Consider the following 61,480-nt stretch of genomic DNA (forward strand, 5'->3'; position numbering starts at 1 on the left):
ACATTACGTAATACGTTACCGCTCATAAGGACATATATATAAGGAATTATTGGTGTACCAGGATGTGGTTGATTTTCTTTCAATAACTTGCTAGAGAAGAGTATAATATTACAATTAATAATGTGCAACAATAATTCATAGTTACAACACATCTTGCATCAATATTAACTATGTAGAGCAGCTGACCTTTTGGTCCAATGACATGAGAGTGATGATTAAGATTTGAATCATATTAGGTTCGAAATATGATTCAATGAGGTTTTTTTGTAGTGATGAGTTTTCTCTTTGATGATGCTCGTAGGTGAGTTAGGTCTTGAGCGTCTAAATCAGTTTGGATGGCTGAAACAGGAACTTGAAGCCGACAAACACTTACTAACAAGAACTAATTAAAGAAGTCCCTGATATTGTGGTACGCTAAAAGTTTACAGAATAATAGATGTCGAGTTTGATTATTGTTAGAATACCGAATTTTTTCCCTACAAAAACATTGGGACCCGAAAAAAGTAAATAAAGAAAAGTAGTGGGACGAACATAAATGGTCAATATAGTTGCAATAATGCCCCATTTCAATAACTTGAAAGCCACCTCTAATTAACTCTCTTGTCAGGCCCATTTGTTTAGTCCAACTTTCTTCATATATTGCAATAGAGGTGTACAAAACCGGTTTTAAACCCAAATCAAACCGGTTTATAAACCGAACCAGTTTGGTCAACGGCTGGTCAAAACCGGTTTGAATCACACCGGTTCGGTTTATAGAAGCAAGATAGGCCGGCTTGGTCACGTCGGTTCGGTTCGGTTTATAAACCGGTTTTAATCTGTTTTAAACCAGTTTTCCTTAAACTGGTTCAGTTTTAAAACCGGTTTGGTATATCTAAAGGGGAACGGGTCATGAAACTGGCGGTTTGGGTTGGTTTGGGTGAAACCGGTTTTTTTTGTACACCTGTATGTTGCATACATACTAGTTTAGCCATGTACGTTTTGTTTATGTAAAACTAAGATTAAATGGGTCGGATGTATATCGTTGGTGATTTTAGTGTTATCGTGATTATATTTGTATAATGGCATTTACTTAAAATAAAGGGAACTGAAAATAATTATCGATACGAGTTAAGAGATGTGGAGTACACTTTCGTTTATGATTATTCTTACTACAAGCACAAAAAAAGGCAAGGTGAAGAAACACTAAGTGACCCGGCACAGATTATAGATAATCTGGGGGTTAAGTAATGTTTCCCACGGATGAGGTCTAGCTGAGAAGGCTGTTCTTCAGGAGACCTGCAAAACAAACACCGTAAGCTCGTCACTGAGAGGGGGGGTTCCTCCTTGTGACCACCCTCCGGCGTGAGAATCAGACTAGGTTGCTCTGAATATAAGTGTATATTAAGAGATTGCTAGATAACTGGATAGCAGATGATCTTACCATTCCAAGATGTTGGAGTATTTATAGCCGAAGGTAGGTTTCCAAGCAGGTACAGCCGGCTGAATAGTATTCCTGTTCTACCAACAGTGGACTATGCACAGGCCATACTGGTTGGTGGGTAGGTTACGGCCAACAGTGACAAAGTCGGCTGCACTATTCCACCAACTGTAGATTATGCACGTCCCACCTACTGTGGATTGTACGCAGGCCATGCTGGTTGGTGAAAAGGTTACGGCCAATAGTAACACTATTCCACCAACTGTAGGCTGCGCATGTCCCACAGTAAGGGTTGGTGAGTAGGCAGCGGCTAATAGTGACAAACAGTACTAGAGGGTGCTCCTCCTCGCACTGTTGTCGGTGAGCTGTCACCCTGTGATTGGCTCATGGGTTGTTCTGGTCAGATCGTCTGTCCTATCCATACCTTGGTAGGTATAGTACAAAAGATCTTTCAGAATCATACAGACTGGCTCATTTAGGCGGGATTGTTCCCGCCTTGCTCATTCCTTCATGTGACTACTGAAGTATCTATTGTCTTGTGCGTGTAGCCCTGCTGTCTGCGGGTAGCCTTCCCTGATGGCTTGTATCCGCAACTGCGGGAACAGGCGGGGTACTTCACCATTGGGAGGCTTTCCCTGCGTGTACAGCTTGCGTACTGCGCGTAAGGTTCTATGAGCATGGTGGGTCCTGCGGGAGCAGATGGTCTTTGCGCAGACGTCCCTGTTCAAGGTGAGTCTTGCGGGACCAACTGGGCTCTGCTGGGACCTACCTCTTCACAAGGCCCCTTTAATTAGCAAGGTTCCAAGTAGGGTCGGTAAAAAAAAACTCAAACCGGCATGATTGCCCAAAATATCCAGCCAGGATAGGTATTTGGGTACAAGACTGGGTATATATAATTAGATTGAAAATAAATAAATAGATATATATTATGCAGGCATGGGATGTGTATAGTAGACAGTAAAAACATTGCGATACATGTTTGTCATAATAGATTATGTATATCCGTTTTCAAGCTTCACACAAAACATCATGAATTTACAAGTGGCCGAAATGTTGCGTACGCACAATCTATTAAGTATATTTTTCTAATGTCAGGGTCACGTTTATGTATGTCAACGGCATTGCTTTGCCAATGTGGGTCTATATATATCGATTATTATTTACAAAAAAAAAAGGAAGTGAAAGCCAAACCCTGTCATAGGTAAAACCTTGATAAATGTGCATTACATAATCAGCTGCATTTTTAACTCAATATATATATAGATATTTGCTAGTTCAGTCTTATCACGATAGCACATGTAGCATGTGCATTCATAGATATATGCATACACATTGATATATACGTCTCAATTCTCAAAGGACAACATTTTTTTTTTCGAACGTATTACACTTTATGTGCTGTCAAACAGGCATGATACATGGTCTTTTTATTATGGTAAACATGATTTGTTTGTCCATGTATCTTGTGAATCTCAACTTTATTCTTCACCTCACAAAATCAACTTACATATCGTGTCAACCTTAACTAAAATCATAAAATTAAGGTACCAAAACGACAAACATAAGCTTATGTTTCTCCTTATACATGCATGTTGTATATATACACCTTATATGTATATGCATATGAATGATTGTTATATGATAAAAATAATCCTACTATACTATTAAAACAAATTAGTTTGCCTCCACATGCCCCTTTTCTATTAGATGATTTCATTTCTTTTCAAATATATATTGTACTTCTCTATTTTTCTTACCAATTAAATAAATCAAAAATAAAATCAATCTATACCACATAAATGCCTCATTAATGTCACCTTAATGCCATGTCATCAATTCCTTTCATACTAATGTCAACTCATCCTCTAACCTATATTTAAACAATAACATTTATTAATTTTTTACCCTAATCATGTTTTTCTTTCTTTTTCTAATAGCCGGATATTCTTTCATCCTCTCCCATATTCCGGCCAATCCAAATCTATATCTTTATTAATTATTTTCCGGTAAGTTTCTATTATATATTAAATTTCGATTGTTGATATATGTATTTCCGGCAATATTATATTTCTTCCGGTTATTGTTTCCTCTAATCTTTTTATGTTTCTTTTAATTGTTAACTAATTTTATTAAAATCAGTTTAGGTTTTTAATAAAGAAAGGCGATGTCTACAATTTTTGGACGTGTTTACGTTTTTCCGGTAAGTATTAACGGTAATTTTTTCCGGTTATGTGTTATACTTATAACAATGATGATTGTTTTATATTTATTAGTATTTTTATTTAATTTTTCGTGTTCTTTTGTTTGACATGCTGTTAATCTATGTTCTAGATCAAAATTATATTCATCCATCGACGGTATCAAAATCGGAGATTCCATGGTTAAAAACCATATTTCTTATTTTCCGGTAAGACATTCAATTTTTCCGGTTACAAATTAAAAATCAAATATTCCATAATATCAACATTAATATTCTACTTTCTAATTTCAGGTCAATGCCAAGACTAATAGATGTTCATTTCTCTGGAAATTCTACAAACAAATCCGACATACCATGGTCATTGTCACAATATCGTTTTTCCGGTTACATATTTTAAATATTCAGGTTATTAACTATAATTCAAAAAACCATAATATCAATATTAATTTTCGATTTTATTATTTCAGTTTATTTTCCGACTCATATAATATGATTTCACGATTAATCAAGACTTTATAAGATGTATTTTTATTATATTATCATGTATAGATTTTCTTTTTTGAATATTCATGTATTTCAATATTTCAATTCCATAAATTTTAGTTAAAGCTAAATATTAATATATACCTTGATGTATATTTTGCTTTGCGACGCCTTAATAAATGACACAATTAACTAATCCATTAATTTGAATTATTTAGTTTGACTTTCCTAATTTATGGTCATAACAGGATTCCCATTTTATATGCATTGACTTTCTCAATTAACTATTTCCTAATTTTGTTGTTTAATACAATTTATTTCATTCACATTTTATACACAATTTCTTTCCTTAATTTTTAAAGAAAACCGATTTTACAAATTAACTTCATTTTTTTTTTCTCATTTACTATTTGGCCATATCAATGATAACTATAAAATAACATTTACACATACATAGAACTTTGTTACTATCTTTTATAATATAATTATTGTATTCCCTTTTATATAAAAATTTAAATCTTAACGAAATACAAATTAATTTGCAATCATTTCACACAACTCAAAGTTAATATGAGTTTACCGTAATTGTATATAGTTTTGGTGTATCATAAAAATGTAATTTTAAATTAATTATCCATAATTTACATAATAATAATTTATCTAACATTGAATGTTCATAATATATAAATAATAATACATAATAACATGTTTATTAATTTACATAAATAAGTAAATCAAGATATCGAATTTATTTATGCTATCTCTCTACATTTTTGGCATATTATTTAAATTTGAATTTGAATTTCTAATTAATTTCCATACTAATTATTTGACTAACATTTACACGAAATATTAACATGTTTCCTATTTAACAGGTTTCCTTTAATTGTTTGACTAACATTTGAATTTCTAATTAATGTTTATTCGTTCCTTCGTTTTGTATATATAACCGAATTAACATCAATATTGTAATTTATATACTTTAATACTTTAATTATCCCATAATTTATATACTTTAATTATACATAATTTACATAATAATAAGTTCCCATAAATTTGAATTTCTAATTAATGTTCATAATAATGGTTTGACCAACATTTACATGGAATATATACAAACATTCAGATTATGTTTAAGGTAACGTATTAAAATTCTTTACAAGTATGTATTATTTTTATTTTTGTTAAAAGATTACAAGTTACCATTCATACCATTACAAATTTAAAATTCGTTCTAAATGTTAAAACAACTCATTACTTCATTTCTTTATTTTTGTTTACCGTAATTGTTTATAATTTTGGTATATCATAAAAAATTAATTTGAAACTAATTATCCATAATTTACATAATAATAAGTTCTCTAAAATTAATGGTCCATAATCGGTAGATAATAATAAGTTTACTATTTTACATAAATAATTAAATGAAGGTCTCGATTTTCTTTGTAGTATTTCTCTACATTTTTTGTATATGATTTAAATTTGAATTCCTATTTAATGTCCATAATAATTGTTTGTCAAACATAATTGTTTCTATATATGTTTTCCATTATTATATTGATTATAACCGTATCTTAATAATTATCAAAAATTATAATTCAGATTATGTTAAATTTTTAAAATTATACTTTACAAGTATGTTATTACTTTTACTATTTTTTGTTCTAGATATTTCAAAAAGTACTACCTTAGAAAGTTACCATTCAGACTATTATTTTTATTTTTGTTATAAAATTACAAGTTACCGTTCATCCAATTACAAATTCAAATTTGTAATCAATGTTAAAACAACTCAGAACTTCAATTCTTTATTTTTGTTTACCCTAATTGTATATAGTTTTTAATTTTGTTCCATTTTTATAAACTCATCCCTTAATATGGTTTGACCAAAATAATACCATAATTATCTCATTATTACAATTTATATGGTTTGACTTTCTTTATTTGTTAAAAACCCAAATGAAGAAGTTATAAACTAAATAAATTTCCGACCGATTTAAGTATTTGACCATTCACATTAAATCATTTTTGACCATTCATATTAAATCGTTTTAAATTTAAATAGCATTTACATAGTAAATATAACTTTCTTGAAATATATCAAACATGATTTAAGTACTTTTAAATTTAAGATTTGCACTCACAAATTATGTCAATATAAAAATTAACATACATTTATTTTGACTATTGTAACATTTTTAATTAAATATTCTCTTAAAATCCATTATTATGTTATTAAGAGTTACTATTAATTGTATTAAGTTTGCTTCAAGCAAAAGAAAAAACAGTGGACACATTTGGATTTTAAAAAATGTATATATATTATGTTGACATTTTGAAGTCAAAATATGACATTTTAAAATTAAAAGTTAGACCTTTAATTCAAACATGGAGTGTTAATTTTTTTTCAAGATAGTACTTACTAACTATAATTTTTTCAAGATGGTAATATTTAATTCAAACATGGTTTACAATAAATGTTTTAACTGATGTGCAAATATACACGGATACTATCTTAGAGTAATAAATATTACAGTTATTGATGTGTAATAAATATCCTATATAAAGTTCATCTTTTAAATCAACATTGAGATAAAAGTTTTGTTGAATAGACATTGTAGAATTGTTTTATTGATTTTGAGACTAATTTCATTTGTTTGCTTATTATTGTACTAATGATATAAGTTATAAAATATTTTAACTTTTCATTTATCTTTGTTAGTCTTTGTATATTTTTGTATTTGATTCAAATAAGTTATGATGTCTTATAATTCATGTAAAAGTATCATTTATTTATAAGTAAAACATTTGCATTTCATTAAATTTATATGATGTTACATCTATATCATGTTTTTAAATATGTTGACCGTGTGTAACACGAGTAGTATCCTAAATCAATATTGGAATCCAATGATTTGTCTCTTTTAAGAAATTGGGATCACTTAAAGCTTGCTAATGTTAAAAAGAAATGACACATTTGAATTTGGAAAATGAAGTTAGTGATAAATGTTTTTCAAGATGGTTATATTTAATTGAAACATGGTTTGTAATAAATGATTTAAATTGATGTGCAAATAAACAGGAGTGCCATCTTATAGTAATAAATATTACAATTATTAATGCGTAATAAATGTCTTAGATAAAGTTTATCTTTTGAATCAACATTGAGATAAAAGTTTTGTAGAATCGACATTGTAGAATTGTTTTATTATTTTGGAGACTAATTTCCTTTGTTTGCTTATTATTGTACTAATGATAAAAGTTATAAAATATTTTAACTTTTCGTTTATCTTTGTTAGTCTTTGTATGCTTTGTATTTGATTCAAATAAGTTATGATGTTTTATAATTAATGTAAAAGTATCATTTTTTTATAATTACAACATTTGCATTTCATTAAATTTATATGATGCTACATATATATCATGTTTTTAAATATGTTCCCCCGTGTGTAACACGAGTACTATTATAAATCAATATTATAAAAAATAAAGTTTTAACTTATCAATATTTAAACATTTTTTGCTTTACTAAAACTATTTTGATTGTAAAAATGTAACATTTAGATTTGTAAAACCAACAAAAACGCGCGTTTTTTCACCACTGACTTCCTGTTTTTGGAAACCTAACATTATCAAACTACAAATTTACAAACGAGTTATAAATTTGATATGTCTTTTTGAACCGTTTTTACTTTAAACGGTGAACAAGCATATAACAATACCGACAATTATAAATGTTTCATAAAAACAAACTACTTAATTTTAAAAACGTCATATCATAAAAAAAATACCTCATCGTATACGAAAATATACAATCTATATTTGTATTCATATTAAAGAATTTCTTACAAATTAAAGTCTAGAAAGTTAACATAATAATATTATAATATTACTATAATAAATTTATAACCGTACTATATAATATCAACTCCTCAATTTTCAAAAGCCCTTTCATCTTCTTCGACAGCCGGTGTTTACACATGGTCAGCTATATGTGGCTTTATCACGAGTGAAAAGTAGAGCCAGTGTTAAAATGCTTATATTAGATAAGGAGGGTAATGTTACAAATAAAACTACAAATGTGGTTTATAAGGAACTATTTAGTTATTTATGAAATTTTAATTTTCAAGTTTTTTTATCTATCAAATAATTGTAAAACGAAAGTTACTTTGTTATTTATGAAAAGTATTAGTATATAGTAATTGTAGAACCAATGTTATTGTGGTTGTACTTATGTTGAAGCAACTTTTTGTTTATAATACGTTATAATAACAACTATATATCATGTTATTGTCTCCTCGAATGTTGTTGTTAAACGTTTTATATATTTCCACCCGTATCGTACACGGGTCAATAACCTAGTATACTATATTATAATACATGCATGTTAAGAAAAATCAAAATGTAATTACATCATTTTAAGAGTTTAATCAATTATACAACTTTAAAGATATATTGTTGAATTTTTTAAACCATATTGTTGACTTCAAAACCAAGTTCTCCCACAATTGTTAAACGGACGTAACTTTTTAATACATAAATATTTTAAAAAACAATAAACTGTATAAAAACGACAATTTTTTCTCATTAATTTGAGTATAGTGTTATTATACATACTTTTTTCTTTAATTCAAAAAATATTAACATGTTACGTGATTAATAGTGGATTTATTTACCGCATCATCACGTGGACACCTATCTAGTATCTATATATATATTATATATATATATATATATATACTTTGGTCAGTGTCATTCATAATTACAGTTTAATTATAAAACCTAAAATGTGTTAATGGTGAAACCGTTAATTCCTCGGTAATGGTTAAATCGTAATCTTATACAAGACATGATCTTTTAAAAGATTATAATAAACATATGATATTGCATATAGCTAGTACTTGTGGTGTTTTTATGTTTGATGTTGTGGATCTAGCATTTTGTTTTTGCTTTCATTCTTGTCATAACCTTGCATAGATTTGAAGGAAGGGTGTGGATGGTGTAATTGGTTCAAAGGCTAGAGTCTAACCCTCACCTGGCTTGAACCAGCTGGGTCAGGTTGTAGCTGGTTTAATTGCCAACTTTTTATGTGTGTTTTTTTAGAGATTATCATCACAGAAAGCACTCACTTTTTCAGTGGCTTAAACAACATTAGCTGTCTCCTTTGCACACTACGCCTGATCTAGCATTTATTTGTATTATATTTCATTATAAAACATATTCGTGTTATACACACAAAATGTTAATAATATATAATATGTGTGTTATGATGTATGAATATTTATTTTGAAAAATTGATAGAGAGTAAACATTTTATATAAATTTATATTGTGTCTTTGAACAACAATACTTAGGTAATTTGAAATGTGATCATGATTGTAGTGTTTTTTATGACATTGAAAGTATTAATGTAGTTAAATGAGACTTTGAAGAAAAACTGAAATTTGGATGACCACCTCTTTCCTATTCCATCAACTGCATGAATCATACCTTGAATTTTCATTAAGCTTTGTTAAATGCGAGCGTCGAGTCTGGTCGGTCCACATAATATATATGTTAAAAGACTCGGGTTAAAATATACCATTTTAAAAGTACCTTTAAATTAGATTTTGACTAAAATAGGCTCGCGTAACTGCGTAAGATTGTATTGTAATATATATGTTTTCTTAGTCGCTAACAACGGTGCATGAGCTGGCAATGGTGGAGGAAACGATAATAATGATGGGAGGTATAATCTATGGTGACAGTTGTGACGCTGGTTGTGACAGACGTTAGACGATGGCATGGTGGTGACGACGACCTTGTGGTGATGGGCAGTAAGTGGCGGTGGTCTTATGATGGTGCTCACCTATATAAACCCATTCTAAGTTATCAAGTTTAATAAAATTGGTTATCTTGACTTATTATATAGTTTGAGACTTGTGTAGAACTAATACAACAGATTTAGTAAACAAATGCTACTCAAATCAACACATTTTCTGAAGACTTGTCTATATTTCAAAAAGTTGGTGTTTGTCATCATTGAAACAACATGTTTCTCGTATAAACTACCATTGGTGATTTAACATTTAAAATTTAATAAAATGTTGTTTATAATATATAATTTCTCGTGAAAACAAGTCTTGGGTCAAGTCAACCAAATTTCAAGTATATACACCAAAGAATATAAGAAATAGTATTCCTAGTTAATGAGATGCAAACAATTTTTAAAATAGTGTATTGAATCAAAATCAGTTGACTTTTATTATTTAACTCATTTAAGAACTAAAGAGTGATTTGACTAGATTTACAACTTAACTTTCCATAATTCAATTTACACTGTATGGCGCAATTAACCCCTCAATCTTTATTTCTGTAATCAATAATCACCAAACTTAGGTTTAGTTATCTTTAACACAACTATTATACTTTAATTGATTTTTTGGTAAATTAAGTTCATAAACTTTTGAGAATATGCACCATGAAGTTATTTAGATCATATTAATCAAAATAAAACTTTATATGATGAAAGTATAGCGAACAATTATTTTGCCGTTGGTCTAATTTTAGTTATATTATCTTTAAATCAAGAGCGTCTCAACTAGTTTGTAGGCTTATAACGAAGTAAAAATTTGGGGTTTTTTTTTCACGAAAGTGGTTGATATGATCTTACAATATGGATATTTGAACGTGTGATGTGTGTATTGAAAGTGATTGTACGATTTTCAATAATCATAAAAAATAAACTTTGATAAAATAGTTTTCAGAAAGTTATAGCAGTCGGATGCCGAAGTGTTTGATAGATCTAATTATTTAAGTACTTGAAAGATAAAATCACATAATAAAATGAAATTTTAGACCTGATCTGAGCACAAGCTCGACTAGGCTCGAGCTAGGTTTGGTCTCAACTTGTTACATATTTAATTAGAAAAAAAATTAACGAGCTTAAGTTCAGCTCGAGCTTGTGTAGTTATCCGCAACACCTTAAACAAGCCAAAGCTCGGTTTAAGCCGAGCTCCGCATTTTGAAATTAATCCACAAAAGTCCACAAGAGTCAAAACATAAAAACACACTAGACTTATTAAGTTTCGAAAAACATAAACGAGCTTCTCACACAAACCTCAGACTCCAGCTCAATAAGACTCGACCTGTGTCAAGTTCTTTATCTCCAATCTAAAGTAATTTACATGTAGTTCACTAAAAACCCGAAAACATTATTAACACCACGGGGTCCATAAATGTAGTTATTACTACACTTCATGGGTCAAATCCAACACATTTTATTATTATTAATATGTAAACAAACACTTGCTTCAGTTTGAAGACTCAAAGCTTTTACTGGTTTCTTTTTTGGTCTGAACAAATGGTGAATTCTGGTGAAAACAATGAACTTGCTTCCATGGATCTTCCTGCACCAGATGGCTGGAAGAAAACGGTTTTTCTTTCTCTCTATATACATTTCATCTTAAACTTAATAATAATAATATTAATAATATGGGTTATGTTAATTGTTAGCTTTTGTGCTTAAATTGATACGGGTTATGTTAATTATGTGAATTGATGTTTGATTTGTGGTTTAATTGGGTTGAATATTGGTTGGTTTTGTGGGTTTTGAAATTAGGGTTTTTTTTTTTTATGAATTTGGGGGTTTTTAAGTTAAGGGTTTTTAGGGGTTTGGTTTGTATGATTTAGTTGATTGTGGGAAATTGGAAAATATGGGTTGCTTAAGGTTTTTAAGTTTAGTTATGTGAGAACGGAATGCGTGTGACTGGCGTGAAACACGCGTAATGGAAGCTGGTTACTTGTGTGGAGCGCTGGGTTAATCGTGTTTCCTCAGCTCTGGTACGTGTAACAGACAACAGAATGCGTGTAACCAACGCGTAACCGGTGCTGAAAACCAGAAGTAAAGCTGAAACGGACAGTAATTTCGAAGAATTTTTTTTATTTTAAAATCAACCCTTTAGACCCGAACCTGCCCCGCTCCAAATAAAAATAACCCTTTTTTGAATCGACCCGTTCGGACCCGTCCTGACCCGAACCAAAATAACCCTTTTTTGAATTGACTCGACCTGGCCCTAACTCGTTCTGAACGTGCCCGAACCAACACATTTGCCAGTCCTAGTAGGTTGGGTACTTTCTTACACACTTTTGATTTGTTTCAGTATGAACTTTGGTTTGTTTGAGCATATTTTGGGTAAAAGATTGGTGAAGTTAAGATCTTGGTTTAATAAATTTATAGTTTTTAGACAAAATTACAAATTTTGTCCTTTAAAAGTTTTATTTGCGGGCGGTGTCCTTTATATGACCCAATATATTCGTTTTTTGTCCTTTACACTAACTGTCATCCAAAAAATCCGTTAAATCCAAACATGCCAAGACTTAACGAGGTTTTTGTTTAACATAATTTATTTAGTTTCTTTTCTAATAATATATTTAATTTGTTTTTTAATTATAACTACTTAAATAGTATGCATAAAAAGACTTAAATGCCCTCACATGCCAAGACTTAACGGGGTTTTTTGATGTTAGTTAGTCAAAGGGACGAAAATCAAACAAACATGCCATGTAAAGGACACCGCCTGCATATAAACTTTTTAAAGGACCTGATCCATAAATTGCATATGTTTAAAGGACAAAATTTATAATTCTGTCTAGTTTTTATTTCATTTTATTGTATGAATTGAATTCTAGGTTTAATAATGATTGACTTTATACATAATGTAAAGGTAGAGTCAAGTGTGTGACATTTTTTGTGAAGTAACTAAAATACTCTTATGGTGGATTTACATATAGTGCTTGCTAAAGAAAGGTGGGACGCCTAAGAAGAACGAGACCGTGTTCACTGCACCAACAGGGGAAGAGATTACGAACAAGAAGCAGTTAGAACAGTACCTGAAATCACACCCTGGTGGGCGCAAGATCTCAGAGTTTGACTGGGGAAGTGGCGAGACTCCAAGGAGGTCAACGAGGATCAGTGAGAAATCAAAGTCAACTCCACCGCCAGCTGAACCCGAGCCGGTCAAGAAGCGGTCAAGAAAGTCAACATCTGGAAAGAAAGACATGAAGGAGAAGGAAGATGTGGAAATGCTGGAGGCTGAGAAAGATGACAACACGGCGAAAGAAGATGTCGGTGAAATACCGGAAATACCGCTGGCGGAGGAAGGAGCTAAGCCTGAAAACGAGATTGAAGAAGCACCGGTCAATGAGGCCAAAGACGAGTCGAAAAAAGAGGTTGATGAAGAAACATGTGAAATACCGAAAATACCCTTGGAGGAAGCAGCTAAGTCCGTTACCGCGCCGACTGAAGAAACAAGTGAAATACCGAAAATACCCTCACCAACTGAAGAAGTCAGCAAAGAAGAGTCGAAAGGTGAGGAGGCTGCGAAAGGTGTTAACGAAGAGGCGCTTGAAAACCCAATAACGCCCCCACCAGAGGAAGTAATTACCAAGCCTGCCATTGAGGAAACTGTCCCAGTAACAAAAGCAGAAGCAGCAGGAGAGAGTGCAGCGGAGAACGGGTGTCCAGTGGCGGAAGTCAACGAGGTCAAACCTTCGTGGGAGGAGCTAAAGATAGAGTAAGTGGTTATGATGATGCTTTGTTGTGATGGAACATGTCTGTAATCTGTCATAGAATTAGGAATCTTGAAACCTTAACTTTAGGAACATTAAAAGGACACATTTGACATTTGCTGTTATAAATCCGACATGAAACCGGACCTCTTGATTGCCTTGTTGTGGTCTTTGTTGCATTTCTTGGATTAGTACATGGTAGACGTGCACAAATCGGGTATTTAAAAAACCCGGAACCGGGTAGGAACCGGTTCCGGGTATGGTCAACAAAAGTCAAACCAGGTTCGGGTAGGAACCGGTTCCGGGTATAGTCGGGTATTTGACCGGTTCCGGGTCGGGTTTTGACCGGTTCCTCCGGGTTTTTTTCGGGTTTTTGACCGGTCCCTCCGGGTTTTTTCCACCGGTTCCGGGTCGGTTCCGGTTCCGGAACCGGCTCCGAGGAGAAATCCTATACCCGGTCAGGAACCGGTTCCGGGTATGGGTAGGAACCGGTTCCGGGTCGGTTCCACCGGTTCGGTTCCGGAACCGGTTATTTTGTGCACGTCTAGTACATGGTACGAATCAGATGAACATCCGGATCTCAAATATTAGCTCCGGATCAAATCAAAACCAACTATACGCGTCAATCGGTATTTCACGCAGATGTTTTATGCTATCATATTATGTTTAGTTACTTTGTTATTTATGGGGAAATATATAATACAGTTGTAAACTTGTTGTCGGGTTTAATTGCAAGTGAAATGAAACCATAAGGAAGAAAATTGCAAATTTGAAGCTACTGGACTAAGACTGCAGATTTGGATAAACCAGAAGGACGAAAACCGCAGTTCACTGAAATAAGTATTAAAGTATTATATAAAGAGTGAAAAGATATATCTACCCCTGACTTAACGATTAAATTAAACGGGGTTAGTGATTTGGATATAATTGGCAAGAACTGGGAAACGTGGAGGGTTCATATGCAAAAAATAAATTTATTGGACTAAATTCGCATTATTTGCCAAACCACAGGGACGAAAATGACACTTTACTCGAATATTTATTTGAAACCTGTATTAAAATCAATCAAGTTCAAACAAGAAAATCAGTTAAGCAAGTGCAAAAATTATAAAAAGAGACTTCTCATTTCATTTCAAAGAATTGCATTATATATTCCATATCTACAAACCTTGTCTTTTCATTTGGTCTTTGAACTCGTCAAAATCGCTCTCTAAACACAAAAAACTATCCGACCCCTCTACTGTCTTCCGCTTTCTAACATCCGTCATCAAACTCTCACTCTCTTCACCCTCTGAATTCAAAGGAAAAAACGAAAACTCCTTGCTTCGTTGACCCGAGTCAACGCCATCCAAAATAGTCAACCCTTTATCATTACTTGAACAAGACCCAACCTTAGAGACAAATCACACTCCACCAATTCGGGTCTCGATTCTTTCTTTGAAAAGCTTCCATCTTTATCAAAAAACAACGAACTTTTTGGACAACCCGTTTGAGAACCAGAAGGTAAAGACTCACGGGCTACATGAAAAACTGGGGTTCCATGAATTATATTGTTCGGGTTTACATGAGTATTATGACATACCCGCGGGTGAAAATGGAAACCATGGTATAATGGATACACCGAAGACGATGTGTCATCAAATGACATCATTTCTCTAGGTGCATTTTGACGATAAAAAGGCGTAAAATTTAAAACCGGTCTTGAATCTTTATTAGTTTCTGCAAATGTATGTGTTTGACTCGGGCCATCTGGTCTTCGAGCATTCGATACGGTTTGACCATTTGGGCTTAGGTAGACTCGGGTATTGGTGTTTCATTGACTTCTTGATGACTTACTGGAACACATCCCAAATTAAGTGTAGCTGAATACCATAACAATATACAATTACACATATTGATATTACAGAACAAACACAAGTTTTTTTAGAGAGTGTTGTTGGAAAAAGTATTTACCAAAACGGTATTTTTGTACAAGATGTTTACGAAAGTGGTTTACATTTATTTACTTTTAACATTTAACTAACACTTTATACTTCTTGTTTATCTTTCTATTTTAATTTCTTCAATCAACTCATTATACTTTTACTTTTTTAAACAACATATTGTACTTCTTTATTATTTTAATGAAAGTACAATATACTAGTTAAAAAAATAAAAAGAAAGCCAAGTATATCAGGTTGATTGAGTAAAGATATAAAAAGAAGTATAATGTGTTTGTTAGAGACAAAAACTAAATAAAACTACACCACTTTAATGAATATCTTTTATGAAAACACTATTTTGGTAAATATTTTCTCTACCAACAAAAACAAGCATCGGTTTGAATGTTTCAAAAAAGTGAAAAAAGGTGTACCTTCAACACACGGGTGCAAGAATTCACCGGTTTCCATGGTCTCATCCTTCCTTATTATGGTATCAATGGCATCATTCAACCGATCCCACAACGTTTCATGGTCTAAATACTCAACCTAATCATAGTGTGGCATGACAATAATATGATTTAGATTATCAAAGGGATGTGATCTTCATATACACCACCCCCCATGGTGACTGTGCAGGCCTGTATGAGTCGTATAGGCCACGCATGACTGACAAGTGTACAGGGGGACACAAAAACAATTTTTTGCAGCTTATACGGCCAACCTATATAAGCCATATAGGTCTTCAACAGCTCGTATAGAGCTAGATACAACATAAAACCTATACAACTTGTATAAGGTATATACGGCCCGTGTAGAGCTATACGAGGCGAGGCACCATAAACAAAAACCGACAACTTCCGACACAAATTGACACGACTCAGGGCCCATACGACTCGTACATGCCTAAATGAGCTGTACATGCGAGAAGTGGTGTCAGGGGTACGCGTGTTTAGTATTGAATTAAAATTATTTTTTAACAACTGAATCAAATTAATCGAACACGAGTACCTCAGAATCGGCTTTGGAGTACATGATTTCCTCAGATTTCAAGACAACAACAGCTAGCTTCTCTTGCCATTCTCTGTTTTTTTTAGTTCCAGGACTATGTTTTTCATTGACAACTCTGAGTGTGCATTATTCAAAACAAACAAAAAAGCACAAATAAAATCAGAACCTTTTAGTTACACTTGTGCATGATTCGGTTTGGGTCAGTTTTGGACTAAAATCGAAGAAAATTGTTCGGTTTCAGTTTTTCAGTTCAGTTTCTGTTTTGCCATTTGAGCTTGCAAATTTTTTACTAAAAAGAATTTTGAGCTTGTATCAGTTCAATTTATTGGGTCTCAGATCGGTTTTCTCAGTTTCAAGCACACCCCTACAAATTCGGTTTTTTGGTTTTTATTACGTGCAAAACCAAAAGCAAACCATAAGTTCGGTTTTTCCAAAAACATAAAACCAAACGTCAGTTTTTGTTTCAGCTCGATTTTTTCAATTCATATAAGTTTTCTTGGTTTCATAAACACCCCCACAAACTTTATTCAGTTTTATTTTTCGGTTTTTATTACATGCAGAACCAAAACACAAAACAAAACTGCCACTTTTTGTTTCAGTTTGGTTTTTCAGTTTCGGTTTGGTTTTTCCATTCCAAGCACACTTACCTGAAAATCTGTTGAATGATGGAACCTCTAAGTGGCTGGTGTCTATCACTATGCCAAGATCTCTTCACACATTCAAACGATCTCAGTCCGGGCCTCGGCATGTCGAAAAATCAACAAGAACCCAATGGGAATGGGAATGGTAATTGAAACTTGAAAGATGAACAAACTGGCTACATGGGTATTGAAAATGAAGCTCTAAAATTGAGTAAATAGAAAACAAAGAGCCATCAATTGCTGTCTGAAACACTAAAAGATGAGTTGTAGTGGAGGGAGACAGTGAAAGATGCTACCCCTTTTGAAAAATTAAATATATATATATTACTTTTTTAATCAACAAAAGTATCAATTCTATTAATTTATTAATATCCTTTTACACCTAACATCCAACCAGCTGCGCCGTTATAAAACCTAAGTATTTTAAATACTGTATTGATAGACTTTAGAGTTATAAAATTACGATTCTTAAGCCATTAGACTCGAGTAAGTAGTTCCGGGACGTCCAACTCATGTGCGAGGTGGGCAAATACTATGACCACTCTCCCATGAGGCCATAATTGTTAAAAGAAGTTATATACATTATATGTTCAAACTATTATATATAGAAGAAAAGCATTAATGTTTGGTGCCGGAAAGCTCTAATTGGGCCACGTGACGCCACCAGCAGGTGCCCTGTTAACCAATATTATTTTTTTCGTTTTAAATATGTAAATTTTTGTTTTAGTTTTCGTACCTAAATGAACGTAATCGAAACCGATCCAATTCGCATCAACGAGCCGCCACAATGTCTAGGTTTTCCCGACCAAATAAACGTCGGTTTAAATATGTTAATACTAATCATAACGTTTACTAATTTAATTTTTGGGTTTAGTGCAAATATCGTAACAAAGCAAAGCAAACTGGTACCAACAAGACTTTGTGTTGTTTTGATCATAAGTTGCATTTGTTTTTTTAGTATAACTTTTTATTATAAGTTATACAAGTGTCGTTGTATTCTGCATGGACGGACTATTTTTTTCAATTATGGAACTTAACCCATACCAACCGAGTGCACATTAATTCACTATTGCAATGCGACGAGTACAATCATAGCTTATTTTAAACAATAAAATGATCCTCCAGTGTGATAAAAAGAGTGTTTGGTCTTTGAAACCAGAGGTTTTTGAGTTCAATTCCCTGGGGTGGCATTTTTTTAAAAGGATTTTGCATGAGTTAGGGGATATATGGTAGTCTCTTGATTTCATTAAAAGGTAATGGAATTAATTGGTTTTGAACAAAACTTGATAGTACCGAAAACTAACAATATGCTTTGTGTAGAACAAAAGAAGATACGAACATGTGATCTTTGATAGGAATTGCAGAACACAAAAGAACGAAATCTTTATTATTCAATGAATAAAAAACAAGAACCAAATAATCTATTTAAATACTAGAACTTTTACCTTCTCCTAAACAAACCCAAATAGTAGAACTATAGATAGTCATAACATGTGCTTATCCATCCTTATTCAAAAACAATTAAACTTAGACTCAAATTATTATTATGTCTAACTTAATAATAATTCTAATAAGCTTTCAAGCTAACCCCTTAAACTCTTAAAATCTAGCGATTAATACCAACAAAAGGTTACCTTTGTATCAGTCAGCATGTTTACTTTACCAAAAAGACACATCTAAATCAGTTAGCAAACCTCTTACCCATCAAGTTTCATAATAATGTTGAATGAACATTTTACCCCTTTGTCCCTTCGCATATGTTCATAACTCTCAATCTGCAACTCATGCACCACCTTCCCCACTTCTTACTAGTGCATATATTGCCAAACAGGCCCTTACTGAATTTGTATATTAGTTGCTCATTTTTTTACTCGTTTTGGGCCCAGAACTTTTATCGATTCATGAAAACGGTCTTGAAGTAACTCCACAGCATAATGCGCAAGGAAATCGAAAAATGTGGTGAATAATTAAAAATGGAAAAGTACAAAAGAGGGGACACGTGATGAAAGCCCACCCTCAAAGATTTAAAATGGTGGGGGTTAAAGGGGAAGAAACAAACAAGATTCAATAATATCTAATGAATTAAGCGGGGAAGGTGGGTCAAGAATGGTGATTGGTTAGACATATGGAGGGCAAGAATGATCAAAGCTTTTCATATGGTTTGTCTATTTTGTTGATGGTAATGGAAGAAGGAATCTTTATCTTTTATTAATTAGAAAGTGATGTTTGTTTCTTGAATTATTATTGTGACATGTAAGTTGTAACAAGCTAGTGAAAAGGTCCTACAACTACAATTATGGTCTAAGATTACAATTACTTTTACAAGATATAATTAAAATTATGGTCTAAGATTACAATTACTTTTACAAGAAATAATTAAAGGTTTAAGAAAATTATAATTTGTGTCCCTGTGTTATATGGACGGGCACAATTCGGGTCTCAAATTGAGTGATCTGTGTCATAGTACTTTTCCCGGGCGCACAAGTGGGCCCCTTTTTAGTTGTACGTGCTTTTACCATTTAAGAAAGTGTTAAAATGACCCTTTTGATCGCCAGTTGACCGTGCATTGTGCTCCCTGCTCATATAACACAGGGGCACAAATCATAATTTTCTCTAAAAGGTGATTATAAGAGTGTTTAAATCATTTAAATTGTATTATTTATGCTAAAAGAAAGTGTCATGTTCATACGAAAAGATAACCTAGTTACTCTTACATTTAAAAAATATAAAAACTTAACGCAACCCCGTTTCTTGAAAGTAAAGCTTGATGATGTCAAAATCATGTTTGTTATTTTATCTTTATATAAACTAATAATTGAACAAAATATCAACACAAACTTTTAAATCCATCATAACGTAAGTCTACGAGCACCATCTATCATCATTTGTCATCACCATTGCTTCATTATTGAATCCTGCCACACACCTTTATATGTTGCCATCACCACCCCACCATCGTCATTCACCGTCACGCAATAGTTTTTCTATAGTTTCCACTTGAATTACTTTTAAAAAACTTTATGTTATGAAAAAAAAAACATTTTATTGACACATCAAACCGTTAATTTATTAATTTGATTAAGTGTTAACCACCACTAATGATACGATTTTGAGTTTCTTATTAGACTATATGATGTAAACAATATTATGAGTAATAAACACTTTATATTCTCCCCACAATATTTGTTTTATTTCATGTTATTAGCACGATAGTCTCTTCAACGGTTTTCTTTCATGACCACCACCAAAAATTAACCACGATCATCGTTGATGATCTCTATTTCGGTTGGAGCCAACCACATAAACTATACGCCATCGTTGCTTCAACTTATTCTAATGTCCTATAGATTTCTATAAATTTTACTATATTAAATTTTCATTACTTTATGTAGAGAGAAAATGAAAAGTATTTTTTAACAAATTTATTTGTAGTTTGTAGGACTCAAACCCAGAACCGTTAGGTGTTTAATAAGTGTTCTATAGCGATTAATTTGTTATAGTAACGCTCCTAGAATTTGGTCAATAAAAGTTAACACTAGGGCCTAAGGTAGAACATCTAACCATAGGACACGATAGTTACAAAGACCATGTATTTTCCTTCTATAAGCAAACCTATAAAGTATAAAGTGACAAATGTCTAGCTTAATACACATTTAAGAATTTATTTGGTTTAGGTATGAGTTGTAGGTAGGTTTAATTGTGTATGTTTAAGAAGAGTTGCTTATGTTCACATAGTGGTCGCAAAAGTTTCTCTATGCAACTTTAGTTGCATTAAGTATTGAATGAAGTGGTGATTAGGATCTTTGCCTATAAATTAGGTAGGGCAAAAGGAGCGGGCTGTACTGGTTAATTGGCGTGTCAAAATAGGTACGAAATAAATCAGGTTGTACTGGTTAGCTGGCGTGTCAAAATAGGTATGAAATATATCATGTTCTAATCAAGTTGTGACGGAGAATTTTAAAGGTAACTGTGACAATTATTGTGGTGGTGTCTATGATAGTTGTGACGATGGTGGTGATGGAAATGGCGGCAACAGTAATGGTATCGACGGTGGCGGCTGTGTTTATTTGAATCAATTAATTCGGTGACGGACTAGCGCAACTAGGGTGTTGATGGAAATAGCAAAAGATGTAATTAGTGCTTTAAGGCAACGTGGCATGTGGTCCTACATGCATACCTAATATTGTTACATGGTTGTTTTTTTATTAGTAGTCTGTTACCGATGGTCCCTAGTTTGTTATCCTGATCCAAACCACCATCATATTCTTCTACCCTTAACCGAACCCGCATCATATTTTCCACATCAACATTATTAGTTAGGTGAAAATCCGAATCATTTCGAGTGTTACCCCTTCAAACTGCCCAAAATTCTTTTATTTCAAGAACCAAAATTCTTTTTACACAACTCATATGCAAAACGAGTCGAAAATAACTTTATATAAAACTTTCTTTGTAAGATTAAACATTAATAACATGAATAAAAACTTAATTAATAATATGCATAGTTATAACCTGCATGGTTTCCCATCATACCATTGTTTCCATATGGTTGCCATACCTGTTGCTGCTCCTGCACATAAAAAACCTTTCGCTTTTCCAGGTCAGCAAGCTGCACGTAAGGCGGTGGTGGGACCATGAGAGACGCTGCAAAAGGGTCTTGTGGGTCCACCACCGGCTGCACCTTGTCCTCACTCGGTGCAGGCAATGCTAGCACCGCAGGTGAGTACGCAAGTGCACTCACCTGGTCACCAGTGGACCCCACCAAAGCCAGCTCCCAGTTGGCATGGTTGACCACTGGTGGTGGCGCCACGTCATTTTCCAAATCCAATAAGTTTTCAGTTGCCGCCACTGTGGGGCCAGTGGCGGCAACTGGTAATACTGGTCCATTTTCTTTTATATTTTTCTTTAAATTATTCTTTTTTTCCCTTAAAAACCTTTCTAAAGTTCCTAAAATCTTATCAGTAACCTTTTGCACTTGTGGGAACTCTGTGGCTCTAGCAACACCTAACTCCTTTGACCATTTATAAAAGTCAACAAGCTCGTCGATCGTTTTCGCAGCCTTAACATACTCGTCAAACGTCCTAACACAATCCGAATACTCCATTTCCGAAAACTGATCAAGCAACACCCCTAACGCCTCACATATATCCGCATAAATCCAAAAACTTTCATTCAACACAAGGTACAAAGCTGCAAGCACCATTTTACTACTTTTCGCATTCCCACCCAGTCTACACGATAAAACACGTTCGATTAACCGAATCAATTTATTCAACCGTTCCAGTACCCGATCCGGCTTCATATCCTTCACCGGAGTCATCGCAACTTTCATTTCTTTTTTGTCAACATGCGAAAATGACTCGTATAAATCGCCATAAGATTTCGACTTATGACTAAACCCGAGGGGGGTAAGTTTCCGTTCAAACGCGATGAACTCAAGTTTTTTATCAAGATACAAAGAATAACTTTTTACAAAAGCCGAATGATCCCAATAACTCGAAAGCGCCTCTGCGCGAAAATCCGACACGTTTAAGACCCGATTGCCTTTTCAGGTTGGATGCATCATTTCTTGCCCGAACGCTGGATCGCCATCGACTAGTAAGCGATGCACAAGCATTAATGCTTTGAGTGCAACAACCCAATCATGTGTTTTGCTTAATCTTTTAGAGATATTGTAAACTGATGCAGTAACATATCCTCTGTGTTGAGATATGAGATGAAGGATGTCTCTTATGTGTTTTTCTTCTGCTGGCTCGGTGTCGTGGTTCGTGGCTTTTACGATGAGGACTTCGAGATCGGGTGCTACATTGCCTGCAACTTTGGCTAGGCTTATGCTGGTTTGGTCTTTGACTACACCAATTGCTTTCCTGATTGTGCTTGAAGACATTGATAATAATATGATGTCTGCAGTACGCAGTATGCAGTATGAACCACCTGTTAATATTATCCTGTGGATAAATTTGAGTCCGAATTAATCCAAGAGATTATGTTCTCATTAGGGGTGCAAACGAGCCGAGCTGCTCGAGATCGGCTCGTTAGAAAGCTAAATCGAGCCTGAGCCCGAGCCCGAGCTCGAGCCTAAAATTAAGCTCGTTTAATAAATGAGCCCGAGCCCGAGCTTCACTTATCTAGCTCGAGCCGGCTCGCGAGCCTAAACGAGCCTGTCATTTATATATTTTTTTAAAATATATATTTAAGAATTATTAATTAATATAATGTTATGAACAAATAAATAAAAATAACTAAATAATATATCTTATTTTATGCAAAAAATGTTATAATAGAAAAAATATATAAAAATAATAATAATTATATAAAAAATAATTGATAAATGGTAAACGAGCCAAGCCCGAGCCGAGCTCGAGCTTTGTATAAGTTAAACGAGCCGAGCTCGAGCGTAGTCAGGCTCGTTTGCACCCCTAGTTCTCATAAAACACAGGGCTGAAAACAAACCATCAGCTCACGAGCAACTAGAGATAGGTTCAATAAAAAGTTCAAAACGAGCTGAGCCTTATTGAGTTCGATTCAAGCCAGAGCCTCAAATAAAGCTCGTTTAGTTATAGAGCCCGAATTTGAGCTTTGTATGGGAAGATTGTTTAGGCTTGTAGTCTTAGAACCATAACGAGCTTAGTGTACTTTTAAGTTTTAAGTATTTTGAACTTATATGTGTTAGATTCACACTGCATAGTCGAGCTTTAGCTCGTTTAAGGTACCACACATGTGCTCGAGCCGAGTTTAGGCTTGTTAAGTTTTTCAAAAAATAAATAAAAATAACTAAATACGTATTAAACTAATTAATTATAATTAATAAATAAATATTATATATAAATAAAAAATAAAAATAACTAAATACGTATTAAACTAATTAATAAATAATAAAAGAGCCTAGCTTGAGCATCAAAAAAACTTAAAACAAGCCGAGCTCAGGCTCAGGCCAGGCTCACATGCACCCTTATGTACTACTGTATGTTTATGAGAACAGAACTGTGTGTTTTAAACGAGCTGAGTCCGAGCTTGACTAGGCTCAAGCTCGAGCTCAGCTCATTTGGAGTTCCTTTCTCATAGCTCAAATTGGCCCGGACTCGGATATTTTATTGTTTATTAATTATCTTAATACAGTTTGAAGAAACCTTACACAAGCCTAAACTCAGCTCGAGCTCATGTGCAGTACCTTAAACGAGCCAAAGCTCAGCTGTGTAGTGTGAAATTAATACATAGAATTCCAAAAGAGTTGAAACCGAAAATATACACAAGGATCGTTAAGGCTTGACAAGCCTAAACAAGTAAACAATATTCCCATACACGGCTCGACTGAACCTCAATAACTAAATGAGCCTTATTTGAGGCTAAGGCTCGACTAGCTCCGAGCTTTTTATCGATCCAATCTCGATAAACATGTAAAGTCCGAAACCAGAAATTACACAACACGAAAATCGCCATCAAAACTATAATTAGGTCTCAAAATTTCTAACTCATACTCGATTACAATCATAACGCCTAACCTTCCGAAATCTAAAACCTAAAATCACCGTCAAAACTCCGATTGCACATTCATACTCATATTAATAATTAATCATATATAACTCATATTATGTTCTCATTAATTAACACACGTAAAATTTCACCAAATCACCGTCAAAGCTATAGAAACTAGGTCACAAAACACAATCATAAACCGTTCAATTCAATTCTAAATATCTAATCACACGTAACACTCGGTTCCACAATAATTCGCAAAACTAATAGAGATTGATTACAAGCAAACTTACTTACCGAACGATTGTGAAAGAATATATTTGATCGTATGATCTACCAGAAAGAAAAGTGAAGAACGCTTTAGGAAAGCCAAAAATGATGAATGTATTGTATGCCAACTTTAATATTTTATTATTATTATTATTATTATTATTATTATTATTATTATTATTATTATTATTATTATTATTATTATGCATGTTATTATGTTATGTTGAGTGATATGCCAAGTGTTTATTTTGTTATGCTTTTTTCAGTTTGGTCCTTTGTTTGTTAAAGTTGCACACGCGTGATTAACTTTTTCAACTCCTTGGTGGTTAGGCATTATTGCCTAGTGGAGATGGATATGATCGCGTGGTTCTGCTGGTACTATACTCCAGTGGTCCGTGAGTGATCCTAAATTTGCCGTTCAAAAAAAAAAAACTTTTTCAACTCGTTCCGTTATTTTTCTGTTTCTATAATTTACGTGGATTGTATTTTTTTTTCCCCAATAACTTATTCGATCGTAACCAAGGTATTAATAAAGGGCTGGCACTTCTTGTCTTAACGGGCTTAACATGTTGAAAACAACATGCTTAACACAAGTATCAAACATGAATACGACTTGTTTAATCTAATTATACTGTTAAAGCAATAGTCTTTATGTCAAAATCCCCTCTTTCTATTGGTTGATTCTTATAGTTTTCAATAATATCAAGGCCTTCTCTAATTTCCAATTGAATAAAATAAATCAATAATAATTTAAATTAAGATTCATTAATGCTCATACATTATTATCTTGAACTCTTTCCTTTTAATTTTAATTGATATTACATTTACCTAAAAGTGTAAATTTATATTAATTAAATAGGAAGACAATATATTTAATTGAATATTTTAAAATCGTATCTATATTTTGAATTCGAAATATTAAAAAAAAAATTGAAAATTTTATTATTTTTGTTTATTTCATTCACCACCTTTGTTATATTTTTGGTTGATTTCATACACCAAAGGCTTCTATCTATTAGACTAACATATTTTGAATGAACCTATTTTTTAATATCTGTTATTCTTCATGTCTTCTATATGTTTGTGGTCAACGACTTTCTATATAATATATGTTTATTTTTTAAAAATATTATATTATTGGTGATTTTCTTAAAGCCACCTTGGCCGAAAGTCCTCGTTAGGTCATTTTCTTAAAGCTACTCTATTCATATACTACTTCCTTTTATGAAAAAAAAAGAAAAATTTTAAATTATGCTTTGTAAAATTAGTCAAATTCAATATTAATTTAAGGATATTAGGAAAGGATGACCACTGTTTTAAGGAAAGGTTTAATTATGCTTTGTAAAATTTTAAATTTGTGTATTAAGGAAAGAGTAATTTACGGATTTGTAACACGAGGTCTAAATTTGACTAAATTATGATATTCCCTCCTTCATATCCTTCAAAATTTTAAATTTAAATTTCCATATTCCCTCCTATATTAATTAAATTTTAAATCAATGATAACTTTTATATTTTTGTAACTTGTTAATGTAATTATGATATTAATTATTCCAATTATTATTACAATTCAAAAACTTACTAAATTATCTCATTCACATTATATAAACCCTAAGATTGAAAACCATATTCATTTTAATATTTCTCTCTCTGTCTCTCTCTCTCTCTATTTCGGATTACTACCTCCACCATCGCCTATTCCGGTAAGGGAGATTAATCATTCTCCGTAAAGATTTTATATGACACTCTAATGGCCGATTCTCACATTATTCATTATTTCATTGACAATTTTTTTCTTTTCCGTTTTTGTTTGCATTGATTTATTTATTATATGATTTTTTTTTTCATTTTAGGTTGTATATCAAAATCCAAGATTTAATGGAGAAGTTGAATTATTCCGGTTTTTCGGTAAGGTTTTATTTGGTACTATAACGGTTGATTCTCATATTATTCATTATTTCAATAACAATTCTTCTTCTTCTCCGTTTTTGTTTGTATTGATACTATTTATTATATGATTTTTTATAATCTCTTTAGGTTCTATATCAAATCCAAGATTCAATGGAGATGCTTAACTGTTACGATTTTCCAGTAAGGTTCTTTGATACTCAAATGCCCGATTCTCATATTATTCATTATGTCATTGTCCATTCATTTTCTTTGTTCTTTCAGTTATTGGTTTTATTATTTTTATTGTTTCTGGTACATCCATTTTAAATTAAATTATTTCTGTTATTGTTAATTATTCAGGGTTTAGTCATTGCAAAATCAATTTCCCCGACTATTGGTAATTATTCCGGTTATACATTAGAACATCAATTTTACATTTGTTCACATAATTCAAATATTTCATAATTGGTAATTCAATTATTATATACTATTAATTGTTATTGTATTTAATTATGATATTCCGGTTAATAACCAAAGTTTTGTTTAGTCCAAATGATATATTGTTTAACATTTATTTAATTATATCATTTCAGCTTATGTCCCCCAACTAGAATAGCTATTTTATGGATGGAGTATTCAAAAATGTCTTACATTTTGTAGAAGATTGGATGAATATGTATTTTTTTATTATTCATGTAGTTATGTATTTTTCACACTTCATGTAATTTAATTAATTTTATATAATCAATCTTACATCGTTGTTGGTCAAAGTCCATTTAATATATTTCCATGATTTTGATTCGTTTTCAAAATCGTTTTATTATATTTCCATGGTTATCATGATTGGTCAAATTCTATTTAATATGTTGCCAGATTTTTAATTTTAATTCAATATCATAGGCAATTAAATCGCCAATATTAACGAAATTTAAAACATTTTTATAGTTTCCAATATTATCGGACTTTACATTTTAAAATAATACCCATTTATGTGTTTATGTTTTTATTTAATACCCATTATTTTTTTATTAATATTGATAACCTATTTAATAGTCATTTTAAAAATCGATTTACACCATTGTTTTTGAAAAGTTTTAAATATTTTGTTACTCTCCATTATCAATAACGTTTTCAGTTTTAATATTTGACTATTTTCTAATTAATCTAAAATTTCAAAAATAACATATATATACACGTATTTAAACTCATTTAAATTCTGAATTTGACCAATCTTGATATTGAAAATTATTAGTTAGATATCATAATAAATATGAATTTTTTTCAAATTCACTCCTAAAAATAGCAACAGTTTGATCTCTTAATTTCCATAACTTATGAACTTTATTATTCTTATTATTATTATTATGAAATTAACAATATTTCTATTTTTACACTATTTAAAAAAAATATTTACTATATAAGATAGATGTCAAGAATGATATTTTCACATGTTTATGATGTTCAAACACCATGATTTTAAGTGTTCGATATTCCCTACACACCAATATATATATGTGTGTGTGTGTGTGTGTGTGTAATATGGTTTTTTTAAGGATATGATAACATACATGGAAATTAAATTGAGAAAACTTTTAAGAATAAAATCCAGTAAAGGCAAATTTATGAGTGTTTTTTATTGTATGTTCAAAATTTCGTTACTTTCCTTAGCCATGTTTTTTAATTACGTTATAATATTATGTATGATAATGAAAAAAATAGGAACATGAACATTTCTACAATAATCATTTATTATTATAAAATGTGTTGAATAACCTAATTATTTTTATTTACTAATTTTGTTTTGAATATTGTTATATTATGTAAAAATTTTAGTCAGTGTTTCCCGATATACTAAAGACTAATAAAGTTAAAAAGTTTATTTATGTAACTTACACAATTCATGCAAATTAAAGTATTTTTATATGATCAAACTTTGTTTTGACTATTAATTCAAATAATTTATTAATTTTTACAATTTATATCTTATAACTTGATCAATTTTTTTAATTTTTAAAATTTTTTTATACTTATATATAATAATTATATACATTATATAGCTTATTATATACTTTATATAGCTTAACTAAATCATATAAAAAATGAAATCAATTGTATCAACAAATTGTGTAGATTAAATAATATTTCATTTTACATAGGTAACTTATGGTAGAGGAAGTTTATGTAAAATGTTTGTTATAGGAAGACCAACTGTTTATTTGGCATAACTTATGTTTCTCAAATTCAAAACAACATTGACTGGTAACTTATTTGACTAATTTTATGAATCATTATTTGGCATAATTAGTTACCAAAACCGTTTTTAAAGTATGTAACTAACAAATTAAGTATAATAATATAAGTACTCAATTTTGGTTAATTTAGAGGGTTATTAGTTTATCAGTTGATTATGTTTCCATTAGTTTCTTCAATTTGTTCCATATTTCAAGGCTTTCAAAATCCATAATTATTTTATATAATAATATTTATATTTTACATTCTTCTTTTATTTAACTATCCATAAATATTACTCCTATTACCTATCTATATATATTGTTACCTCCACCCCAAAATTTTCACACTATCACACGAGCTTTTGCAATATCCTGTTTGTTTCTTTGTAAGGTAGATATTTTTTATCCTACTTAGGTAATTAATTTATTACATTATAAGCCTTATTCAAACATGTTAATTATTATAAAATTAATAGTTTGTTTGTATTTTTATTTTCTAACAATGTTATTGATGATAACAAGGCAGACCTTCTTGGAAAGAAACTGAACATGGCTATCGAAGATGAGAAGCCAAAAGTTGATGTTTGTGGCACGAAAGAAGAGGATAATGAATTGGTTTGAAACAACAATTCGTAATCTTATTCAGTCACTTTTATGTTATTTTTGATTTCGTGTTATGACTTATTCAAATGTTCTTTTTTTTATGTTACATTTGGATTGTTATCATTTAAATAAAGTATTAAGTTTTAATTTCATATCATTTTAAAATATTTAAGTTTATGTAAATCATCAAATGATTGGAATTTTTGGATTTTGGTGTTTGTGTACCATGATTTATGTTAGGAAATCATGTCATGTGTTGTAACCATCAAATTATGTTAATATGTTAATTATATTAAATATAAAAGATTAATAACTACTAAAAACCTGTTGTAATTTAAAAATGGGGTTTCTATATTAGAAGAAACTATATTATATACATTTTGTCATTTTGTTATTTATACCGTCCATTTTAATTTATAAGTTACAATAAATCCAATTATATTTACTTTTTAATAAGGTAATGTATTTTATTGCATCTTGATTCTTATTTATATTTAAAATTTTGACTATGTTTTATATGGTACAATATATTTTATTATATTTAATACTTACATTATAAATTATATGTTCGACGTATTTGTTATAAAACTTTTTTTTGGTAGATGATATGTTTTATTAAAGATCATATAGGATTGATTCTATATTACAAAGTCAAAAAATACATATTTACTACAAAGTCATTTACATGTTATATTTTTCTTAAATTATGTGTTTGATGTTATATAGTATTATTATGTATTGAATTTATATTAAAAAGTCAAACATTACATTTAGTTTCCAATATATATATATATATATATATATATATATATATATATATATATATATATATATATATATATCCTTCCAATAAAATTTTAGTTTCACTTAACAAACTTTATTAAACGAAACAAGTAGACCTCAAAATTACCCGGATTTGATACTTCTATTATTATACTTAGATTTTAAGCGAGTTTAAAATTTTAATATTCGTCTTCTAATCATTTAAACTGGGGGCTTATATTTTGGCTTAAATATTATTTTTCTTCCGGTTATAATCCTAACTCTCATAAAAACCCTCATAATTTTTCCGTTTATGAAAAGATTGTGCGATTTGTATTAACACATGTAATTCCGTTTTTATAAAACTCAAACAACGTTTAGAAAACATAGTTTTATTAAATCAATGCATGGTTTTGGTTATCAAATGTCTACCAATAAACTTTTTGTATATTCTTACTTTTTAAACTATCAAGATGTTTACATTTTTTGTCAACACATTTTTCTTTCATATAAATTCACGGCACACTAATAATATTGAATACACAATATTGGTTGTTTTAAATATATATGGAGTTACCATAAATCCCAATATATGTAGTTTGACATAATTTAATGTATTTTACTGCATTATAATTCGTACGCTTTACCAACATGAAAAACCTTTTTTTTATCTTGTACCGTATATTTTCGCACGTTGAATCTTATGCTATAAATTATGTTTTCAACATCTTTTGTACAGAACCTACTTTTGGTAGATGGTTTGCTTTGTTAAGATCATATAATATTTATTTTGAGATGATTTTATAACAGGAAGTCATAATAACATTTTCCTAAATATGTTTATTTATTACCATGAATCTTAAAATTTCAAATTCAAAAACCGATAAACAATTCATTACCTTAAATTAGAGGCTTATCTTTTTATAATTAATTTGTTAGTTAAATATTTGAAACACATTTTTGGTAACTAATTAGTTAAAGATGTATAATTTGTGTATTAATGATAATCACTTTCTTATTCAGAAATTTAGTCTAACCAATTACCCATGAACTTAGTCAATGTTTTGACCGAATCAAATGAACTTTATGAATCAAATTATGGCGATAGAGGAGCAAAACCAGCTATCCCATTTAATTAGTTAAATTGGTAGAATTTTTTGTTAATGCAAAACATTATTTATGGCAAAGAATTAGCTTTGTCTTTTCTTAACATATGTTTGACATAAAGTTACCAACCATAAGTTACCTATGAAAACTTAAATAGTATTTAATCTACACATTTTTTTTTATCTCCATTCAACACAAAATATGTCAACAGTCAATCTTGGTGGTCTATAATTTTTTTTAATGAAAGCTTTTCTAATTGTCCATGCCCTTTTAAGTTAAACGATACTCTTTGTTCGGAGTTGACAAATGTATGTTGGTTTTTTTGTAGTAAAATCCTTCGTTATAACAATAAAATCATATGCCACGTTATATACGTTGTTATTGTCTACATTTTTAAGTTATTCATATTTTATATGATAACCTTATTATATTATAGATGTCTTCAAAATCATAGAAGCGAAATATTATTGAATCATTCTCTTCCAGTAAGAGAAGTAATTCAAACAGTTAGTCAATTTAATAAATTTAATATATTTTGTATACCATTTAAACGCTACATAACAATGCATTTTTTGAAACGTGCAGTATCAACGACAAGACACCACTGAGTATCATTTCCAACGTGTTAATATTTCAATTTTTATGAGTTAATAGGATTTCAAATCTTTATATGTATTTTGTTTTGTTATTAGATTCTACCTGTTCAATAACAAGAAATCCAGATATTTGCAACTTAATGAAGAAAACATATATGATTATATGGTACGAGGATCCTATGACACATAAACATGCTTTTGAAGCCTTTGATGAGACTTTAAAATATGTTTTAAAAGGTGGTAACCGTAACAGTTGTGAAGATCTTTTTTTTGGGGGGGGGGGGGTATTGTTTTTGGGGTGATTTTAGACAAATCCTACCAGTGGTACAAAATGGATCACAGAGTGACATTGTTAATGCTTCACTTAGTTCGTCCCACATTTGGTCCAAATACAAGGTGCTTAGGTTAACAAAAAAGATGAGGTTAGTTGTCGGGTGTCAATCATTAGATATGGAAGCTACCAGAAGATTTGCAGAATGACTGTTAGAACTTGGTGAAGGAAAACTTAGCGGTCAAAATGACGGCCAAGGCATTATAGATATACCAGATGATCTTTTGATTGGTGAGACATCTGATTCGATTGATTTTGTATATCCATCATTATTGGATAATTTTAATGATATTGCATACTTTAAAGAAATGGCCATACTTGCACTTTTAAATGAGGTTGTCCAAGACATTAATGGCAGATTTTTATTGTTTTTTTCGGAAAAGAAGTTGAATACGTCAGTTCTGATAGTATAGATCAGTCTGATAGTGTTGGGTCAGGTTTTGATCCAACATTACACTCACCAGATTTCCTAAATGGTTTAAAGATGCCAGGAATGCCTAACCATAGATTGGTTCTAAAAGTTGGTGTCCCAATAATGTTATTATGGAATATTGAATAGAAGAACGGTTTGTGCAACAACACTAGATTACAAGTAATTAACTTGGACTGGCGTTTTATTGAAGTAAAGGTTATTTCAGGTACTAACATTGGTTATCGCGCTTATATAACTCGTAGTGGTTTAACCCTTTTAGTTAAGAAACTTCCATTCAAACTGAAACGAAGAAAATTGCAGTTGCAGTTTGTTTTGCAATGAACATTAACAAAAATCAAGGTCAGTCACTAGCAAGAGTTGGCATAGACCTACGAGAACCGGTGTTTACACATGGTCAACTATATGTAGCTTTATCACGAGTGAAGAGTAGAGACAATGTTAAAATGCTTAGACAATGAAGGTAAAGTTACAAATAAAACTACAAATGTGGTTTATAAGATAGTGTTTAGTAGTTTGTGAATTTTTATTTTGAAGTTTAATTATGTTTCTAAGCACAGAAGAAGAACAAAACGAAGTGAGAGGCCGGGGGGGGGCATGGAAAAGAGTCGAGTCGATCACGCTCGACGACCGGGAAAAGCTATTGTAAATTGAATGCTATTTTGGTTGAAAACTATGTTTAATAATAATTTATTCTAGTACTGGTATTATTAACAACTATATATCATGATTCTGTCACAACAAATATATATCAAAACTATTTTATCGTTTAAAATTACGTGTAATTGCTACACGATTTATATATTTCCACCCGTGTCGTACACGGGTCAATAACCTAGTTACTTTATATGTTATGACTATAAAACAGTGTTAAGTTTCATATAGTCATATACCAATAAGGGAAAATGATGAAATCTAGTCTACCAATTTCAATTATTTAAGGAAATAAAAAAATTACATACCGTAATTTTTTTGATTAATAGGTCTTATTGTGCATGTCTTAAACAAGTACAGGTACTCAATTATCAACCTATAAGTTTCAACATAGTCCAAGCTTATAAGACCCAATGTATTGGGCGTTTCCTGCAAAACGTCGGGTGGGGAGAATTTGGCCAATCAAAGTTTTTGACTTCACATGTATAGTTTTATTTATAATTAAAGAGTAATGATTATATAATCATTTAAAGGGGTTGTTGGGTATTTTACCACTACACCACCGTTTGCAAAACTCTACATTATTGTTGACTGGGACGCCACGTGTCGCACAACGCCCTGCCCTTATGTGAAGAGTTTTGACTACACATGGTGTAATATATGAATAAGCCTTGTGAAAGAGATGGGTTTGTATTGGGTTAAAACACGTTTAGTCTCGAATGAACTGTCTTATAAAGTATCAATTTGTTTAAGGTGAAAACAGGTTGACTTGAAATATGTGAATTTCAAAGGAGAATGTGTATATATTTACTTTTATGGTGCCTGACTTAAGGCTTGGAGCAATGATGGTAATGAAGATGGCGGAGCGGTGATGGAGGCGATGGCACGTGACGAGTACTCGAGTAGTTTTCATCCCTCTTATTCTAACCGCTTATATAATGACTCAACTTGAAGCGTTATATATCTTGAGTGTGCCTAAAAGAGGCCGTTGTTGTTAAATGAACACAAACAAAAAAATTACCCATATTTTTTTTTGAACGACCAACTAAGCAACGCTGGGTACTTCGTACGCATATATTACTTTGATTTTATATAAATTGGTCATACTAAATAACTAACACTATAATATAGACATAGTAGTTATTATATATGAAAAGAAATTTAGGATCAAAAATAGGATTTTTCGCCTTCAATGGTATTAAAATCGTTTAGGATTTAACTATTTAAGGGTGTTAAACAGCGCAAGTCCAGTTACGAACCGCAGTGACCAAATCCACAACGGTATAGCAAACATATAGAAAAAACAGAACCAACACGGTACTAGTAAAAACAATAAAAAGAGTCTATAAAAACCTTTGTATAACTCACTAATAAAACCAACAACTTAACATACGTGTAACTTTTAAAAACTTGCTTTACAGTTTACACCATCTATAACTGATACTGAAGGTCTGTAACACTAAACTGTTGTCCTTAAAACCTTTATGAACTTTACCTTTGTGCTTGATCAGTTGTACCAGTTGCACCAGCAGTCAAACCGCTCGGACCAGCCCCGTTTTCAAGTGGTGGTGAGGTGCCCCATTTCCCTTCCGACTCCAGCGGCTCAAGCACAACCACACCGCCATCAGTCAACCCTAACGCAAATTGATTCGGTTCGCTCGGGTGTGCAGCAATCACGAGTGGATACACCCTTGAACTGCAAAAAGTAAACGTTAACCGGTTTAAAACATAAAAAGACATTTATGCCCCAGATAACAAAAATTAAAAAATACTTACTTTGGGTTGGTCTGTAAGTATGACGAAGATGAGACTCGGCATCTTAATCTGAGTGATGATGCGGTAAGAATACCGACACCACCATCCTCAAAACTCACGTATATCGATTGGCTATCGCATGAGTAAGTCGCGTGTGTGATCAAACCGTTTGTTTCTGGTGGGACCCACTGTTTCAAGCATTCAAGTTTCGGTGCTTCATATATGGCTATCTGAGTTTCATGGACTACTAGCAATTGTGTCTGATCATTGTGAAACTGCACGCGTGTATCCACTACAGGAGCCGCAACGCGTCCAGGTGGAATTTGCAAATTTTTACTCGTTTGTTTCTCCCATGCTTCCATGCTCCAAACACACAACTGCATAAAAAAATGTTTTTTTTTGTAAAATCTAATTAAAAATGAAGTTGAAATATTAAACACGGTCCAATATTAAAATTTTATTCACCTGAGAATCAGCACCAGAAGATACTAGAATGTTAAGTGCGTTCGAGAATGCCAATCCTGTTATCCGTTTATTATGACCTTTAAGCTTGGTCTTCACCTGTTTTCATCAAATAATTAATGTTTGTTCGTTTTCGTTTAAAAAAAATATAAAAATTTAACTTAAAAGAAAACAACCTCGTCGATGCGAACGTTGTAGATTTGGATAGACGAGTCGTCCATGCCAATGGCTATAATATTATTGTCTTGTGGATGAAATGCTAAAAAGGTTGCAGCAGGTGGAGGTGGCATGAATGTAGTCATAGTCTGCGCATTTTTAATCGTCAAGTAAAAGATATAAGTAAAAGATATCAAACGTAAGAAAAACGGTGGCGTACCTTAAATGTCATCATGTTGAATAAAGAGATTTTCCCGCCAGAAGCAGACATAACATAAGAATCATTCTTGGACAGTGCAAAACACGAGACGGCTTCTTCAGGGTTGGTGTCACTGATAACGTTTGTCATCAAGATACCACTTGTCGGTTGCCATAACTGAGGAGCAACATTTGCAGTAGCCTAGAAAAGACATCATATATTATACGGGACTGAGAATTAAAAAACTATTAATAATAATAAAATTATAATAATTACCTTGCCGGTTGAATTACGGTCATTTCGTTGCCATTTCCATAGTTTATGGACCGCATTGGCTGCTAAAGCCAATATTGCAAGTCCTGAATTTGTGTAAATCAACCTTGAAATCTGTAATGAGGAGATATTATAAGGGTTGTTTAGATGTATGAATTTGTTAGGCAAATTGTGGTTCTTTAAGGTTTAAACAATAAAATGACTAAAAGTGATATTTTTATGAAAAAGATGAAAGTTTTGCAAATGGAATTAAAAGTCCCAAATCGGTTTTATTTTGTTGCAGGTGATATAAATATGATTATGCAAAACCATTTATTTGAAATAATATGATAATACAGATAGCAGAGATGTAACAATGATTAGACAGATAAATACCCGCATGGCAGAAGATGTAGTAGTATCCGGAAGCCTCAATGAGCGGCATTGTGACGGTTCTGTGATTTCTGTCAGTTTCCATATTCTAGATTTTTCCATGGATTCATCTCTGATTCTAGGTTTAACATCAACCAAACTTCGATTGTCCCCGTTCTACAAGTGAACCCCATGTAAAAAAGTTAATATCATGATTTTAAATTTGGACATATTTATATTAATGCAACTGTAATATATCTTACCATTGCAGCCATTGAGGACATTGGTGTAACTCTATCCATAATGTTGGGTCCAGCAGATGGATTAGAAGCGCCAAATGGAGTCATAGGAGAAGTCTGCATATGTGGAGTGAAGCGGATAAATTACTTATGTTTAAAAATTTAATGAACTATAAATGTGAAGTGTTACCAAAAAAAAGGCACTTTACCTTTACAATAGATGCTGAGGTAACTCTGGAAGGATCAAAAGAGCGATTCTCCATGGCTCTTAGGACCCTAATCCCGTCTGGATTAGCTAAAATCTTGATACCATTATCATTTGTTGAAACAGCCAATAGAATCCCGTCTTTGCTAAACCGTATGCAAGGAGAAGCCTGCACGTATTTTAAAATATTTATATACACATTTCTTAACAGAACGTGTATCGGAAATTTAATATATAAAAGAAAAGATGTAATGAGTACCGGTAAACCACCATCAGCGTCAACGGTTGTTAACAAGTTTGAGCTATCCATATCCCAAAATTTAACAAGGCACTCGTCACCAGCAGCAAGAAAACGGTTTTTTGTAGTATCGAATTGCACAATGCCAACTGAACGTTTCCCGAGCCCGTTATACGTTCGTTTGACAACTCCTTCACTTTCATTCCACTCTACAATGTATGATTCCCCTTCTTTATTTGTACCACATGAGAATAACCTATAACGTAAAGTAAATAATATACGTCAACAAATATTATATGCATATGCATATTAAGCACTAAAGTGTTGACTAATCAAACCTTGTCCCATCTGCACTGTATGCCATTCTGGTGGATGAATGACCTGGTGCATCATATTCAATTCTTGAGCCCATATTGTCATATAACCATGCTTTTATTTTCCCATCGGTTGCTGTTGAGAATATAAACTGGTACCCGATATAGATAGTTAATTGCATTTTAAAAAGAAACCTTAAAAGGGGTAGTTTATAGTTCTACTCTTATAGTTTATAGTATTAACTTTAAACCTGAATGTTTTCTTTAAAATGTGGACATATAGAATATACAGGTGCTCCATGATCATCAAACGTATGTTGTTTAGCACCCGTTACTGCATCCCAAACCTTAATTAAGCGGTCTTCTCCACAAGTCACAATTGAAAGTTGTTTGTTTGGGTAAGAAAACGCGAGGTCGTTAACACTGCCAGCATGAGCCTCAATCTGTATATAGTATGAAATGTAATAAAAACAGTTAATATGTATAATAACGACAACAACTTAAAACAAAAAAGAGAAAAAAAAGGAATAAAATAAACCTCTAAGTGGTTTCTGAAATCATCACCGCCATGGTATGAGTATATCTGCACAATGTACTTGGAGTATGCGACACCTGCATCAAAATTCATATTGTTAATGACTTGATTCATATCTTATTCACAAAAAAAAAAACTAAATATGTATTTAAGTTAACGGTTAACAATTAGCATACCAAAGAGAGTTCCATCAGGGCTCCAAGTTACACGATTTATTTGTGCAGTATAATCGCTGGTTAAAGCAGCCTAGCATAAAAGGTCAACGATTAACATATATATACAAAATATAATTAATTTAATTAGAGCTAGAGCGCATGCCTGTAAAGGCATTGAGAAGACACTATGATCCCAAACTTTAAAATTCTTATGAGCAAGCTTTTCTCTGCTACCGAGTTCCCATATCGAGATTTCCCCGGTACTTGTTCCAACTGTAATTAGTCAATAACGGAGATTTAGTGACAACACACATCTAAGGTTGTAAATGAACCGATGTTCAGCAGGAAATTCGTTTGCGTTTGTTTGATAAACGAACAAGCATAAACATAAGTCGCGTTCGTTGAATTGTGTTCGTGAACGTTCGGCTATGTGTTCATTTATACTCGTTAATGCTCGTTTATTTACGTTTGTTTGTTTATGTTTGGTCATTAATGATTTTTATATATTTTTATGTTTAGTTTATTACGTAAATTACTTTCAGATAATTAGGTAAATACTTCACTTTTTTATTTATTTTGGGTGATCATGTCTAATTCTTGATTTTAAGAATGTTGATTTTTATTTTTCAAATTAATATGTTTGTTTGTGTTCGTTTATGAAACTAACGAAAGCACGAACAAAATCATTTCCTTAATGAACGAACATGAGCAAGGAATTCCATTTGGTTATGTGTTCATGAAGCGTCTGTTTGTTTAATAAATGCTTCACGAACAAACATGAACAAGGTCTCGTTTGGTTCGGTTCGTTTACAGTAACACGTCTAATTCTAAGGTGTATCTAGAGCATATAAGACCGAACCAAGAAGCAGAATTTGCTGTACTGGATGAAAATCCATGCTTTTAACTACTGAGCCCTGACTTAGAGTCATCACATTGGTTTTTGGTAAATCATCAGATGAATACGAGCTTTGACCATGGCTTTGACCACTGTACCCAACGGGTAAGATATTTACAGGCAGATGATTGGCCTGCTAACAAAATCAGAAATCCGGTCAGACCCTAATTATATTAATATTTAAGACGTAAAATTATTCATCTTCAACACATACTTCATCAGAAATACCAAATGTCCTTGTTCTCTTTAACACGTGGTCTGAGTCAGCAGTCTGATAGTCAGCAGCAGGGTTGTTGGTTGGTGGAGTCCTTGGTCGCTTTAACATAGCTGTTATGTCAAATAAAGATGTGACATTGTTTATTAAAAAAAACCCTTAAACTGCGATAAAACATAACTGAATAAACTACGTACCAGAATTACTTTGTGGATTGAAACCAAGAGGACCAGCAGAAGCCGATGGATGCGGATTTGCCATCCAACCAGCAAGAGATGTTGGCAGAGCAGCTGGTGCAGGCTGAAAAGGCTTTATACAAAAATAAACATATGAATGCAAAATACATTGGAAAACTCAATTATTATGATTTCAAAGAAAGTTGTATTCACGTACTCCATGAGCGCCCATAGGTGGAAATCCTGCAGGTTTTTGTAAAGCACCCATTAATGGATTATTTACAGGGGATGGAGCCCTAGCACCATTCGGCTGTGACTGTCCGCATGAATGGTCAACAAACAGAGTCTTTATGTCTGGATTCGGTTTAGGGTTTTTACACAGCTGATGTTGCCAGTTCAAACTATAAATCAAACGAAAAAAGTTAACATGAAATTATGAACTTGAGCAACAAAAGTCAATATAATATGGACCTTTGATTGATAAGTGTGCGCAATCTTGAGTTTTTTAAAGTCGGGAAGTTTAGCTTATCGCGAAACAGAGGATTTGCTTCAATCAGCTTTTTAAGCTCACCCAACATTATGCTTCGTGCAGACTTTGTGTCTCCATATTTTGATAACTGTTCGTTGTCTCTGTATGCACATAATTTTTATCACATATCGGACACATTTATATATTTTATAAATCACATATCGGACACATTTATATATTTTATAATAGTAAATAGAACCTGAAATTCTCCAGGACCAAAAGCTGAGTTATTTCTTTAAAAAGATCTTCATTAAAAGCCGAAAACACCTTCAAGTCCTTCACTAGAATTTCTACAGCTTTAGCACGATCCTTCCTATAAAGTGAATCAAACATAAGAATATAACTCATTATGTGTTTCAAACCTAAAAGACATACGGATCAAAGAAGTTATGCATAAACATACTTATCTAGGGCTTCGAGATACTTCTGCTTTCGTATCTCAAAGAAGATCTTCATTGAATATCTATTATCATCCACCTTCGTGAATCCAGAAAGATATTTTTCCACCTCGTCCCATTCACCATTCGTCACCATTTCTTCAAAATACCGAACATTGAAGAAAAAACCAGACCCTTGCTCCAGCCTTAACAATAAACCAAACCGAATAACACATAAACACAACACTACAATCAAAATTCAAAACCAAAAGTAGCAAATCAGTTTTCAAATAATTGTAAGCTCATAAACCCTACCTGTGAACAGTCTCTTTAAACTTTTCTTCATCTAGAAACTGAAGTATTAAGAACACAAGCTCCCTGCTAAGAGAAGACATGGTTTCCCTTTCTTCCCTAACACTGCGTATAATCAAAATTTAAAATATTAATAAATAAATAAACCTATCAAAATCTTCACAGATAAAACAACAAAAACCTTACCTCAATTTCCTTAAAAAGCTAAATTTAAAAAAAAAACAAAAAATAAATTAAAATAACTATCAACCTATTAACGATAAAGACGAACATTTGGTACCGAGTACCCATACCGAACAGGTACCATACCGACAGATTCGGTATTCACTTTTTCAGAAATGCGGTACCTGTACCGATGGTACCAATCTCATCCCTGAATAAACAACAAAAATCCTACCTCAACTTTTTTAAAAGCTATATTATACAAAATAAAAAGAAAAGAAAAAAAAACTATCAAAACATCACAGATCAAACAACAAAAATTCTACAACTTTCTTTTCACGAATCAAATCAAACAACAAGAATCCTACCTCATTTTCATTAAAAATAAACTAGAAACTATAATCAAAATTATAATTTGAAACTGCAGATAATCAAAATGATATTTTTGTTAAACTAGAAACAACAACCAATTTCCTTAAAACTGCTGATAATCAAATTAAAATAAAATAAAAAAACCATCAAAATCTTCACAGATCAAACAACAAAAAATCCAACCTCAATTTAGTTAAAATTAAACTAAAAAGTATAATCAAAATAATATTTTTCTTAAAACTAAACTATAATCAATTTCCTTAAAAATAATCAGAATTATAATTTTAAATTTAAAAAAAAAATCAAAATCTTTACAGATCAAACAACAAAATCCCTACCTCAATTTGCAGATAATCAAAGTTCTATTTAAAAAAAATAAAAAACTATCAAAATCTTCACAAATCAAAAAACAAAAATCCTACCTCAACTTCGGTAAAACTGCAGATAATCAAATTCAAATTTAAAAAAAAAGAAAAAAAAACTATCAAAATCTTCACGGTTCAAACAACAAAAACCGTACCTATATTTTCTTAAAACTGCAAACAATCAAAATTATAAATTTTAATAAAATCACAATCTTCACCGATCAAACAACAAAAACCCTACCTCAACTTCCTTAATCCTGCAAATAATCAAAATTATAAATTTAAAAAAAAAATCAAAATCTTCATAGATCAAACAACAATAATCCTACCTCAATTTCCTCAAAACTGCATATAATAAAAAAAAATAAAGCTATAAAAAAAAAAATAAATAAATAAAAACCTATCAAAATCTTCACAGATCAAACAACAAGCATCCAACCTCAATTTCCTTAAAACCACAAATAATCAAAATTATAAATTTAAAAAAAACATAAAATCTTCACAGATCAAACAACAATAATCCTACCTCAATTTCCTTAAAACCGCAAATAATCAAAATTATAAATTTAAAAAAAAATCACAATCTTCACAGATCAAACAACAATAATCCTACCTCAATTTCCTCAAAACTGCAAATAATCAAACAAATAAAAACTTTAGTAAAAAAAAACAATCAAAAACTTCACAGATCAAACAACAAGCATCCAACCTCAATTTCCTTCAAAATTAACCTATAAACCTAGCAATCAAAACCCTAACAAACACCTTCAACTGATCAATCAATCAATCAATCAATCAATCAATCAAAACCTAAAATCACCGTAAACTAAATCATCTACATCGATATATACATACGATCTACACACATATAATAACCTAACCTAAAACACCGATAATAATTATAACAATAATAATAATAGTAGTAATAATAATAATAAGCTAACCGCTAAATTTGGGGAAAACTGAAAATTGAACCGAGATTTGAGAAATCGTACCTTTGAATTGGATGTTACAGAAGCCGATTTGAATAATAATATTATTATTAATATTATTATTACTGGTAAAGTAATTAGGGTTTCTAGACAGATTGATGAGCCGATGAAGGATATAAGTAGGGCAAGGATTGATAAGTGGAGTGACTTATTATCATAAAATGATAATTGGGGTATCGTATTAGAAGTGAAGTAGCTTATATATAATCACACTCACTTTTTAGTTATTTATTATTTATTTATTCTAGAGATATTGATAGATGTTTTAACACATTAATGAGAGAGAGTGGTGCACAACTTGGATATTTTGTGGGTGTCGGTTTTGAGTATGGTCAGGTCGGGTAGAAACTGGTTCCGGGTAATAGTTTTCCGGAGTTTTATTTTTCCAAGTTTCGGGTAGGGTTGGGTCGGTTGTGATAGGGTAAAGGTGGAATCGGTTACGGAGGGTCCGGTTCAGGGTACAGGTTCGGGAAGAAACACAATTCAAAGCCGTACCCATGGGTCGGGTCCAGAACCATGTATTTTGTGCACCTATGCTAAGAGACAAAAGTGTAAAATATAGCTGAGCTTTACTTTCTAAAGATCAATGTTTTAAAAACCGGTATGTACCAAACAGTTGAACTAGTTATATCGGATTTCGGTAAAACAATGCCTATTTAAAGCTTGGTATTTCTGGGTAGGTTGCTAAAACGTTGTACCTGGGTATTTAATAACTACCGGTTTTAAACCAAGAGATATTTGATAATTTTATGTGGCGCCTATATTTGAAAAATGACTTTTAAACCAGTGTATAAATTTGAAACAAATAAACACAGTAAACGACGATTCGTTAAGCAACCAATTTTGTATTTAGCAAATCCGATGTTAGTTTCTTAACATCTTTTATGATTGATTAAATTCGTATACAAACTACAATCTTCATATTTGACTCGATCATAGTCCATGCGTGATGTTTATTAATTAATGTACTTTTGGTTATTTTTTGAGTTAAATTTGCATTTATATAGAATTACAAGTAAACTATTCAATTCGATTGAAAGTTCCATGGTGTACCATTTTTTAACTAAATTCGGTATGAATAAAAAACCGGTTTTAAAACATTGCTAAAGATCGAATTCCATTTCTATGTAATTTTTCAAGCTTGAGTTTGGTTTGAGTTCGACTAATTAAATACTTTTATTTATTATTATTTTTTTTGAAAGTCAAAAACCGGTTTTTAAACCAAGTTCAGTACGAATAAAGAACCGGTTTTTAAAACATTGCTAAAGATCGAATTCCATTTATAAGTAATTTTTCAAGCTTGAGTTTGATTTGAGTTCGACTAATTAAATACTTTTATTTTTTATTTTTTGAAAGTCAATCTCTCTAGCAAGAAGAACTAAAATGTCCTTTTATCTCATAACTCCTTTCATCCATCTCTATTCGTCTATTACATACATAGTCGTGTCAGATGAAAAATCACAATTCACACATATAGCCATGAAATACACAATTCCAAGCACGTGTGTCTACTTACATTTGCATGCCAGACTCTTATCTAGGTTTATAAATCATGCCATGAGAGAAGGAGCATTTAGTTTTTCAATCATGTATAATCGGTATGCATACGTTCGGTGGTAGGTAGTTGGCAAAATTCAACACATAAGCATATGGCCTTACCTCTACTTGCCTTCTTCGCATATTAGAGGTAAGAATGAGAACATATCACTTTTGAAATCGCGAAGAGCCAAATGATATCAAAAAATCGATTGTCTTTGGAATCACAAAGAGCCAAACGATATCAAACTATACTAGTGGTTTTCTTAATCGATAATGACAATTCAAAAGATACTAGACGTCTTTAGGATCACAAGATCAATCGTTATTCATCATTCGTTCATAAGATCAATTACACGAGTGATGTTAAGTAGTGTTCTCAACTTATTAAAAGATTAAAGCACAGTTGATGTCACATTGTAGAGTTGTATCGCTATTTTGAACCCTATCTTGTTAAGAAAAAGTTTCAATTTCAGCATAATGATCATTAATATACATCTCGGTTGAATTCTTGAACTCAAAATGTGTAATTAAGTAATGCAACTAACTGTGATTCATGTTTATCATTTAAACTTTTGATAATTTGTGATTTGTGTAACAAATTTATTGTGATTTCTTGTGTGTACAGAAGCTTCACTTTGCATGCTATCAAGAAGTTCATCTGTTATTGAATAAAGTTCTTTAAGGTAATGGAATACGTATAAGTCTCATATTTCCTACTATGAATCGCAACTACAGAATTCTAAAGCTTTGGTTTTTGGTTCAGTTTTAGCCCAAAACCGAACCAAAACAAAAACCGACAATTCGGTCTTATATTTTTATAAAAATCTAATTTATAGTTTGGTTTTTGTTTTGCATGTAAATAAAACCGAGCCGGATTTCTAGATTTTTTTTTCATTTTAACTAATTTATAAAATAACTCAAATATTTTAGCTATAATGTATAATAATCAATTAGTTATTAGTTGACAAAATGATTTAGGCCTAAATTCATTATTTTTGGAAGTTTTTTGTTTTCGACCCAAATTCTCAAGCTCAAATGGAAAAACCAAAAAAGCCGAACCCGAAACGAAAACCAAAATCGAACGGTTTCAAAAACCCAAAGTTTTGGTTTTTGGTTCGGATTTAGCCAAAACCGAACCGAAACAAAACCAACGGTTCGGTCAATGTTTTATAAAAATCGAATTTATAGTTCGGTTTTGGTTTTATCATTAAACAAAACCGAAAAACCGAACCGAGCCGGATTTCTAGATTTTCATTTTTCATTTTAAGTAATCTATAAAATAACTCAAATATTTTAGCCATAATGTATAATAATCAATTAGTTATTAATTATCAAAATGATTTATGCCTGAATTCATTATTTTTGGCAAATTTTTGTTTTCGGCCTAAATTCTCAAACTCAAATGGCAAAATTGAAAAAGACGAAACGAAAACCAAAACCGACACCCTAATTGATGATTCTTTAATTACAATGAATATAATTGCTAGCGAATTCATTTCAGGAAAAATGTGTCCACCAATACGAACACACCAGTTGTTGAAATAGTTGATCCGTGTCATAAAGGAACACGCCCGATCGTAAAAAAAATCCTACAAGATGTTGGATGAACACCACTTAAACTTGTTAGAAAGTAACTCGAGGATCGAGTACAGTTTGAATTTACTGGTTGAGAAAGCTATTAAAGAAGAAACGACCTAAAATGTTCATTGGGCTGCTGAAAGGAAACATTGGGAAGCGTTAAAAAAATATTCGAAAGACGTTGCTAATCACATGGTTAGCCTTTAAATTCAACATTAGGTGGTTTGGGTCAGGGTCTGCGATGCTATTACTCATGTATTTAGTCATGACGTGCATGGTCACCCAACTCTACATGTCAACCTGAGACCTATCACGCTTGATTTAGGTAAGGTGTGTGACAAATGCATGTTTTACCATGGTGGTAGAGTCTGTGATCTTGTATTTCTATATTCTTCCGTGCATGAATTCGTTGCATCTATAATTGTTGGAACCCTTGCACTTGTGTATCGCGGTGGTTGTATTTCCATAGCGTGTGTGGTAAACTGAAAATCTTGATTCCGATAGAGTTGTGATATGCATGGCTATTGACGTTGTTAACCTCAATACATAGGGTGTTTTTTTTTCTTTTTTTTTTTTGGGGGGGGGGGTAATATTTCATGAAAATATCTGGGCTTTCCCTTATGCAGTTATGCTTGCATCAAAGCTTCCACTTTAGATAGCGCTTGTGTAGTGCTTGTGTTTCTTCTCCTCTTGTATAGTAAATTACCACTATACTCTTCATAATTTCCATCCAACATGGGCTTATATATCCAAAACCAAATCCTTTATTGAAATCCATAATTTATTTACAAATTTCGAAGGGTTACAAATAATGAAAGTCTACATGCTGATAGTGATCTCAACTTCTACAATTATGTACCGGCCAAGGCAAGACCAGGCATTAGATTTTGCCTTTATTACAAAGCACAACCAATGACGGGCCCATGATTTTTTTATGAACTCAACTTTCTCGATGGCCAGATTTTTCACAATGACACGTTAAAACTTTTGGGTTGGTTAGTTCGATTCAGTTACATACAAACCCAAAACTTCTATTTTCAATAAAAAGCTGAAAAACTAAAAACTACAAACTAAGCGGTTGTTTTTGTTTGGATTTGGTTGTTTTGGTTTGTTATAATTGCATAACTTGTAGACCATTACAACCCAAGATGCAACAAACACATGCGTGTATGATTGTCAAGGGTTGAGACTTGAGAGTTTTTCCAAGCACAAACACGAGCACTATACTACAATGACAATTTGGTTTATTATTTACACATTATCTTCTCCTCTCGAACTGGAACAGCCAAACTGAATATATTTGTTAAATCAACAACATTATATATACCCTACTCACACACAAATTGCAACGAGGTCGGGCAACAATTCATATCCATTGAAAACACATATTATATGCATACCAACCAATATAGTACGTTATTGTATCAAAGAACTCATGAACTTATTGGTCTTCATGTGGACATGCTATAAGTATGATTTGTCTAATATAATAAGATATTAATTAACTCATACTTAAATTAGAACACCCTGGTTTATTAAATCATGAAACGGTAAATTGTAAGTAACAATACAATTGAACACATATACATGACTAAGAAACAAATAATATGATATATAAACCTGTTTGACCCGATCAGACCCGAAAATGTTTGCCTCAACTAACTTGAAAATAGCTTGAGAGGTCGAAAATACATGTGTTTTTATCTCCAACATATTAAAATGCATATATTTTAATTCGTGTCGTGTATATAAAAGAAGATAGTATGCTATCTTTATGTATTGTACTATTCTTTTCTTTTTCACAACGGGACAGGTTCAAACAAAAATTTCAAACCATAAACCACCAAATTGATAAAAAAAATTAATAATAAAAAATGTTAAAATGCGAATTGCCAAACCTGTCTTCGCTTACTTATGTTAACTGTTTTGATTAATCGATTTTAAACCCACACGAGTCAGTTCCGAACCTCAGGCCTCAGTAGATAGCAGCAACGCTCAATCAATCGATTAATTGATTTCACACCCAAACGATTTCACCAATTCACGTGCTTGCTTCTCGGCTTTTGTTCTGACTTCTGTGACTTACCTCACAAGTCAGTAAGTCACACAGCGGTCAACTCACAATGGAAACTCCATTTGTTGTTGTGTTCGAACATCGACTAGATTGTAGGGTTGGATTTGGGCGTAATGTTTATTTTTTTGTTTAATGTTTATTTGGACTTGGGCTTGGTCTTTTGGATTCTTAGCCTTTCTTTATCTTTACGTTTATTTTGTAAACAATTTCTCGTTCTTCGGCTTTAAACAAACTTTATATATTTTTTTTAATTCAAGGTTAGCCCGGACTCAAATAACACGGATGGGCCGGGCCTAAATAACTCGGGTGTGAAGGTCTCAATACACACATACACACACATATATTTTAATTTCTCTGAAAAAAAATACATTACCGAGCGAAAAATATGGCGGCCGCGGCCCACTTTGGCCCGAAGAAAGATCCGCCAATGTGTTCGGCTCCCCCCTCTCCCCTGTTGGATCCTTTATATTGAAATAATCTAACTGACTGATTCTAACCAAATTCTTATTCATTCCCTCTCTCTCTCTCTCTTGAGTCTATTGGCATACGATCTTCAAGGGACGTCCCCGTTACACCTGATTTTGTATTCTATAACTATACACAAACTCTTGATCATTTCCATTACAAACCCGAAAGTTACATTACTTTCCAACAACGGTATATAGTCGATTCCAAAAATTGGGGTGGGCCAATACGAGTTCTCCAATCTTTGTTTATTTGGTTGCCAAGACAGATGTTACTTTCCAAGTGTCCGTGACGGGATTTTTTGTTTTTTTTTCCAATTTTTGCTTCATGGTTCCAAGGTCTCTCTTGGTGTATATAGAGGTAAGTCTTTTAAATGAAAGTTTCATTCAAATTTCTTTATAAAATTTTCATTTATGTAGATTTACAATAATCTAAAACTAAAGTTCAAACCCAATTCGTTTAGATTTCATTTCCTTTGACAACTGTAGTGGGCAGGCAGAGTGGAGTTGATGTGGGTTCGAGACCGTGCGGTGGGAACCACCACCCTACCCATCTCGGTACAGAAAAGTTTTCATCATGAAGGGGTTGCAAAAGCCAACGATCCTGAGCGTTTTCCAACAGGTATATGATTGGTGAACGGCATGTTTTTTATTTTTTTAAAAAGAAAGAAAACTATAAACAAACAACCGTTTAACACAACAAATTACTCTCTAATTTTTTTTACAAACCATTTAAAAAATAGAAAAATTAAGGACTCAATGAAAGTGAGAGCCGGTAGTTCTCGTAATCCCTCCTGAGCTAAATGTTCAAATCCAGCAAAAGCAAATGTCAAAAGTTACAGTTCTTGAGGGACTAAATGTGTAATTTTGGTTGATTAGTTTGTAATAACTAGTCGTTAACACTGTTCAGAGTTGTCAATTCGTTTTTGATAATCTTTATTTACTGTAATCATCTTTTCTTCGAAACCCTAATTCATTCTTTGATCTTGGTTTCCATTCTGTCTGTCAATTCCAATACCTACATATGTACCTAGTTTCAAAAACGAATCCTAGCACAGCTGTTTGTAAATGTCTAATCGTCTGTACGGTTAAGAGTCTCCTCCTCCTCCTCCTTCTTCTTCTTCTTCTTCTTCTTCTTCTTCTTCTTTTCTTCTTCTTCTTCTTGTTGGAACATCGAAGACCATGTAGAGGTGTTTAGGGTTTATTCTAAGGGACTACTAGTGAAGCGGATGTTCGAGGTCCTGATTCTAGACTAATCAAAGTCACATTGGCCGGAATAGGTGTGGTCGTATGCGACTCCAAGAATAACTTGATTCTTGAGTCTGCGAAACCTCTCGATTTATCTGAATATGATCATCTGGTTTCACGCGTTGATTGAGGCTTTGAAAGCCACGCCTGATTTGGATCTTAAGAGAACACCTGCAGTATGTATTGGTTGTATCAATTTGTAAGTTCTTTTCATTTCCCCAAACCGAAAAATCCAAACCGACGGTTTCGTTTTTATAAAAAACTGAATCTCTACATTTTTGTGTCTTTTATGCTTTATTTTAACTAATAATTTATAACAATTTAATAATATATACCGGATGTTTTCACCCGTGGTTGTAAGGCTGCCTATAGTGGGAGACAAACCAAGGGCGATGGGGCGATTTTTGTGGTGAACATCGCCCCTTGTGACAATAAGGGCGATAAGGGGAGGGGGTGATGACTATTTGCCGCCGATGTTTATTATTTTTATATTGTGTATGTGTGTGATATATATATATATATATATATATATATAGATCAAGGTTATAAAAAAGTAGATTTTTCCTAAGAAATGTAGAAATTGTGTTTTCACCATTAGATCTAATAAAACACAACGCACAATAACACACTGCAACTAAAATACAACACACCGCACAATAAATACACTTTCCATATTCGCCGTCAAATCAACATATCTAACGCACCAGATTACTTCTTACACTTTTTAAACACATTCCATTTCTTATTATAACCCCACCCTATATGATTTTACACCACCATTACACCCCTAAAACAAAATCTCACCATTTGCTGAATGAGCGCCACATGGCGCAAGTCGCCCCAGTTTGTAGCCCCTCCACTACACATAGCCTAGGGGTTATTACACCGTATATAATGTAACTCACTGACCAAATGCATAACAGTCAATCAATTGGCTTATAATTATAGAACTTTTCATTATTTTCGGCCTAAGAATTTCTCAGCATCAAATGGCAAAAACCAAAACGCAACGCTTTCAAAAACCCAAGTTTTGGTTTTAGCCCTATAATCATAGCACCATACGTGATCTATTAGGCATATGCTTGCAAAACGTGTCCGCCCATTTAGCTTTAACCCGACACGAACCTTTTGTTTGGGGTTTATTGCATGATAAACGATAACCTTATTTGTTTAATCAATATTATTAAGTATTTCTTTGTTTCATTCATAATCAATCATGTGATAAGTGTGCCTAATATCACATAATTTCAGGTTACTAGGCAGTCGGATATACTACAAGAGAATGCAAAAAAACATTTTAAAACAAATGTATCAATGCGAGATACGTTTCACCTACAACAAGTTCTCTCTTCTCGATCACAATGAAGTTAACTTCGCATTCAAGCTTTCAAGAGAAGCTATATAGCCAAAAAAAAGCATGATACTAACTCAAGAGCAACTGGAAAATTGTGTAATGTGCTTAGATTATAGACGTGTACACCAATTACTTTCGGCCAAAGGTTGTACACACCGATATTGCTACGCTTGTTAGAATCAACATGTTAAAGAGAATCTGCTTAGTGGTATGTTAGAAATTTGCCCTTGTGAAGGTTGCGGGAATGAAATGAAACTTACAAGCTGTGAAAAATTCTTGACTCCGAAGTTTAAATATATGATGGCACAACTGGAGATGAAAGAACTATCATTTTATACAAAAAATGTTTGTTGTCCTTATCCTAATTGCTCCGCGCCTGATGCTAAGAACCGAAGTTCTTAGGCCTCGATGAATATATTTGGAGATGCAACATATTGTAAATGTTATGGTAAATTTTGCATTGCTTGTAGAGTTCCATGACATTATGGCATGAACTGTATAGAGTATATACAAAGAAGGCATGCACGACTAAATTTTCATTTTTCATTTTAAGTAATCTATAAAATAACTCAAATATTTTAGCCATCATGTATAATAATCAATTAGTTATTAATTGTCAAAATGATTTATGGCTGAATTCATTATTTTTGGCAAATTTTTGTTTTCGGCCCAAATTCTCAAGCTCAAATGGCAAAATCGAAAAAGACAAAACGAAAACCAAAACGACTACGAAAACCAAAACCGACACCATAATTGATGTTTCTTTAATTTCAATGAATATAATTGCTAACAATTTTTTTTAGGAAAAATGCGTCCGCCACTACGAAAACAGCAGTTAACGAAAGAAGGATTGATCCGCATCAGAAAGGAGCAGGCCCAATCCTCTCAAAATTCCTACAAAATGTTGGATGAACACCAGGTGAACCTGTTAGAAAGTAACTCGAGGATCGAGTCTAGTTTGAATGTACTCGTAGAGAAAGCTGCTACAGAAGAAATGACCCAAAATGCTCATCGGGCGACTGAAAGGGAACATTGGGAGGCGTTTAATAAATACTCAGAAGAAGTTGCTAATCACTCGGTGGTTAGGAAGACTTGCATGGATAGCCAAGAAACAAGTGAACTCAAAGGAGGTGAAATATGACACTCTAGGTTTCTTAATTAAAAAGTTGGATTAATTTTGGGAGGCTCATCTGCTGCCTTTTTTTGCCATGAGTCAATGGGTGACCACTCGTTTTAACAGTAAGGATTCATAGGATGGCTATGTGTGGGCGATGCTGCAATGCTTTTAGTGGCATATTTGGTCATGGCTCGGATGATTACTCATTACTATATGTGTACTAGAGACCCGTCACAAGGGTTGTGGGTTAAGTGCGTGACGAATGGATGTTATACTATTGCGGTAATGTCGTCGATCATGGTGTTTCTTGCAACTTATGTGGAACCATTTGCAGCAGATATAAATGCTGAGATCTTAGCCTTACTCTTGAAACTTGTGATTCTATTGGTAGGTAGTGGCAAGGAGGTTTGGTGAGGAGTTTTTGAGACTACTGAGTCAGTAGATAAATAAAGTATACCTTGTAGAAATCAGAATTTGTTTGTTAGCAGAAAGTATTGTTTTTGATAACTTTGGTTCATAGGTTGAAAATACACTATATTTACATTCATCATCTGTGTTTGAGACTATGGTCCATTTTCAGACAAGGAAAATTTAGCATTTTTGTTTAACAAAATTTATATTCAATTTTCAAAATATTGTTCCTTTATTCTTAATTTTCAAGACATATACAATTGTTGGTATATTACATGTGTCAAACAGAAAATGATAAATGGTAGTATGTTTTTACCATTGATAAATGGTAGTATGTTTTTACCATTGGGATCACTCTGGAAATATCAAAAAGAAAACACATCAGATTCTAAGATCGTCCACTTCAACTCTTTGCAATCCACTGTTGATTGATAAATCTAATAAAAGAAATATTATTAAGTTATAAACGAAACCAACAAATTCAGAATCAAGTGAGAAATATGAAATATAAGCGTCACTAACCTCTTTTTCAGTGCATCGGCTTGTGTAGATAGCCGGAGCAATTCCAGGCGTCACTAACCCCTGTTTCAGTGCATCGGCTTGTGTACTAAACAATGATCCTAGAAAACGACTGCATTTGGAGCATATAATTCGCATAAATCCTAAATTAATGTCACATTGTCACATCTAAAAAAAATAGAAATTTTGGTACCTTCCTTGTCACAGGGAGACTTATCTTGTATGACCATAACACCACTTTCAAATTTCTTAATCATTATTCAACCGCAACTAACCAACAAACGGATAAAAATTAATAGTCTACTTCAAAAAAATGAAAAACCGCAAGACTGTAGTGTACACAATGGTAACACACCAAACTTCTCCCATAGTGAATACACAGAGCAAATCATCATGCGATATAAAAAATATACATTACGATAGGCGAGATGAAAGATGAAGAAAAGGTAGGGCTTTCCGCGAGAAATAAGAGTCATGAGGATGCGTTGGTTTTTCACAATTGTAGTTAAATTTCACGAGCATATAGCTATTTCCCCCTTTTTAAATTTGTTTTAAAAAAAATAACTATTTATTATGCCCACACCCACACACATATGTATACGCACAAGCCATATTAACACAAAAAACTAATATTTAGGGCCTCGTGGGACTGCCGTGTTGTGACATGTTAAGCGTTAAAAAAATTTAACGTTATTTATATCGAAACGATGATAAAAATAAAGATGTCGCAATGGAAAATCCGAATATTATAAAACATCATGTTAAGTTTTAAGATAAAAAAGTTTATAAAAAAGTCGAAACCTTGAAGCAGCTTTGACGGTCTGTATGTACGCTTCGATAACTTGTACATTATGACACACTTCTTCGTTTTGAATGAACTTTACATCAAAACGTAGATAAATATAAGCTTGTCGTAATGGTATATTATGCATTTTATAAAAATCAAAGTTTATGAAGTTATAAGATGAAAACAAAGAAATGAGATTGTGTCATAAAAAAAACTATAGGTAAACTTGAAGGGGGGGGGGGGGTGGGTTAAAGTATACAAATTTGAGAGGTAAAAGTGTTGCATTGTTGTTGAAGATTTGGTTTAATTGATGACTTATATCAAATAAATGTTATACTGCATGTTTAAAATTTTGTACGAAAAAGGAATAGTAAATATGTGGCAAGAGTGGAATCTCCTTTTTAACATTTAGTATAATTTCTACCACAATTAAAAAGAGCATTCACATCTTCCATGTATTTTGTGTGTAGGGCTTTTATGATGTATGAAGTAGTTTACGGTGATGCGAGACTGTGATTAGAGTGAAAAGAACATGTAATGATATTTATGTGAATTTAAAAAACTATTATTCATCCTTTATATATTTTTATATTTTTTGAAAATGTTTGTGAGTGAAGTTGAGAGAAAAACAATAATAAATGTATAAAAAATGTTTTCTAATACTATGAGAGAGAAAATGAAAATTTAATGATTTTTACCTTTTTAGTGTAATTTCAGGATTTGAGATAGGGGAAGAGATGAAAATGCAATGCTATAATTAAATTTTTACATTATAATTCAAATACTTTCATAACAGAGCACTTATCATCACATGTAAGTTTATTTATGTAAGATCAAAGTTATGGTAATATTCAAGACTACAATTCATGTTTCTATACTTTCGGTTTGGTTAACCATCTCACCTTATGGTTATGGTTAATCTTTTTTTTAAAAGCAATGAAGAAACACCAGTCGAACCCCGACAGATTACGAGTAACCTGAGGGTTAGATAGACGTTTCCCACGAGGGGTTAATTCCGGCAAGATGGTTCTTCCGATAACCTGCAAAACAGACACCGTGAGCTCGTCACTAAGAAAGGGGGGGGGGTTCCTCCTTGTGACCACCCTCCGGCGTGAGAATCAGTCTATATTACTCTTTGAATATAAAAGTATATTATTAATACTAGAGCAGTTATCAGGTAAATTATACAAGATATTAGATGATGAAATGATAATACCATTTGATGTCTTTTATAGCCGAAGGTGGGTTTCCAAGGAGGTTTAGCCGGCCTACTACTCTGCCAACTGTGGCCTACACACGTGCTCTGCTGGTAATTGGTGGATAGGCAGCGGCTGACAGTGACCAGGCGTGCTGTTCACTTTTCCTTTTCCACCAACTACAGGCTAGGCACGTGGTATGGCAGGAGTTGGTGAGCAGGCGGCGGCTATTGGTCACAGTGCTGTGGCGTGTTGTCTGCCATGCTGCTGTCAGTGAGCTGTCGTATCGTTGGTCAGATCTTTTGTCCATACCTCGTCAGGTATCACACAAAAGATCCTCCATTATTGTACGGACTGGCTCATTTAGGCGGGAGTTTTCCCCCTCCCGCCTTTATGCGGGAATGTTCCCGGCTTTGCTCATTCCTTCTTCAGGTGACTACTGAATTATTACGAGTTTGAGCCTTATGCGTGTAGCCATGCTGCGCGGGTGGCCAGTCCCTAATGGCGGGTATCCGCACCTGCGGGAACAGGCAGATACTTGGAAACCATAGGGAGGCATTTCCTGCGGGACCAGCTTGCGTACCGCATGTGAGGTCGTCACAACTCAGAGCGTGGTGGGTCCTGCGGGTTTGGTAGGTCGCGGCGCAGACGTCCCTATGGTGAAGTCTGCGGGTTCAACTGCGCAGACGTCCGTTTAAGGAGTCTTGCGTGTTCAACTGCGCAGACGTTTCCTTTTAAGGTAGTCTTGCGGGTCCTAACCACCTCTGCTGGGACCTACCTCTTCAAGTCCCCCCAGTCCAATGTTCTTCTCATGAATGTTTAATAAAGTGAGGTGAACTTTTGGACTTAAGCAAGGGGTTTTTGAAAAGGGTTTAGTTTTATGGGTTTTCCGCGGGAAGTCTTAACCACGGGTTTCCCAATGTCACGCAGAATTTCCCAATGTTCTGCTTGATCTCTGGGATGATGCGGATAGGTCTGTAACCTCCCCGCAAGTCAGGAGCGTTTAGAACCTTTTGTGTAGATTCTCCATGAGGTTTTGGTGGTTTTGAACATAGTGATCAAACATGTTATAACCACCAATTCCATCCTGAAGTTTCAAACAATCTAGTTCTTGACGTTCCCGCTATGCGGGGATGTTAATCCCGTTTCTGCAAGCATGGCCCAGAAGATCCTTCTTGGTTTCAATTCCCATGGAGTGCTCGGTATGCGAAGGGTTTTGCCTTGACGCTGTACCCGCACTTCGTCTTATTAGTTACTTTACTCCCAAGGTATCCCTGGCGTTAAATCCCTGCAGGGCTAGGTGCGTGAAGGGTTTTGCCTTAACACTGTACCCGCACCTGACTTATGGTTGCCGAGGTGTTCCTGGCGTTTAATCCCCTGCGGGCGCTAGGTATGTGAAGGGTTTTGCCTTAACACTGTACCCGCGCCCGACTTACAATTGGGTGCCGAGGTATGACTTTTTACGGGTGTTAGGTATGTGGAGGGTTTTGCCTTAACACTGTACCTGTGCCCGTTTTGTAGTTGGGTGGAATGCCAAGATTTTCTCGGCTTCACTTCCCTGTGGGTGCTAGGTATGTGAAGGGTTTTGCCTTAACACTGTACCCGCACCCGGCTTCATAATTGGGTTTTTCCGGTTTCCGTTCCCTGCGGGTGCTAGGTTTGTGAAGGGTTTTGCCTTAACACTGTACCCGCACCCGGCTTCATAATTGGGTTTTTCCGGTTTCCGTTCCCTGCGGGTGCTAGGTTTGTGAAGGGTTTTGCCTTAACACTGTACCCGCACCCGGCTTCATAATTGGGTTTTTCCGGTTTCCGTTCCCTGCGGGTGCTAGGTTTGTGAAGGGTTTTGCCTTAACACTGTACCCGCACCCGGCTTCATAATTGGGTTTTTCCGGTTTCCGTTCCCTGCGGGTGCTAGGTTTGTGAAGGGTTTTGCCTAACACTGTACCCGCACCCGACTTCATAGTTGGGTATTCTTGGCTTCTGTTCCCTGCGGGTGCTAGGTATGTGAAGGGTTTTGCCTTAACACTGTACCCGCAGCCGACTTACGGTCAACTGGATAGCCGGGGTAAGGGGTTTTTCCCGCTTACTTTTCGAATCTTTTTGAATCTTTGAAATTTGAATTGGTGAAAGGATAAGAACAGTCGTCGTGCGACGGTTTCTTCTGACTGTGTCAGGACGTGCTAGAAGTTATGGCGATGTGACATTATATGGTCATTCCAGACGCTTTTTACGGCGCGTGGGCGCGATTTTTCGGGCGCGTGGCCGCAAAATTAATGGCACTCGTCCTTTCAACAGCTGTTGCCAGCTTGCCTGGTGCCACATGTCACGGTTTCATTGCACCTTCAATTTCTCTCTCCTCCGCATTAAATTCATCGCATTAATTGCGATCACTATATAAAGGGGAAGAAGGTCCTTTGTAATTCACACCTTCACTTCTTCTCTTCATCTCTAAGGCGATTTCTGGTGAATACTCCCTTATTCAGTTGAGCATTCCTCCGAAATCGTTTCTTCTTCCTCTGCAATATGTCTTCCCATGATGCTGAAGCTGTAGTCGACGATAAAAGTACTGCTGGCGAGTGCCAGTGTGCTCTACCTGTCGATCTGTACCAGTACGTCGTCAGGAAATTCATGCTTGAGTCTCTTGAGCCTGAGTTTCCTGAACCCCAGCAGACTGTGTACGATGCCCCCAGCGGCAAGATCGGGGTATATGCTGCATTCTTTGTTTATGGGAACCTTAGGTTCCCATTGACAAAGTTTGTGTACCGTGTCCTGGAGAGGCACGGTGTGCACCTGACCGAGGTGCATCCGATGGCGATTGCCAAGATTCGGCACTTCGAGTGGGTGTGCCGGATTCTGGGCATTGAGCCCTATGTGGACAGCCTGATGACCTTCTATACTTGGAGGTGCATCCAGGGGTGGTACACCCTGACAACCCGGATCAAGGGTTTGAAGATTTGCGCAACCGAGCGCAGTCTCCGTTCGTGGAAGCGGGAGTTCTTCTACATTTCTGCCCGCGCCATCCCCATTGCCATGAAGTTTAAAAATGGCCAAGCGATTCCGAGCCTTCACGCCACCAACTACCAGGAGGCGGAATGGTTTTCGAAGATATCCCGGGTCCAATCTCCGGTTTACCGGTTTCCGGAGTCCGGGATGGTGATGCTGGGGATGAGCCGGGTATGGAAGGAGGCGTCTCGGTTTCCCATCCTTCTCGAATACGGTTTGAACTCTATTCCTTATGGTATGTCTTGTCTTTCTTGCTGATATGAGTTTGTCTTCTAACTGTTTCTTATCTTTCAGAGGGGAACGATTTGGAGTCGCTCCTGTACCCGCGGGAAGCTGACGGTCCCGTGCGGGTGGGTACTCGTGCTCTAGACGAGAACGAGTTGCCCATCCTGGAACAAACGGCGGATCGGTTTGTGGAGGTCTATCCGCTGGGCCACGAGATCCTAAGCCACCGGCGGCCAGGTAAGGCGATACTCTATCCTCAACCCCTCAATGCTGTACCCGCTGCTGGAATTCCTGACATCCTGTCTTCTTCTGAGGAATCCGCAGATGGTCCTCCGTTGGTGCGGAAGAAGAGGGCTGCCGGCGGGAAAGGGAAGGAGAAGGTGACCTCCACAGCTGATCCGGTGCTTCTATCAGACACCGAGTCAGATAGTGAAGAGGTGGCGGGGAACCCCGGTGGTGAGAAGACCACTGCTCCGGAGGTTATGACTGTTACCTCCGGAGAACCAACGACGACGACGGTGACCGGCATCAAGAGACCGGCTCCATCGGGCTCGTCCCCGCCCGTCCGTACGTTCAGGCTCAAGAAAACCCGTAAGTACAAACATCCTTATCTTTGTAGATTTATCACTTTATAAATTTATTGAAACACTTATCTTCTTGTGTAGGCGTGGATGTTGACGCATTCCAGGGTGGAGCGCAGAGGAGTACCCCTCCGCCGATGACGGTAGGCTCGGTCAGCCTACCTGAGGCGACGACCCAGGCGCCTGCGCCTGCTTCCGCTGGATCAGTTGCTCACTCCCTTGAGCCGACTGTTCCAGCTGAGATGACGTCACCGCCGGTGGTAAGTGCGATTTTTACAGCATCTTTCACCGAGCCGGCGGTTACGATTGCTGCGGATTCTGCGGCGGCGACCGCGGCGGCGACCACTGCGGCCGCTACTATGCCTCCGCCACCGGCAACGACGGCCGGCCCATCAGGTACGCGCAGGGCTTCTCGCCAATCTTTGTCACCTTCCCATCTGCCCGACCTTTTGGATGGATTTCCCTTAGGTTCAGGCGATGGGTTCGGTGGCTATCGGCCTGTGATCGACCCTACAGGTGCGTAGGGTTCTTTTGGCCTGTATATTTTTCTTCATCTTTTCCTAACTGCTTTGTTTCTTTTGCAGTGTCGGATTCCAATGAAGTGTATGTTCCGCGATGGAACATCCGCCGAGGAACAACCCTTCGTACCCCTGTGGAGTGCGTGGAATGGGCTCGCCACGCTGCTCCCCATGGTGCGTTGGGGGAAGCCATGGCTAGCTACCAGGAGGGTAGGCTAACCAATGAGCTTCGGGTTCTCCAGGCCCGGATGCAGCCGCGCGTCGAGCTGCTTTGTCGTGAAAACGACAAGTTGAAAGCAGCTCGCGCCAAGGAAGTATCTCAAGCGCGGGCTCTTCGGGAGGAGAACCAACAGTTGGCCGCAGCTGCTGCGGAGAAGGAGAAGGCCTTCAAGGCCCTCGAGGTTGAGGTTCAAGCGCGACTCGAGGCCCGCTCCAAGGCTGCCCAAGCTGTTAACGAACAGCTTCGGCTGGCTAAGGAGACTGCGAGGAACGCAACCGAGAGGGCCACCAAGGCTGAAGCCGTTGCTGAGCCTTTACGCGTGGAGAACGAGGAGCTCAAGGCCAAATTAGAGGCTCTCCAACGTGCTCATGATGCCTTGGCGATGGAAGATGCCAAGAAGCTCCAAGAGATCCTGGACCAGAGGGGCGTGCTTGACCACACCGAGCGGAAGCTTAAGGGCGTTGAAGAGGCTGCTGCAAAGGAAGTGCTACTTGCCAACCTTAACAAAAGCGAAGCCGAACGCGCCCGCACCCAAGCTCAAGCCGCCCTCCAAGAAGCTCTGGTTGCCAAGGAATGGCTTCTTCGAGAAGCGTTGTCTCAGGTATGTTTAGCTTTACGTCTTCACGCTTTCCTTTGTACATAGAAAAGGTGTTTGACACTTGTATTTTCTTTGTAGGTTGTGCATCGGGTCTTCTCAGAGACTACTTACGATGATGCCATGAGCGCAGCCCTCAACGCTTCTCATGAGGATGGGGAAAAGGCCGGCTTCCTGCTTGGTCTAGGGTTCGTTGAGAAAGGCGTCCCGCCCTCCAACTTCCCTTTGTTCGATGTGGACACCGAAGCTGCATATGACCAAGCGGTGAACCAATATGCCGCCTTCCCGCATCCGGTGGTGGAGAAGGTGAAGGAAGTCGCTGCTGCTGATGATGGACTTGCTATCCTCAAGGCTTTCCTTGAACCGCCATGCTCTACTGATGGGGCGGGTCCAAGTGGAAGTGGTCCTGAAGCTTGATTCTGAAAATCCCTTCCCGCTGCTAGGATAGACTAGATTTTGTTTTGTAGGCGGGTAGTTACCCGGCCATTCTTGTAATATATCTTTTGTGAAATACAAATCTTTTTGTGGATAAGACTGTTATTTCCTTTGGGTTCATTGCTTTATAAACCTTATATGACTTGCATACTTAGTTTAAATTAGCGATTTCCCAAGTGTTTAGAATAAGTTAACCTTGAATGTGGTTGACAGTAGGTTGAAGTTTTGCTTCCCCCTTTGTGAGTGTGCGGATAGGACCGGCACTTGCACTTGGTAGGATGGCTAAACTTTACCTATGTCTGACCTGTGCGTAGGTTTTTCCTTATCCTTTCAGAATGACTTTTAACCGTTCGACGCGCGGTTGTTAATGAGTTAGTGTTCAGCTTCCGCTACCAGGATTCATGCGGGTATACCGGCACTTTCACATAGTGAGATGGCTGAACTCTTCCCCTTTAACTGTCCTGCATGAAGGTCTTGTCATTTTCTGGGTTTATGCGGGTTTTGCCGCCTTCCCCACGCAACGATTCTTCACTTGATGCGGTGAATACCGGCATTAGTGTTCGAATCGACCGTTCAACGCGTGGTTGTTAATAGGTTAGTGTTCAGCTTCCTCTACCAGGATTCATGCGGATATACCGGCACTTTCACATAGTGGGATGGCTGAACCTTTCCCCTTTAACTGACCTGTGTGAAGGTTCTGTCGTTTTTTGGGTTTATGCGGGTTTTGCCGCCTTCCCCACGCAATGACTCTTCTTGATGCGATGACTACC

The 61,480-nt window shown here is 34.3% G+C and overlaps 3 protein-coding genes and 1 pseudogene across 6 annotated transcripts; 1 reads left to right on the forward strand and 3 right to left on the reverse strand.

Moving 5' to 3' along the window:
• Nucleotides 1-11,418: 11,418 nt before the first annotated feature.
• On the forward strand, nt 11,419-13,844 carry LOC143632278 (uncharacterized). The gene is made up of 2 exons (XM_077100838.1): nt 11,419-11,514; nt 12,873-13,844. Exons 1-2 carry the CDS (start codon nt 11,443-11,445, stop codon nt 13,656-13,658), a joined length of 858 nt encoding a protein of 285 aa, XP_076956953.1. The 5' UTR covers nt 11,419-11,442; the 3' UTR covers nt 13,659-13,844.
• An 844-nt stretch (nt 13,845-14,688) lies between these two features.
• LOC143632279 (uncharacterized) lies at nt 14,689-17,443 on the reverse strand. Its single transcript, XM_077100839.1, has 4 exons — nt 17,227-17,443; nt 16,580-16,694; nt 16,003-16,117; nt 14,689-15,511 (listed from the first exon to the last, which is right to left on the reverse strand). Exons 1-4 carry the CDS (start codon nt 17,325-17,327, stop codon nt 15,438-15,440), a joined length of 405 nt encoding a protein of 134 aa, XP_076956954.1. The 5' UTR covers nt 17,328-17,443; the 3' UTR covers nt 14,689-15,437.
• Nucleotides 17,444-21,393: 3,950 nt separating this feature from the next.
• On the reverse strand, nt 21,394-23,219 carry LOC143632280 (putative clathrin assembly protein At2g25430 pseudogene; annotated as a pseudogene).
• An 11,689-nt stretch (nt 23,220-34,908) lies between these two features.
• Nucleotides 34,909-42,887, reverse strand: LOC143632361 (topless-related protein 4-like). 4 transcript variants are annotated; one of them, XM_077100908.1, is made up of 24 exons: nt 42,850-42,887; nt 40,959-41,060; nt 40,670-40,849; nt 40,466-40,579; nt 40,209-40,367; nt 39,955-40,138; nt 39,768-39,870; nt 39,562-39,674; nt 39,312-39,480; nt 38,616-38,725; nt 38,474-38,543; nt 38,301-38,374; nt 38,014-38,205; nt 37,787-37,914; nt 37,470-37,704; nt 37,215-37,379; nt 37,030-37,122; nt 36,791-36,943; nt 36,419-36,529; nt 36,164-36,343; nt 35,964-36,092; nt 35,791-35,886; nt 35,347-35,702; nt 34,909-35,266 (listed from the first exon to the last, which is right to left on the reverse strand). In XM_077100908.1, the coding sequence occupies exons 2-24, from the start codon at nt 41,036-41,038 to the stop codon at nt 35,062-35,064; spliced, it is 3,399 nt and encodes a 1,132-aa protein (XP_076957023.1). In that variant the 5' UTR covers nt 41,039-41,060; nt 42,850-42,887; the 3' UTR covers nt 34,909-35,061. The 4 variants fall into 4 exon arrangements, with proteins under 4 accessions (XP_076957023.1, XP_076957022.1, XP_076957021.1 ...); XM_077100907.1 differs by having other exon boundaries at nt 39,312-39,483; XM_077100906.1 differs by having other exon boundaries at nt 39,759-39,870.
• Between the last annotated feature and the right edge of the window lie 18,593 nt (nt 42,888-61,480).

The sequence above is a fragment of the Bidens hawaiensis genome, unplaced genomic scaffold (assembly GCF_021521415.1).
Source record: "Bidens hawaiensis isolate Kalapana, Puna unplaced genomic scaffold, B.hawaiensis_p1.1 tig00006387_1, whole genome shotgun sequence".
Taxonomy (NCBI): Eukaryota; Viridiplantae; Streptophyta; class Magnoliopsida; order Asterales; family Asteraceae; genus Bidens; species Bidens hawaiensis.

What these genes read in the sequence shown, in the direction of transcription:
- LOC143632278 (XM_077100838.1), top strand. Translation starts at nt 11,443, where the DNA reads ATGGTGAATTCTGGTGAAAACAATGAACTTGCTTCCATGGATCTTCCT. An exon ending in CAGATGGCTGGAAGAAAACG is followed by an intron (nt 11,515 to 12,872) that starts GTTTTTCTTTCT and finishes ATTTACATATAG; the next exon opens with TGCTTGCTAAAGAAAGGTGG.
- LOC143632279 (XM_077100839.1), bottom strand. Translation starts at nt 17,327, where the DNA reads ATGCCGAGGCCCGGACTGAGATCGTTTGAATGTGTGAAGAGATCTTGG. An exon ending in ACTCCAAAGCCGATTCTGAG is followed by an intron (nt 16,118 to 16,579) that starts GTACTCGTGTTC and finishes CACTATGATTAG; the next exon opens with GTTGAGTATTTAGACCATGA. An exon ending in CTTGCACCCGTGTGTTGAAG is followed by an intron (nt 15,512 to 16,002) that starts GTACACCTTTTT and finishes TATGGTATTCAG; the next exon opens with CTACACTTAATTTGGGATGT.
- LOC143632361 (XM_077100905.1), bottom strand. Translation starts at nt 41,038, where the DNA reads ATGTCTTCTCTTAGCAGGGAGCTTGTGTTCTTAATACTTCAGTTTCTA. An exon ending in TATCTCGAAGCCCTAGATAA is followed by an intron (nt 40,580 to 40,669) that starts GTATGTTTATGC and finishes TTCACTTTATAG; the next exon opens with GAAGGATCGTGCTAAAGCTG. An exon ending in TGTCCTCAATGGCTGCAATG is followed by an intron (nt 36,944 to 37,029) that starts GTAAGATATATT and finishes GTTCACTTGTAG; the next exon opens with AACGGGGACAATCGAAGTTT.